Source organism: Suricata suricatta, chromosome 4 (genome assembly GCF_006229205.1).
Source record: "Suricata suricatta isolate VVHF042 chromosome 4, meerkat_22Aug2017_6uvM2_HiC, whole genome shotgun sequence".
Taxonomy (NCBI): domain Eukaryota; kingdom Metazoa; phylum Chordata; class Mammalia; order Carnivora; family Herpestidae; genus Suricata; species Suricata suricatta.
Genome location: NC_043703.1, coordinates 19,407,691 through 19,473,305, shown reverse-complemented (window position 1 = coordinate 19,473,305; position 65,615 = coordinate 19,407,691). Strand labels below are relative to the sequence as shown.

The following is a 65,615-nucleotide window of genomic DNA, read 5'->3' as shown; positions in this document are numbered from 1 at the left end:
ACTGTTCCCACCCCTCTTCGGAAATTGCTTTTGATTGACAACCTTAGAGGGTCTTTAGTGAAATTTGAAAGGTTGTTTTAAAAGGAAAACTGACCGTATATGTGTGGTAAATATGCTAAACAAAAATGGAGTTAGATTTTTTTTAGATATGGACACGGGATATATTTCTTTAAAAGAATGTTTAGCACTAAGTTTTGTTTTTGTTTTCACTTTACCTTTTGACTCAATATATGACATACCCGTCATTCAATTATGAAGGAGTGAATTCTTTATTCTCTCTGAATACAAATGTTATTTTCCTGGGACTTTTCTGATATATTCTGCCTTTCTTCCTGCTTTTTTTGACCTTCCTTTGTCTGATGCTAGTTCTTTCTCTTGTTCTTTCTCTCAGCCCTAGACATCTCCATTTTCACACAAACTATACATCAATGTCATCTTCTTCCCCCACTGTATTTTCTGCATTCTCACATCATAGCATCTTTCTTTTTCTTCTCTTTTAGGACATATTTGGTATTGTTTTACACATACATGTTGTGGAATTTTAAAAATGATTTTTATGGTAGGAATATTAATTGCTACAGCCATTTTGGGAGACAGCTTGACATTGTAAAGGAGGACAAATAATTTTCCTCTATGCTTCATTGCTCTTGGCTGAGACCTGTTCTGTAAAAAAGATAGACTAACACCAAGAAAAAAAATTCTTAACCACATATATTTGTACACACAGAAACAGCATAAATATGAAACTCAAAATTGGTGACCACATGACTAAGGCTTATATACCATCCAAGCTCAGAAAAGGGTAGGGCTCTGGCACTTCCAGTGGGAGAAACACAATTTACAAAGGTGAGAAGAGAAAATGTTTAGTAAACAAAGTCTGTCCTGCCATGCAGAGAGGTCTCTTGAGTGGAAAAGTGATATCTGGTACTTATTCTCTTCCTGGTACATGCTCCCTTTCTATGTAAATTTCCCTTCCAAAAAACAGTCACTTCTGCTCTGCTTTCAGAACTTAGGTGTCTGTAGTTTCTCAAAATAATCAGCTCAAAGTAATCCCATGCCAAATAGCCATATTTTGGGGGTAGCATATTCTACTACCTTTCCTCAGTTTCTTACAAAATTAAACATACTCTTTCATCTCATCACATGATGCAGCAATCATGCTCTTTGGTATTTACCTCAAAGAACTGAAAATGGAACCAAACAGGATCCTGCACACAGAAGTTTATAGGAACCTTGTTTATAACTGTCAAAGCCGGAAGCAGCCAAGGCGTCCTTTGGGAGGAGAACGGATAAACTGTGGAATATTCGGACATAAGGATATTATGCAGAACTAAATAGAAATGCACTAAAAACCCATGACAACACACAGAAGAGTCTTAAACAGGTACAAGCAATGAAAGAAGCCACCTGTAAAGGCCGCATAGTGTGTGAGTCCAGCCGCCCTAGGGCCCCCTCATCTGCAGGTTCCCTTCTGAGGTTTCAGTCCAGGAGCCAAACCTTCCTCACGTACAGTCGGAAAGTTAGTAGCAGCCAAATGCTGGTCTCAATGCCTCTGCCACTCACCTCCCTTCATTTCAATACCCAAGCATTTTAACATCTCACATCATAAGAAAAAGCATGAGTACAACGCAATAAGATATTATACAAGAGAGAGGGAGAGACCACATTCACTACACATATTATAATAATAATTATGTTCTTTTATAATTAGTTACGGTTCTTAATCTCTTCAAGTGCTAAATTTATAAGTTAAATTTGATCACAGATATGTATGTGGAGAAAAAACAGTACATAGAGGGTTCTGTACTATCTGTGGTTTCAGGAATCCACTGGGGGTCTTGGAACAGGAATCCACTGGGGGTCTTACCCCAAGGATAAGGAGAGAGTACTGTAAATAAAATTTTGGAAAAGGTGAAACTATGGAGACAACAAAAAGTCAGTGGTTGCTAGGGGTTCTTAGGAGATAGGGCTAAATAGGCAGAGCTCAGAGGATTTGGGGGCAGTGAAACAACTGTGTATGAATCTATAATGATGGATACTTGTCATTACACATTCTTCGAAACCCATAGCATGTACAACAGGAAGAGTGAGCCTGCAGGTAAACTCTGGACTTTGGGTAATAATGATGTGCCAGTGTGGTTTTGTCAATTTTAACACATGTACCATTGTAGAGTAGACTGTTGATTATAGGAAAGCCTGTATGTGTGTGAGGGCAGAGGGCATATGAGCAAATCTCTGTACTTTGCTCCCAATTTTGCTGTGAACTTAAAACTACTATAAAATTGTCTTTAAATATGAAAAAAATAAATTATTTTTAAAGCAATAGAAATAGCAAAACTTTCCAACCACTGCTATGATTATAGAATTTTTATTCTACATATTTCTATAGTTTGTTTAGAAATGTAAGTGATTGTTGCTGTTCAGAACACACATGGTAGTTGCTGGAGAAATTTTCTTTAATATAATGTTCATTATAAAAAGAATTTAAAGGATTTGTTCAAATTGGAAAAGCTTTCAAATGTCACATACAGTTTACATGAAATTGTGAAAGGTGATTTATATTGTTATTCTTACATCACCAGTCACTTTATTTTCTTAAGAAAATAGAATGATCATAGTAGCATAAGATCTACAGGCTTGTGGCTGGCAGACAAGAGGCAAGTTGATGACAAAAATATGAAGTGAAAAGCAAACAGAATGCTTGAGGCTAGGTCCAAATAATACCCGAAGTGAGAGGTTTCAGAAAACGTTATTTAATACAGGCAGGCCTGGGTTGACAGCCTCTAGAGATAGGCTTTTATGTCAGGCTTGAGGAACTTCCCGAGGGAATTCCCTGGGACATGTAGCAGTATTTTAAAGCCTAAACTGGTAGTCATTTAACTTAAATGCCCCTATGCCCCTAAGGGAGAAGGAAACTTAGGAATCAATGTGTGGTGTGCAGGTGCATGCGCAGTGGAAGGGACCTCAGGAATTAAAAGTTTAAACCGTGTTCAAGACAACCTAGCCCTGATCACTGCTCCATATATGCTTCTAATTAAATATCAACAATTGAATTCCAAAAAATCTTTGTGGGATATCAAAGCATATAGGAAAACGGCAAGAGGTTGCCTGGTGGTCAGTGAAGGTAGTAGAATATGCCCTCCAAAAGGCTCCCGCCCCCAACCTGTGGGCTGTTAAGAATTCAGCATAGGCTAAAATAAGCCACTTTGCAATGTTGATTATTTTTGAGCTCTAGGCAACTGAAAAACAGCAAGTGCAGGGAGAGACTTTCTCTGAACTCACCTTGTCTTCCTAAAGACAGATCCTCCAAAAGGAGTTGGAAAGGCATAACTCCCCTCTGGAGGAGATTCATCACTCAGAGAAAACTTACTTTTAGCCCAGGGGAGGAGACTAGATGTCTCTTCTACCTTCCATCCATTCTAAGGGCCTATTCATCTTCCCTGAAAATCACTCACTCTTCCCTGAGAGGCCTACATTTGTCTTCTGCTCCCTGTTAGGATGGTATTTAAGCCTGAATTCAAACCCACCTCGGGGAGTTACTCATTTTCTCCTGCATAACTCCCACGTACACATGAGGATCTACGTTAACAAACTTCTGTTTTGTGCTTTTGGTTTTGGTCTTCTTTTCTCTTGTTAAGCTGTCTTTTATTACAGGGGCCTCAACTAAGAACTCAGAAAAGTAGAGAAAAATTATTTCTCCTCCCTATACCATCAATCATATTTAAAACTTAAAATTCTAAAAGTTTATTCACCATTTAAAATGAAATGTATAAGAAGGTAGAGAATATGAGAAAAGAGAAACCTATAGACCAGAGAGTAATTTTTTAACCATACAAACACAATATTAAGTACCATTGAAAAGAAGAATTGGAGTGAGGCATTTTTGGATTCCTAAGGGTTGCAAGCTGAATAAAGTAATGTGAAACTATTAAATGAGAAGACCTGACCTGCTAAAAGCAATTTAAATCTCACTAAAGGAAACATTCAGCACTTTTCACATGTAGATGGAAAGAGTTGTCTTCCAAAGGGTCAGTTTTGTTACAAAGACTAAAACAGATGGGGGAATGTCAGAAAATTGCCCTTTGGATACTTAATGGAGAGCATTATAAATGACCTTGTGCCTAGTGAATGGAGTCTGAAGAGATTCAATCAGCTTGCACTGGTGAGCATAATACAATTTTTTAAAAACTAATACCTAGTTATTTTCAGCCAGAAGGCAATTATTTTTTTCCTAGTAGAGTAGGCATTTTGTGGATCCTGTTTTAATTTGTGCTCCAGAATATATGTTTTTTGTATTCCAAATTTGACCAAAACCTCTCATGAATAAATACATTGTTATATTTACCCTAAATATATTATAGCTTCTACAAAGAGATATATATGATGCAAAACTATTTTGCCTTCTGTCAAGTAATATATTGATGGTCTATAATTCAAGTTATCATAAACGAGTAGTGTTCATTAAAAATGTATTCTAAGGCAAAGGTAAAATAATGAGTTGTAGGTGTAAATTACATAAAATATAGTTACTCAGGAAAAGAATCAGAAGAAAAATAAGAGCAACAAATGAAAACATTTCTTGACAAATACCTGTTTCGTAATGGATCTGCAAAGCTAATTGTGAAAATTCTTCATCTAAATGAAAACAGCAAATATCAAATAGTGGGTTTCTTTATTTTGTATAATCTCATATTTTATATATGGCAAGGGATGCAATTAGAAATACATTTATCCCTCTGAGACATGTCTAGCTCTTTCAAGTTCAAATGTGCATTCTAGATGATGGTTCTCAAAGTGTTTACTGTTTTGAACTGATTCATGTGATATCTTAAAACAAATATCACTTTATTCAGAATATTAGACTATAACTATGTTAAGGGCAAAGCATTTTGTGCATATCCAGGAGATCTGGGACACAGGAAGCATTCAATATTTATTGGTTGAATGTAAACAGTATATGAATTAATTGTATAATATGTAAAGTTTGTCTTGTAATATTAATGTTTCTATTTTTACTCTGAGAGTTCATCTGAGAAGGTATATTATCAGGTAATAATAGAAAAAATGAATTAGGATGGTTTCATTCCTGATAATTATTAGCTAGGAGACATTGGGTAAGTCACATAGCCATTTGAATTTCAGTTTCTTCATTTCTAAAATGTAGTTCATATATTTTTTAAAATTCTATTGTGTCTTCTCTGGGTTCTTATGGGCATATGTGTAAAGTTACATTTTAACCAAAAGCTCCAATATTTTCTGGAGAAAATATTCAGTTTGAAGATCTTTGAAATTAAAGCTTAAAGTAAAAACTTTTTAAAATCTTCATTATTTATTGCACAGAATAATTATACTTATGTGCTATTGTTGTACCCAGATTTTAATATCGCCCCCAAAAACCAGAGACCACCAGGGAGACTGAATCATGCAAAAGCAAAGGGCTTTATTACGAATTTAGGCCCGGCCAGCCTAAACTCGGGCTCACAGACTTCCACAACACACTGGATCCACATGGAGCAAGCCCAGAACATGGTGGGGTGGGGGCTTTTTTGAGTTTGGGAAGGGGGAGTTACAGGAAATGGGGACGGACACAGGTATATTGACAGCAGGTTTAACCATTCATTGATACTTTTGGTGAGGGCCAATCACAACACCTAGAGTATTGACCAATCATAGAGTGGGCCCAGTACCCCCACGTAGGGTGTGACCAGGACCCTCATGCAAGGCGCAGGGCATGACTAGCCTTAGCCTCCATCTTTAGGCCCGCCCTTAGAAATATTCAAGGTGTTAGCTGGCCTTTCCTGACTGGGCGTTACAAGGGTGGTCTGAGAAGCTGACACTTAGGCCTCCAAGGTCAGAGTCAGTTTGATTCAGACCTGTCCTTACACTATGTAAAATTTCTTTTTACCAACTACAGTGCCTGGTATAATTCTGGATATAGTTATTTAAAAAAAAAATAATGCTGGCTTAGCATGTCTTTGAATTCAAAGCCTGAGATTCAAAAGGTTGTTTTAAAACTAATGAGTTTTATATATATTCCCACATTTTGTCTCAACTTGGCTCTTATGTGCTTGATAGCGGTATCCACGGTTTAAAGAAATAATGGCATCTAAGACTCTAGTGTTATTATTCTGCCAAGTTGTTCTTTTGTACAGTGTATAAAAAGTCTAACATTTCAGTTCCTGAAGTAACCCTTGTTAACTTTACACCCATAACCTTTACCTTCATGATTTTTTACATGCTTTTGTATATAGAGAAGAGTACATATTAACTCTTAGTTCTGCTTTTAAGTGACTGTATTCTCCCCACAGCACTGCAATATTTTTTATGAACTGCTATCCTGTTTGATTCTTAAAGGCTTTCATACATAATAAACTTATTTGTTCCAAAATGTAAGCATGATTTTATAGGAGTTCAATGGAAGGGGAAATAAATATCTATATTGTAAGAACAAACTGATCCATATCTCACTATAGCCTTAAACTCATCAATCTGAACAAAAATATCTTCCCCTCCCTCTGTTAGTGACAAACTCTTGAGGGTTGGAGGGGGTTTCATTATTGCAGTGCTGGCTAAAATAGTATGCCTGACTAATAATTATTCATACAATTATGTTTGTTGAGTATTTTCTGTAAGCCAGGGACAAAGTTAGCCATAGGAGTAGATTGAATAATGAAAGAAGTCTGATCCCCGCCTCAAATGGTAACCCATAGTTACCTGTGAAAGACAAACAGTAACAAAGAATTAAACAACTAGCTGTAGTTGTAATAAATTCTATAAAGGACAATATAAGATGCTTAGAAAATGTGTATCAGGAGCAAGAGGCTCAGTCTTAATAGCAGGGAAAGTTTCCCTAGAAAAGTTGCACGTAAATTAAGATTTGGATTGATTCTTATTTTTTGATGGAGATTATTACAGGTGCTTCTTTTTAGGTGATATGTCTTTTTCTTCCTCAGTTTTAATTGTTCTTTTATCCAAATTTAAAATAAGCAACTTAAAAATATTATTATTTAGGTAAACTTTTAAGAATGTTATAATACTTCACAAAAACATTAAAACCTCCATTCTCAGAAGCCAACAAAAAAGACAGATACACTGCATTAGATTTGGTGCATCATTACAGAGATGGACTTGGGAAAGATCCTGTTCCTGATTGTGAGTTTAGACTACTAACCAGCACAATAATTCAATGATAATAATCAGCAGAAAGACCTTATATGTTTACAAGTTGACTCATTTAAATGTGTACACCATTGGGGCGCCTGGGTGGCTCAGTTTGTTAAGCGTCTGACTCTTGATTTAGGCTCAGGTCATGATCTCAGGGTTGGGGTGTTCAAGCCTTGCATGGAGCTGTGTACTGACTGCACGGACCCTGCTTAGAATTCTCTGTCTCCCTCTTTCTTTGCCTCTCTCTCTTTCTATGTCACTAAAATAAATGAATAAGCATTAAAAATGTGTGCACCATTAATTTTACATAACATTTAAGATTAATTTTTTTTCTTTATCCTCAAAATTAATTCTAGTTCCTGAAACTTGTGTGTTGTATCTGTTATGCACTCTGTTTATACATTGTTCCTTGCAGAAAACATACATTTTCTGTCATCTTAAATGGATCGTATAATTGTACTGTCTTTGAATTTATTTGTGACTGGTTTATGATGTGTTTGACAATTTATATCCTTAGGACTATATGTAGATTTCATGACTTAAAATGATAAAATTAAAATATTAATTCTTTATTTTATTTATCTTATTTTATTTATGAATTAATTATTTCAACACATGGACTTATTATATTCATTAGGAATTTGAACTCATTAAGTATGAATAAAATTGAGTTAACATTTGGATAATTTGCGAATCAAATTGTTTTATTTCACTTGCTTGATATTTAAGAATTTCAACATAAAAAGCACTGGTGAGAAGCTTAACTTTTAAATTTATTTGCTATTATTTTAGGATAATCCAACAGAAATACAAAAAATATAATTTTTCAATTTTGAAAACATTGACATAATGAATAGCTTTAGCTGGTGGACATGAATGACTAAAAATGGTTTTTCAAGTAAGTACAGCAGTTAGGTGAGAAGACAAGAATAGCTTGAAGTACATTTGCATCTGGATGGAGAAAAAAGTTGATTCATATTCTCTGCACTTGTTCTAATTCCTCATTTTCTCCTCATCCTATATGAGGTTGATTAAATTATGCCTTAGTGACAAATAGTCTCTTTAAGCTGTCATTCACGTAATGGGATGAAATAGCCCTAATAAGGGATAGGGGTCATTTGTCATCTTCTCCAAACTCCCATCTGTGTGAGGGGCTGTCCCAGAGGATCTGCATGCTTGGGAGTCCTTGTGATGGAGGGAAAGTACAGGCTGGGAAAGCGCGCTGGCAGATTAATCTTAGGTGCCGACAGGACACGAGTAGAGAATATCAATGAACATGACCAGGCTCTGTTGCAACCCTAAGACAGAGGAAGTCTATGATCAAACCATCTATATGCTTGGGGGCTCTGCTTCCAGACCAATGGAATGGAGCACTGCTTTAGGAGTCAAAGCCATTTGCATGGACTTGAGATATGATTTTTAGTGAGCTAAGGGTGGATTCAGAGCTTAATTAGAAACATCCTTAAGATAATAAATAGGATAAATGGAACACAAATAGATAAAATGAGGGGAGTTTCTAAAATCAATGGCAAATTTTGATGATCTATTATGTTCTCTGAATCAAGGCCAAGATATTTTTAACTCAAATTAATTTTCATTGGGTGCATACTGTATACAAACACTTATAATAAGCATATTTCCATAAAACAAATAAAAAGCATGAACACTCATAGAGTTTATGACCTGCTGAAGAAAGCAGACTTGCAGAATTGTAGTTATGCCAGAGTAAGAGCTATAGACATTTATGCAGCAGCCATAAGCCTCATGCTTACAGGAAGTTTGTCTGTTTGGTCATCAGTGTATCACCAGGACCTAGCACTCTGTGGATTTACAGTGATATTCACTGAGTTAAAATGAAGATATTTAGGACACAGTGTGATACCAAACTTTAAATGCCATGCTAAGGAGTAATAGTGGGGCTGGGGATGGATACAAGAGATGGAGTCAATTCCGTGGTGGCTTCTGAAGTCTTGGCTGAGGCAGCCAAGCCTGCGTTAACGTCTGTTGTGCGGGACACTGCGTTCCATGTTGACGCACACCTTCTTCCTATTGTGTAGTGTCACTACGGGAATTCCTGGCGTTATTCACAGCCCAGAGCTGACTTCTTTCATTTGTGGTTTCGTAATACCACTCCTTTACCATATTGGGATACAGAATTTCACACTTCTAATAACACTTTTACTAAGAGCCTCATTTGTGTTAAGTCCAATTACTCCAGCAACTGTTCTTGAGCAGGGGCTGGGAGAAAAGCGAAGTGATACAATCAGAGCCATGCAGAGCAACACAATTGGAAATCAAATGTTCCTTTGCATCCTTTTTGGTCTTGGGTCCTTCTGTTTTGTTTTGTTTTGTTTTATTTGTTCATTTATTCATTCATTCATTTATTCTTTTTACATTTCCAGGACAAAAATTATTTATCTTGTCACCATGGATGGGCTATAGATGGTCCGTGAACACTTTGAAAGATACATAGAGATTAATACAAATATTTTATGAGGAAGAGTGTACAAGGATATTATAAGTTTCTCAGGATTTCTGTGACTCAAAATTTAAGAAGTAGAAGGAAGGGAGGGAACAAAAGTAAGAATGGAAGGGAGAGGTGGTCAAGAAAACAGCCACAGAATATTAGAAAGCCAATACAGTATAAACATTTTAAAATACGATGTGTTCAGTTATAGCAAATATCTCCAAGTTTTCGATAAATCTAACATAAGAAGGTTATTTGTGAAATGTAAAGCAATTTCAACCAAAGGAGAAAAGAATGTTATTGAAAGGAATTTTAAAAAGTGAGTTATTGGGGCGCCTGGGTGGCTCAGTCGGTTAAGCCTCTGACTTCGGCTCAGGTCAGATCTCACGTTCGTGGGTTCGAGCCCCGCATCGGGCTCTGTGCTGACGGCTCAGAGCCTGGAGCCTGCTTCCAGTTCTGTGTCTCCTTCTCTCCCTGACCCTCCCCCTCTCATGCTCTGTCTCTCCTGTATCAAAAATTAATAAAAAACATTAAAAAAAGTTTTTAAAAAAAAGTGAGTTATTAAATCATTTAAAAATATCCCTTCAGTCACTTTATATTATTCAGAAAAAGTTCCTTTACAATCAGATAATTCCCACTTTATGTATAGGAAAACAGCACTTTAGATGAGCTTAGAGGAAACTTATTCAGGATGCATATGAACATGTAAAGCCAGAAATAGAACTCTAGTAATGTGACTATTAATTCCTTACTCATATCACTACAGCCCTCATCCTGTTATTATAATTAAATTTGGTTTATTCACATTTTTTTAATTCACTTTACTTAAATTCACAGTAACTTTCACTATTGAGAACATGCGCTGAAAAACAGTCTACTTTTCTAGCTGTACCCACATGAACAGACTGCTTCTTTGGTAAAGCAGAACAAATCAAAAGAAAAAAAAACACGACTTGATCAATGTACACACGGGAGAAGTTCACAGTGCACAAATATGACTTTGAGCCAGGTATTCAAACTTGTACAAATGAAACCTCAGTAACATTCAGTCCATTGAAGATAAAAATCAATAAAGTATGTTTAATCTGGAAGAACTGGGCCTCTTTGATTGTGTTACTTCAAAAGGTGTTGAAATTATGCAGAAGCAACAGTTTCATACATTTTTAAGCTATTTTCAGAAGTTATCATGCTCTGGGATTATCTGTTCTTCTTCAGGTTTTTTTAATTATTATCCAAAATGTTTAGTCCTCTTCATCTTTCATCCTCCCGCCATGACACTTACGTCTTCACGTAGTTAGACACCTGCTCCAGGCATGGCTTTCCTCATGAGTTAGCTACCATCTAAGAATCAAAGGTAACAGATAGGCTATCTTCATTTAGGAACAAAAATCTCATTCCTTGTGACAAAATGCTTAGATTCCATTAAATCATTTACTCAAATAAAACACTGCTAGAAATGAATACTGATGGGCACATTTATAAATCATTTGTTCACTAGCATGAAAGAGTATATATATTTTCCTGAAAATGTATCTTTTATAAGAATTAGAAGGCCTGGAATATTTGGAGAATGGGGTTGGAAGTTCTTTCAAGGTTAACTGTGTTTTTGAAAGCTATGATTATCACACACACACACACACACACACACACACACAAGGTTCACAAGACATTACATGGCACAGAAAAAAAATGAAAATGAAAACAGAATATGAAAGAATGTTTGATAATATTATTATTATATTAAAATTTTTTCACTCTCCCCAACTTACAGGAATTCATTTCTTAAGAGCAATAAGCAATATCAAGACTATGGAAATAAGCAAAAAGTCAAGCATACAACAGACGTTGGATACACCCAATGTGTCAGCATTAACCCATTTTTATATAACTTGTCAATTTAATTCATACAGAAGATTTTTCAGAAGCTATAGCGTTTACAATTCATGTTACCCTTGCTTTCTTCAGAACAGTACTGCAACACTGATGTCATACCCCATTCTTTTTCCACCTCAGGGTTTCCTTTATTTGGGTGTGATATCAGGCAGGAAGGCTTTAATCACAAGTCACAGAAGAACTGCTTTTCTCATGTAGGGAAGGAAAACCGGTTTTCCCCCACTCCTTTGATTTCTTTCCTGTGACACCTAAAATAAAAGCCAGATTAACAAGCCAAAACCAAACAGAAGTTTGTTTACATGTATTCCTCATATCTACACAGATGATCTCCAGAGAAAACACGTGTAACTCTCTGAATTGACTTACATTTAGGTTTAAGTATTATCTGAATAAGAACAGGGGGAGGGAGACACAGACCCCTTGGGGGAGAGTAAATTATTTTAAGAGAGACGAATCACCCTTAGGTAAGCAGATGGGAGATATGATGGTTTGTGACAAAGTCTGTCTAAGTGTGGTGTCCATTCCTGGTCTCCTAGAAGCAGACTTTTATGAGAGTCAATCTTTCCTGGTTGATGAACATTTTGGGAAGGGAACATATGACAACTGAGTTTCTTTTGGAGGGTCTGAGTTTAGGCAGGGAAGGGGAGTTCAGAGAAAGTCACTTGCTGCATTTTTTAAGTGCCTATAACTCAAAATAATCAGTACCCCCAAGCAGCACATTCTGGAGGTAGAGGGCACATTTTGGTACCCTTCACTCACATAAAATTCTCAGGCAGTTGTTTCTAGTATGGATGCAGCAGCCTTGTGAAGTAGTTAAGGTCGAGACACCCTGTGTGTGTGTTTTTCTGAAATCCTCCGAGACTTGACATTTTGTCCTATTATTTCATGATCACATGAACATTGTATTTATCCTCTGTTACTGTGTGTTCAAAGAGAAGAAGCAAAATGGATGGCAGAAATAAGTTATCTTCATGATATGTCTGCTATCAGAAAGCAATAGCTTCCCTACAAACCACTCTCTATGCCCTGCAGATTCCCCCGTGTGCTGTAATAGCCACAACTTGGTCACGTGGCCACCCCTGGCTCTAAGGGAAACTGGATACATGATTACCTGGTAGAGGAGAAGGGGCTTACTATAATTGCTCAAGATTCATCAAGATACATCCCTATGGTGAGGGAGTTAGTGGCCCTAAACAAAACTGGGCTTTGGTTGGCATGGAAGGAGAGAGAGAGCAGTAAATAGTGTTTATCACAAATGAATATAATTCTTTAGAGGACACTGATGGTTTTCCATGTTAAATATTTGTTATATATTACTCTGTTCTCTCGAAATCAATATGAGATATGAATAAGCATATTGTATCTGTCAAATTTCAATGGTAAATAAAGCTGACCTACCTTGAGGCTGTGGTAGGAGTGTTCTACCACATCATTCCCTTGCGTTCCTTCATGGAGTTTTATTTCTCTGGAATGAGGAGGGACCTGGATATATGCATTTCAACCAAGAAAGGCGAATAATATGTATTTACACCTACAATTTGGAAGCCAGTAGGATAGTAACTTTAACATGTGTTTCACATTTTATTCTCAAAATAATAAGTTAGACATTTACGAGCATATACATTTTTCATAGCAATAAATTGGGATTCAGCAATGTTAAGTAATGCATCCTTATGTAATGTTTTATGAGTAAAAACATCAACAGAAACTTAGAAGAACTTCAATACATGAGTTCTTCTCACATCATTTAGAACACTTTTGCATCACTGTACCAGATTTCACATTAATAGAGATCATTTTCAGATCACACTTTTAATGCTATCTGCTAAATGAATTAAGGTACCATTAGGTACTGGTGCATAAACACACAAAATATGCTCATTTTTCATTCATACAATAAATGACTTTTGAGCATGTGGTAGACTGTGTTAAACACTCAAAATATTAAAAGCAATAAAATATATTTGATAAAATCCCTTTTCCAAGGGGCTTTGTGTTAGAGAGATAGACAAAGGGCACTGCCATTTTTCATAAATACAATGGAAGGGATATTCACATGGTAGTATCAAAATAATGAGAGCACCCCCTAAGCCTGCCATGGAGGCTTAGTTATTTACATATCTGAACAGTCCTGTGTGTCCCAAGGATGGGGTGGGGCATGGAGCTGGCGGTGGAACAGGCTCTGTGTTGTCTGTGCTGACAGCGAAGAGCCTGGAACCTGCTTCAGATTCTATGTCCCTCCCTCCCTCTGCTCCTCCCCTGCTCATGTTATCTCTCTGTCTCAATAGTAAATAAAGTATTAAAAATTTAAAACAATAAATGAGATGTATGTATGAATGCGGAGAGGGCAAAATGTCTAGATATATGAGATTATCTACACAACTCTCATGTTTATACTTATTATTTTAAAATATGTGTTATATATGTGTTTATAACTTTATACTCCAGCGCTATTGTTGGTCTTGCATTAGCCCTTGCTCAGCGTGCCTGCTCACAATCCTATGTGTGACTGTAATATAAGCAGTCACATCTTCGTAACTTCTGAAAAACTCTCAGCCTTTGACTCTTTTAATATTGTATTTCTATCATTTTTCAGTCTGAAATTCCTGCTCAACAAATATTTAACAGAGACATTATGAGACTTTCTAACCCTGCAATAGATTTTCATAAGCATACTGTGATAAGCATTGAACTCCTCAAATTACCTTTTAATTGTCAAGCTGGTAACTCTTGAGAGTGGCATATATTTTGAGAATTTTTAGTCTTCCCTTTTAGGATACATTAAGTCCCATATAATTTGGAGAGATGTCTAGAAGAGTTAGGTTTCTAACTTTTATTAGGAAGTGGATTAACACGATTTCAGCATTTTGTAACATATAAATAATGGGTCCTACCATTATTTTAGCTTTCACATAAAGGATACAGATTAAGAAAACCTGACCCAGATTCATGTCTACTTGCCTGGAGAAATAGTTCACATCTATCAGAGTTGTGCTATCAGTGTGGTCATTTATTTTACTCTACTTGGGTCTGAGACCAAGTGCTAGTTCTGATTTAGTGGTGAATGTATGGGTTCTTTTATAACCCCCATATTCATATTTATAAAAGTGACTCACAAAATTTCGTTTACAAATATCACATAATCAAGATATAAACAGATTTCTCTACTGAAATGAATACTATCAATCCACACACTTATTCTAATGGAATATGGTATAAACAGTAGCCTTCAGAAAAGAGCTTCCAAGTGCAATTACTTGAGAGCCAACAGCACTGCTACTCAATACCATGTGTTGTGTGCGTCACCAGGCCATGTGGTCACCTGACATGATTTTACTTTTGTGAGACCCACACCCCTTTACCTGAGTGTTCTGTAACTTTCTGCAACCCTAGGAAGCTTGACATGGTTTTCTTTTTAGCTATAATATGTTTGCATATAGCCTTTTGGTTTTCTGGGTCACTTATATTTTTCCCAGCTCTCTGGGCCTAAGGGCTACCAAAAAGCATCCCAGTCCCCACATTCCCTACACCCATGCATTTTCCTTGAAAGCCTATAGAGCCAGGGGCATAGTTTCCAACCACTGAATTAAGTCCTCTGTAATAGCCACTATTCTCTAGTAGTACCTGACAGAAAGTCAATGCAAACTAGCTCAGCTTCAAAATGAGATTTATTGGTCCACATAGCCAGGAAGGGCAAAGGTGACACTGAGGTTGAATGGAACTGGGAAACGGAATGTCTTCAGGATTCTCTCTGCATTAGTCTTTTATGATTTCCTTCCTAGGTTATTTTAGCCGTATTTTAGAGCAGTCGGGGCTATCTGCCTGAGGGGTATGTCGCTGGTAGTTCTGAATTCACACTAACAATTTCATGGCCTGTCAGGAGAAACCTTTCCCACTAGTTGTACTCAGTAAAACCTTGGAGAATGAGTCAGGTATTCTTGTTTGGATCATGTTCATTTCCTGAATTTGAGAAATTGTTGGCTTGTTTTTTTTTTAACAGAATAACAATGGAGGACATGTGAGACAAACCACACAAACAACTACATAACGCATATGTGCTTACATGCGTTCAAGAAATCTCCAGCTCCATATTTCTAGAAGTTATCAGAGCTTCTATGCTGTCACCTTACATTCTCTGGCTTGGTTTTCGTCTTTCATTTACCTTTTGCATGGTGTAATGCAAGTGTCATAGAGGCTGTCTGTGGTGTGGGAACTTGCTTTCATAAAGTGTACCTTTCAAGAAGACTGCTCTTAATATTGATTCCTTTAACTGTGCTTCTCTTTTACCCGATCATGTTACAGTGTCTTCCACCTAAATACAAAACAGAATTCACGTTTGCCTACTTGTTACTGACATTTTTACATGAAAGGGTGCCAAATAGAGCTGTGCAGGTTGCAGATGCCACATTTCTAGGGGGTGCTATTCACCTAGACTATGAAGTAACGGATTTCTCTATGAGTTCAAATATCATCAAATATTTGTCCATTGTTATTTAAAATTGTTTAGTAGAAGAATATAATTAAGTCCAAATGTTGGGTATTTAATGTTTCTGTTGAACATTCTTACGTTTTGATACTCATGATACTTAAAGTAAGTTACACAGTTATTTTACTTAGTGCCCACTATTGGGTCTCTGATTCTTATAATATACCCAAATCTAAAAAAAAAAAAATCTTTCCAATTTTTCTTTATTGGCATAAGGGACCAAGGAACAAATAATATCATCAGGAAATTCTACTAAAACTGTGTTCATTGTATGTGTAGTATTTTTCCTTCATTTTATTAGCAGCCTCAATATTTTCCAATGGCACTCTAAAGCTAATAAATAACTCAAAGAATATATCTGTTCTGGAATATTTGTTTTCTCTGTTACTATCATTTTCCTACTTAATAGTTTAGCTCTTGGTAATTAGTACATGGTGAAGATATGTACCATATAATTATTCAAAAAAGTTCTAGATTAGAATCTCAAATATACCTATATAAAGTTTTCTGATATAAAGTTTAGATATTTCATTAATATTTATTTTAAGGAACTAACCTCTCCAAAAGGGTCAAATATTGACAAAGGTCAACAGGTAATATGAAAGGTGCTCAACATCAAGGCTCACCAGAAAAAAAATTGAAATCACAATGAGCTATCACCTCTTACCTGTCAGGATGACTATTAGCAAAAAGATAATAGATAGCAAATGCTGGCAAGGATGAAGAGCAACAACAATTCTTATACACTGTTAGTAGGGACGTGAATTGGTACCACCACTATGCAAGGCAGTATGGAAGTTCCTCAGGAAAGTAGAAAAGGATTGATATGTTATCCTGTGATGTCACTTCAGGTATACATCTATGGGAAATGAATGTCTTGAAGAGATATCTCTTGTGTTGAAAGATAGCTTTACTCCCATGTTCAATTGTTCACAGCAGGTATGGTATGGAAACAAACTAAAGATCTATTTATGGATATATCAATGAAGAAAGTATATATACCATATATGTATACATATATAATGAAACATATATATATAATGAAATGTTACCCTTAAAAAAAAAGAATATCTTGCCATTTGTGACAACATGCATGTGCATGGTGTGCATTATGTTAGGTGAAATAAGACAGACAGGGGAAGATAAATACTGCATGGTATTGCTTATGTGTAAAATCTTAAAAAAGAGAGAGAGAGAGAGAGAGAGAGAGAGAGAGAAGGTAAATAGATGAAGTGTTGGAACTGTTAATTGCCTAGAGGAAATCCTTTCATAGCGTATGGATATATCAAATCATCATGTTGTAAACTTAAAATATGTTATAATTGTATTTGTTAAATACACTTCGAGAATGTTGAAAAAATTTAAAGAAACTAAGAAGCAAAAAAAAAAAATCCAAAATATATGGCAGGTAAATTTGGAGAATTTTATATTTAAAATATCTTCATTTTACTTTAATATCTGATCAACGATTTAGCTTCTGAATATTCTGTGGGTAGTAGGTCAGAGGAGGCTAAGCATGTCTGACCACCTATTTGTGTTAAAAAAAAAAAGTGTTTTCTTTGTTCATGTGGAAACAGGAAATGAGGGCGACCTCTGGGACCCCTAACGCACAGTGTTAGGGTGTTTTCAGGAAGAGTTTTGGAACCTTTGGGTCTGGAACATTGACATGATCTTTGTTGTTCTTAATTTGTCGTTACTATTTTTAGTTTCCTCTCCTTAATGATTTAGAAAATTTTTATTTTCCTTCTCCATTTGTGTTAATTATGAAATAAGATCATACGTGGCACAAATGTAGCATAATTGGTGACTGGAGAGTATATTGGTTAAAAACTTGGGCAGAGGAATCAGGATTTCTGGATCTGAAACACGGCTGTCATGTGCCTAGTTGTATGAAGTTTGACAAGTTATGTAATGTCTCTAAGCCTCAATTATTCACCTGGAAAATGAGGATAACAGTAACTTTCTCACAGTATTGTTGATAGATTTGCATATGAAATAGAATTATTTATAAAATATCTAGCATAGTGCTGAGTGCAAACTAAAGTGCAATAAGTATTACCTACTATTACCATTTATAAAAACAGTCTAGGTAGAGATTGAGGAGATTGACATAATCACTTAAAAGTGTGAATTGGAGTTCTCACCATTCTATTTGCTAATATTATAAGAGCCCATAGCCATAACCTAGCTAGGTAGCATCCAGGATTTTTTTTAATGGTGTCATTAATTGAAACACTGCTGTGAACATTCTTGTCGGAGTTTGATGTGGAACAATGAGAAATGTATCGACTGTTTCAAATGTTTGAACCGAATATACCACCAGATAGCTACGTTAGGCATACATTGCAAGCAAGCTGTAGAATTTCATGTCTAGTGTCATGGAAAAGCTATGAGACCGGTTTTTAACTACCCATCCTTATATGGTTCTTTTTCGAGGAAATTGAAGACTGACAACCTTGTTTCCATCTGGAAACATCTAACATCTGTGGTTGTAAACATCAAAACACAGCTGTTGTAGCTCTGAGTAACCCCTCCAATTTATTTATTTTTGACTTAAAAAAATCTTCAGTTTTCATCAAACATCACAGTTGTTAAGCCGTGTTCTTACAGCAGGAGGAAAAACAATTACCAGAAATCACTATATCAAACATTTAAGAACAATACTCTTTCTTCTATTTAACTTAAAAGAGATACAATCTCCCATCAATTAAAAAATGTATTTTGTTGTGGGTGTGCCTTCTTTTGGAAACCGCAGAATTTAAAGCTGCCAGGATGTCAGAGGTCCTGATGCATTTTATGGTTAGACTATTAGAAAACATTTTCAGTGGGGACAAATTGGGCTACTCAAAGTCAGGCAGGTGGGGCAAGACCAGAAGCAGAACCTTATTCTAGTGTTTTCGCATGTAATACATGGGTGTTTCACACTAACTTTAATAAGATAACTTCTCATTAAAAATAAGTGCATAGAATACTGAGTTTTAGTTGTATATGATTCTAAAAATGATTTCATATGAAGAATAATCTGTTAAAGCTAATTCTCATACATTATACCCATGGAAAATATAAATAACACCAAAATTGAATTATTTTTACATTTCTTAATCGTAGTTCTAATTCCATTTTACCAGATTCGCTCCCTTAACTGCACATTCCCCATCCGCAGCCAGCGAGATGGGGACAAATGTCCCTCGGGTATGGTCCTTCCAGGATGCCCTCTGGGCTTGATTTCCCACTCTCCCATCAACGCTGTGGAAGGTGTGAGGCTTCTGACTTCTTACATTATGCATCGCTTCTACATTTAAGTACAGGCTCCATGGACTGATTCCCTATTTGGACTTCCTGTCTGTTTTGCTTCAGTCTACCGTGCAGTCACCTCCAACAGGCTCTGGGCTCCACAGTCTGCAGACAGGCACCACCACACACGGCTCTGCCTGAATCCCTGTAGAGCTAATAGACTCTAGGCTCCCTATTAGCATTTGTCTGGAAGGGAAAAATGGGTAGACTTTTCTTTACTTGAAGAACTTGAGATCTTTTGGTTGTTTCCCTTTTTAGGACACAGTTGAATAGTGACACCAATCCAGAAAATCCGGGTTCTGTTCACCAGCATCATTGAATTAGAAGTGTGCAGGAATTATTTGCAAATTTTATGGTGTGGTTTAAGCCTCTGTCCTAACCATTGAGGCTCAGAAGAAACGAAGTTTAAAGCCAGAAAGTTTTGTCCTATGGTGCAAGAGTGCCTCCAAGCGGCAGAAAATTAAGGTGCACTGGGTACCCCTGAAGATTAAATGCCATGCTAAAGGTCATCAGAGTGCCACAAGCATCTTGGCAGTAGTTTACTCCTGGCACAACTAGTATCAGAGAAGTTCATATGTGATCTAATAATATTTACACCTATCTTAGATTTTTAAACGTGATTTTTTTAGCATGGAAAATAAAAATAGTATGCTCTGCATAACTAGTCTCAATCTTCATCTGTAAGATTGACAATTATATTTCCTAACTCATTAACATTATTGTAATAAATCAATCAGAATGCATATACAAGTGTCTAGTATATATATCATATGAAATTTATAATATATAGCATATTATATGTGGTATAAAATGTTGTATACACTAAATTGTATGATATATCATATATATTCCACGTGTGAATATATAATATGTTACATACCATGTATAGTAATGATATGCAATGTCTGTAATATGGAATGTAATATTTAACATATACTTGATAATATTATCATGAACTGAAAAATGTACTTTTTCCTCCTTTCTGCCTGGAGATTGTGTTACAAAGAGCTTTACTTTTTCTTTGAGAAATGTCCAAGTGAGATGTCCATCAGCAGAGATCGATTCAGTGACCCAACGAATTAGGGGGCCTTTTTGGCATCGTAACATGGAAACGAAGTGGCATCACTGTGACTTTCTTGTATAAAGATCGCAGCAGGAAGTCTAACGTTACACGACGGCAAAGCTCGAGAGCCCTTCCTCTCGCTGTCCGCATTCCGGCAGACTGAAAGGAATTTTCTCAAATCTGTTGGAGACATGCGACACCCCGTTTCCCAGCTGTGGCCACGGATGAATGGACATATCTGAGGCTACTTGTCTTTACCTCTTGCCCAGGGGCGGCAACAAGGCAGGAAACCGCTGGACTGAGCCGTCATGCTGCCTGTGTTGACTCAAGTTTGACGCTAACGCATGAATAACCAGTTTGTGAAGGTCAGCTCACCGTTCCAGGAGTTAACACTTGCTCTTATACGACATTCCAGTTCTCAGCTCTAAAATCAGTGTCTGTGACCAAGGAAAGCAGCCATTCCCTGACTCATGAAAAATTGAACTGCTGTTTTGGAATGAGACTATACTATTAGATTAATACTTTCTTGATGTGGTTGATTAGTAGACAAGCTATTTTGTGACTTTTGGAACAGGAGAATCCCATCATGAGGCTATGATTATCTAATTCCATAGACTGATACTCTGTCGCACCCTAGAACTTAGCCTGTGTTGAGCCCTGATTTGGCTCACTGTTCTGAAATCCCAAAAAATTAAAATAATCCTATTCTTTATATTTTTAAGAGCTTTATATTAAAAGCCATTTGATTTTTTTGGCCTATGTGGGTAGTTTAATTTCAATATAAACTCTAAGGCAAAAAGGAATACATGGATTTTTGTCTAGGATATTTAGTAGACCAAAGCTCTGTTTAATAAAAGAGGGTAAAAAATTTATGAGAGTAATAAAAATAAAATTAAAAGCATATCTTTCATTTTAATCATGTATTTTACTTGAAAATATGTTTGTTTTATTGGAATAAGTTGCTGTCATCAATTTAATTTCAAATATTGAAATTATATTACTGATATGTCTTTCTCCTACTAAAGGGGATTTGATAATTTTAAAAAACGAAATGAAAGAGAAGGTTTCTCTTGTCAAAAAAAATATTTGTCTTACAAAGAATTCACCTTGGAATTCACTATAATAAAGAATCTAGCCTTTAATTTAATATTCTTTGTAGTACGTTAATAAATATGTACCATAGTTTCCCATTTTGTATGCCGAAGAGCAGTGATGTGTGAAATTGAAACAGATGTTGGATATTAAATAACAATCCATGATACACTTCGCAAAGAAGGGAAAGAAGTAATATTTAGTGAATGCTTGCATGGTGCCACATAAATAGCAGTGCCATTTAAAGCTCACAACAACCCTGTAAAGAATATGTTATAATCTCAGACCATTAGTGGAAAAAAACTTAAAATTCAAGGAATGCAACTTAGTCCAAGATCAGTTGGGAAATTTGAGATAGATGAAGATTCCCTATCATCTGTCCACTACAACCCTTCTATTTTATATCAGAAGGGATTTTTTTTCTAAGATAGAAGCACAAAGAATAATAATAAGGAAAGTGTTAGGCATGTAGTGAGAACAAGTTGCCAGTAGGTGCTTAAGTTGGTCGCATGTTGGGGAAAATTTGGTTGTAACGAAGATAGGTTCCCAAATATCAAGCTATTAATCTGAGTAATGAGAAATATTTGACCTTGGAATTCAATTTTTGAATTTACTAACTAGTCAAATGAATGCCTTCTAGCTTACTAGTTGAGAAATTAAATACTCGAGCCAGGCTGCCCTGGTTTAAATTCTAATTCTACTACATACTGCCTGTGTAATTCACTTAAAGATGTGTGGAGGTTATGAAGGGTATAAGTTATTATTCATAAAAATGTAAAACCTCTGTTTGCTAGATGGAAAGAATATTCATGTTATCTACAATGAATACTTTCATATTTTACTCTTGGAGAAAACACCCTCTGGTTTTGATTCTTAGGTGGAAGGTGTTTCATATAATCAGAGTTCTACAAAATAGTGCATTTTATTTTCAAGATTCAAAATAGTGAATTCTATTTTTCAAGAAAGAAAAGATCTGCAAAATATTTACCATGAAAGAGAGAACATAATAAAGTAGATAACACACATACATCTGATATACATCCGAAATCATAGATCCAATAAAAATAATAAATGTGTCAGAAGAAAGCTGTAGAAATAAGCAAGTAATAAATAAGCTTTAGGGTACATATTAAGGACATTAAAAGTAATTCATATAGAATAGCTGATTTGGAGTTAAGTAGTCTTATAAAGAATACCAAAAATAAACTTTGACCATTAATGGGTGAAAAAGTCTGAGAGTTTAGAAATTTAGGAGGAAAGCAAATTTTCACAAACGTAGATGTAGAAAAAGATAAGGAACAAGGAGAAGGTGATTAGCAGAATTACAATAATGAAAAAGATAGTGCCATCCAGTTGACTATATTTTGAGCCATAGTACCAACTGGCAGATGAAATGCTATTCATGAAAAAATATTGAAAAGATGGGTTTTTTTGTTTTTTTAAAGATGTTTAATAATAATGAAACTTAATCAGAACCATGCAATGACATATTTATATGTTATGCTCAAATTAAATTTTGATAAAATTTATAGCCAAGAGGTCAATTATATCACGACTCATGAAAGGTTTGAGATCTTATTTGCAAACTAACTTCATATACTTATGAAACTCTTAGATCAGAGGGGAAAAAAAATTACTGAAAAACTAGTAGAGTATCAGCATATATGCACCAGTTACCCTGTACGTAGTGTCCATGGAGTGATTCGATGGGCCGGGTGCAGGCCCCCCACCTTCCCAGGAGTTTTGGAGTAGCGGAGAAACTCTAGGTCAAAAGTCCCCTGGTTTTGAGCAAGTGGCCTACACTGGAGCATGCAGCTGGTGAATCTACCTTCCCTTGCAGAGCAAGCAGCTCTCACTGTAGTTGTCTTGACCTACTAGATGCCTTTTAACCAGGCACAGAACTGTTCAGTATCAGAAGACCCAGAAGCCTGGCCATCTGACATGCTCCCCAAGAATGTACAGGGCCCGTGGTGGATTGCCTCTCCTGACAAATCATGTTCAGTACTTACTTTTATTGCCTTCTTGAAATACGGAGTTAAAGACCCCTCAAATAGTTGTCAGAGCGATGCATCAGCATTCATAGAACCTACAGGTAAGAATCTTATTCACAGCAGGGATAATAGGAAGACCACTAACCCTCCAAATTTGATTTAACGGAGGCTTATTTTTCCTTTGGTGAACTACCTATTACAGAGAGAAAAATCCTGAGCTTTAACATAATTAAATAGTCAAACTGATTATGCAAAATCAAACAGTGGCCCTAATCATATTTTAATAATTTATTCTTGTCCTTATTTTACTACATATGTTCTAAGATTGAGGCAGAAGCTGGATCTGTATTCATATTCTATGAAAAAGTAAAGCCTTTACAAATATGCCAACTATTAATTTTCAGGACCCAAAGGAATGTGAACATCTCCCATAGCTTTCTTCCTTTTCATTCTTTGTGATATTTTAAAAATACACAGTACCAACTTTCAGTACACCTCCTTTCTTCATCCCTTATCATTGAAATGTGTACTACTTAATCATATTGAATATCACATCTGTGAGCTCAGCCATAGTACAAATAGAGTGCCAGCTCTTTATGTAAAGATAATACATTCAGTAAGAATCACTAACTCTGGTCATAGAAATTTACTTATTTTGTTTATAAAGATTATAAATACAAATGTATATATTTAAATAAGCATATCACTACAAGATAATTTTAGAGCTTAAAGAACATAATTCATAAATAAAATATCTAAATTTGAGAAAACACGAATTTATTGTGAATTATGATTCCAAGGGAGGTGAAAAGTACAAATTTCTGTGAAATTATGTAAATAATGCCATGTCATAAAATACATTGCTATATTGGTATAATTTGCATAAATTACAAATATCATTGTCATTTCCAATGACAAACAATGAAACAATAAAATAGTATAGTAACTCCAAACATTTTCAGTGTGAGTCCTACTTCAATTTTGGTTAATGTACATATATCATAACAGATAACGTAAGTCATGACCAATAGATGTCATTGAGAACTTACTATTGCTTACACAGGTAGGTAGATGCATGAGAAATCTGGGATTCAAAATCCATGTTTTCTATTGGCTTAAATACATCTTAAAATACACATAACACATGGTAAAATATATATTTACTATATACTTACATGGATGGTAATAACATAGTCTATTAATATTTATGGTAATAGTAAAAGTACTATTAAAAGTAATAGTATAAACTATTGATGGATATCAATAATATCTATAATTTCTATTAATTCTTTAGAATAATAAACTATAAAACATTTTATATCATATTCTATTTTAATATAAAATGTAAACTTCAAATTTATAGTAATATAAATGGGAATTATCTATGTGTTTTTCCCCTACTTTTAGACTGCCCCTCCCCCATCAAGAAACGATTATTGACTGAGAAGTACACTTAGAGCAAAGCTTGTACAATAGAGGTGTTTCACAGGTGTTGAAAGGAGACTACTCAATAGTCATGATAGAACACATTATTGGGTTAAAAGGAATCACCTTAAAGGTGATTTATGGGTGTTCCTAACATTTCTTGATTGGGTTAAAAGGAATCACCTTAAAGGTGATTTATGGGTGTTCCTAACATTTCTTGATTGACTGGCTTAAATTCTTAATCATAAGATAGCAAGTTTTCTGTAACATTTAAGAAATGCTTTCCTGTTATAATTGCCAAAATGTAAAAGTGATGTGTTGATCATATTATTTTGCTTTATAAATGGATGTATGTTATATAACTGGGTATATTAATATGAATTATTTTATTAGCATACTCACTTATGGCATAATTATATGACTATAATATTATCAAAACCATTTGTATTGCTAAAGGAAATATTACTTGTTTATATTAAGACTATTTTATTTATATTATCCAAGATTTATTTATTTATTTCCAGGATGTACTTAAACTGTATTACATTATATTATTAAATTATAATAGTTTATTATACTAGTAATAAAAACTTATTAAAAAACAAGTAGCTTTGACCATTTAATATACCAAATAATTTTGGAGAAAAACAGTATTCATACTGAAGTAAAAATTTTACATTGTTAGAATTGCACATCATGTAATATTCTTAGGATAATGTTTTGCAAATTTGGAAGTTAAGAAAAATTATAGAATAGCACATCATGTTGTTTCATGAGATTTACTGTTGATGAAATTGCATTAAGAGAATAGTGATTCTCTTACTAAAAATGTAATGATTTCTAATGTAATATATTCTATTTGAAAATCAAATTATTGTTGTATAAAATGGAGAAAACACTCATAGTCTTTTGAAATGAAAAGTATTGACATAATATATTGGAATGATTTCTTTCATTTCATGAAAATTAAAATACAGCACGTTAAAATAAAAATGACTACAAACAGAAGTAGAGTACATAACAATGTTAGCCCCAAGGAACAAGTGCCAGGGCCCTAAACACACACCAGGACTCTTGGTCATCTTCTTAACATGCCCATGGATTAGAACAACTATACATGATTACTTTCTGTACTGACAAACAAAATAAAGAAAAAATAAAAAAAGATGATTGAAAATACAAGTGGATATTATTTCAAAATGGCATTGAAACCAAATATGCTAATGAAACAACAAATAGATGTCCCTGGGCATAAATTTGCACCAGTTATTTAAAAAAAATTTTATGATTTTTTAAATTTATTTTTGAGAGACAGAGAGAGACAGCATGAGCAGGGGAGAGTCAGAGAGAGAGGGAGACACAGAATCCGAAACAAGCTCCAGGCTCTGGCTGTCAGCACAAAGCCCCATACAGGGCTCAAACCCACAAACTGTGATATCATGACCTGAGCTGAAGCCTGAAGCCAGATGCTTAACTGACTGAGCCACCCAGGTGCACCTGCACCAGTTATTTAAACCATTATGATTGTTCCTATTTTTCTATCACGTGGCATACTATAACTATGCATAAAGAAAATATTATTATGTCTCAATTAAAAAATAATGCATTAGATATGTTAGTTAGCCTGGTAGAGGAAGTTAGTTTTTGAGTATTCAGAGGTTCCTTCTATTTACTACATATGTATTCCTAATTTCCAAATAACACTGTGAAGTATATTAAATGCTATATATATATATTATACTGAATTTTATATTTTAATGATTTAAAGGTACTTATCTGAAAACTATCATTTCAAAATTGACTTCTTACTCTGGATATTTCCTAAAGGTTTCACTTTCCTGGAGATCTTTTGTACATGAGCAGTTTCAACTGTCACCTCTATGTAAAATATATCTCATCGGTATATTCTGTCTTGATATTTATTACAAGCCTATTCTTGCATTTCTAATTGCCAACATTTCTTACACCTAAAATTTAATATAAATTCCTAAAATGACAATCATCATTATCCTATAAAATATGTTCTCCAAGAAAGTTGATGAAAGACATCATTTTAAACTGAACTTTGAAGACCAATAAGTGTACAGCAAAGTGGAAGAGAGTTGAAAAGACATTCAAAAATGGCTAAAAACAGCATTACAAAGATAGATGGGATAAAGCAGGTATTCAAAATAAGTGGCATATTTAAAAACAGGTTTGGGATTTTGTGTAATTTATACTTTGATGATTTCCCAGTCTTTTGAGAAAATTTCCTGTGGGAAATGTAATGTCCTTTCCAAGATACCTGAGAATATTTGGAACTTAAAATAATGTAGCCATTTCTGACTCTTAATTCTCCATCAAGAGTAATTCTCCACTTAAATTGTACTTCCTGTGTATTTCTACAGCTTCTCTGTCTCCTTGCTCTTGATTCAGATGCAGGACAAGGGTCTTTTATATTATTGCTTCCCCACATCATTTGCTCAGGCGTATGTGTAGCAAGACATGCACCAAAGAGGTGATGTTGGAAAAATAAGAAACTCTTTAAATGTAATAATTTTACAGAAAACTGATCATTGGAGTGAATTGGCAACTCTGCAACTAAAAATTTGTCTCTCACCATATTTTCCATCAGGCTTCATTTTATCTTGCCATGCTTTCTCACTGTACCTCCCTCTCTCTCCTGTTTCCTCTCTCTGTTCTTCCTCCTCCCCTCTGCCCTCCGATCCTTGGTGAGCTTCACATGTCCAGAACACATAATGTTAACCATTTGTGTATGATTGTGGACCTATTTTTTTATTCTACTGTGTTCTTAAAGACTTCATTGGAGTCTCACGTTCCTTAAGAGTCATTTGAAAGCTCTGTAACTGGGACGTTTTCCCTAGCCATACTTTTCTTCAGGGTCAAGTTCTCTTTCAAGCTCTCCCTCATGTTTTTTCAATAGCCAACTAAAATAGAGATTGAACTTGCATACAGTTTGTGTCTAAAATAAACTGTAGTGCAAGTTATTTTAAATAACCTTGTGTGTGTGTGTGTGTGTGTGCAGAAAAAAGTTACTTTTTTAAGTTCTAACTGTAATAGATTGGTCCATAAATTCGAATCAGGATCTTACACTGAAATCTGAACTCTTCCAAAGAATTATTTGCTAGTTCTTAATTGAAAGTTAAGGTGGCAATGAATAGAACATTTAGAGAAGATCTGGGCCAAATTTAAGAAAGAAAAAAACAAAAAGTTTAGCTGCTCAAAATTAGTACTCAACAGGCAATTTTTAAATTTTTAATTTTTTTTATTTTATTTTTGAGAGACAGAGAGAGACAGCAAAGCAGAGGAGGGTCAGAGAGAGAGGGAGATATAGAATCTGAAGCAGGCTCCAGGCTCTGAGCCAGCTGTCAGCACAGAGCCTGATGCGGGGCTCAAACCCATGAACGGTGAGATCATGACCTGAGCTGAAGCTGGATGCTTAGCCGACTGAGCCACCCAGGTGCCCCTCAACAGTCAAATTTTTAAAAAATCAAGTAGGGGCACCTAGGTGGCTCAATTGGTTGAGCATTCGACTATGGCACATGTCATGATCTCATGGTTCACAAATTTGAACCCCACATCTGACTCTGCTAACAGCTCAGAACCTGCAGCTTGCTTCAAATTCTGTATCTCCCTCTCTCTCTGCCCCTCCCCCACTTACACTGTCTTTCTCTCTCTCTCTGAAAAATAAACGTTAAAAATTAAAAATAAATAAAAAAGAACAAAATAAAAAGTAAACAATATGCAATAAAGTTTCATATTATTCAGAATAGCAATTTTTAATTTAACATGATTTTCTGGCATCTATATGAGAATAAGTTACTTTTGTATGTATTGGTAGAACTTGGGAGTATTGCAGATTTACAGGAAGAAATATTTTCATATTTCTTATTTAACAAAATTAACTTATTAATAATATCACTGTGTAAATAATATATAATATCTCATATTATGTGATTATATATATAATTATTCTGTGATTATGTATAGTCCCTGTGACCTGAATATCTCATATGTGTAAAGTATCCAATAGAGAGAATTTTGATATTCAGGGAAACTTGCAGAAAGACATATGTCTTAGCACTGTTTAAACTATCTAAGAACTGAAAAGTCTCTTTCTGCCACTATCTAGCTTGAGAATCCAGTAATAGAAATTCTAGAGATTACCATCTCTCATTCTCTCATTTTGAACCTCAAGAAATGAAGATGAGATATTAAAGTCACACAGCTGGTAATTTGCTCAGTCATCTGGAATAGAAATCCATTGACACACAGTTTCATTTTTACTGACAAGGAATTTATGTACTGACATAAAATTCTCCTTTCAAAATTAATCTCTGAAGGTCGATGAGACATATACACTCAGGATTCTTATCAGCATCTATAAGGAGAGGAGGAGATGTGGGACGGAGAGCAGTGCTTCCTCGGTGTGAAGGTACTTCCTTCCCAAACCACGTTAGTGAGAATGCTTTCATAAAATAGCTGAATAAAAATATTTTATAATAAACATTTTATTATAAAAATAATATAGTCAATTAGGAACTTTGAGAAACAACAAAAGAATCTATTTTAAATATCATGAATCCTATTTGGTTAGGGATAACTTCATAGATAACTACTTTAAAATGCTTTAACGTGTGTGTGTAACTGTTTTTATTTAAAAATGGGCTCATGGATCCTAAGTGGTTCAGTCTGTTGAGCATTCAACTCATGATTTCAGCTAAGGTTATGGTACCAGGGTTGTGGGATCAAGCCCCACATGTGGCTCTGTGTTGAGGGCAGGGTCTGTCTGGAATTCTCTCTCCCTCTCCCTTTGCCACTCTCCCCTGCTCTCTCTCTCTCTCAACTAAAAAAGTAATTTAAAAAATTAAATTAATTAAATTAAATTAATGTATCTATCAGTATCTGGTCATGCTTCTTGCAATTTTACTTTTGGTAACCATTTTATGCTCTCCATAATATTTCACTCTTATTTTTAAAGTTGAACATCAGTGTTAGTTTTTTCCTTCCTTTTTTTAAAAGTTTATTTATTTTCAGAGAGGCAGAGATAGCATGTGAGTGAGGGAGGAGCAGAAGGAGAGAGAGAATCCTAAGCAGGCTCTGCCCTGTCAGTTAAAAGCCTGAGATGGGACTCAACCTCACAAACCAGGAGATCATGACCTGAGCCAAAATCAGGAATCTATGGACTGAGCCACACAGGTGTCCCAAATAAATAATCTTCTTTAAATATATAATCATGGAAGAGTTCTATCAATAAGATAAGATTTCAATATTTTGAAATATTTTTAAATTTAAAATTAAATAAAAAATTCAAAGTGAGAAAAACTCATTTCCGTACCAAGGTGAGTGAGAGAGAAAGCATTAAATAAAAATAAGATTAAATACCTCCCAAGTCAATAAATTTTTGCCAAGATAGTAGAATTATGGATGATATGTTTATGTTTTCCACTTTCCAGGAATGTATTTAAACTCTAAATTAATAAAACATCAAACAGAATCAATTTTTAAACTCACACTAGCTTAAAAATTCCTTTAAAATACTGGGAGTTAGATGTCAAATTCAAAACTTCCTTCAGTATTTATTTCACTCATGTGGAAACATCAAAGTGAGGTCAGGATAAGAAATTTTATCTATCTATCTATCTATCTATCTATCTATCTATCTATCATCATCTACCTAACTATCTATCTATCATCTATTGTCACTTATCTATCTATCTTTGGCTTCTAAAGAACAGAAATTGATTTCTCACAGTTCTGGAGGACGGACATCTGAAATTAGGGTGCCAGCATGGTCAGATTCTGATGAGGGCCCTCTGTGAATGTGCAGACTGATGACTTCTCATTGTATCTTCACATGCTAGAGACAGGACTAACTTGTTCTCTGGTGAAGGTAGCTGCTTCTTCTTCTCCTTACCCTCTCTTCCACTTCTCCCTGCCCCTTCTCTTCTTCTTCCTTGTCTTCCTCTTCTTCCTCTTCTTCTTCTTTCCTAACTGTACTGAAATGCAATTGACCCAACATATTGTATAAGTTTAAGGTGTACAGCTGTTGATTTGATATATTTATATGTAGCAAAATCATTACCACTAGCATTAGAAACCAACCCCATTCCATACATAGTTAACAGTTGTGTATATGTGTGTGTGGGGGGGGTAAGAACATTAAGGTCTACTGTCCCCAACACCCAAGTGTATAGTACAATATTATTAGTTATAATTATGCTGTACATTAGATCCCCAAACTTGCTGAACTTACACTGCAAGTCTGTAAAGACTAAGATCCAGCCTCTTCTGTTATAGACACTTTCCCATTCATCAGGGCTCCACCCTCACGATATGATTACTTCCCAATGATCCCATTTCTGAAAACCGTCACATCAGAATTAGCGTTTCTTTCAATATATATATTTGGGAGGGCACAAATATTCAGTACATTGCAACCTTTGAGGTATAGATTTCCCCCCACATGCCTAGAAAGGTATTTTTGGATCTGTAGGATTCATTGTAGATATGTGGCTTAGGTTCTTTCTATATATTGTTTGCTCCTTAGAATGTCTAGTGAGGAAATTAAGGCAGATGAAATCCGACGCAATACAGTTTCTCTTTCTCTCCCTCTATCTCTCTGACATTGAGATTAAAATACTTTGTCCAATATCACATAAGTGGAATATTAAAAAGCCAACATTATAACTCATAATTCCTAAGATTCTTGATTTTTAGTGGAATGTTCTCTCGGCTATACTATAATGACTCCTTGTGATTTTTAAAATCTGTCTTAGAAAACTATTATCTAAATATGTATCCTGATGTTGCATCAAAACTGTTAATTTTATATCTCAACTTACAAAAAAAAATCTTACCTAAGATGTTTGTGTGGGTTTTCCTTCTTTGACTTCAAGATTTTAATAGTCTTCTACTATTATTCTTTTTAATTTAATTGAGTTTTAACAGACATATAATAATATATTTCTTACAGGCTTACAATATAATATTTTATATATGTATATATTGCAAAATGATCATACAATAAGTCTAGTTAACACCTGTCATCATATATAATTACACAAGGCTTTTTTCTTTTGATGTGAACTTTTAAAATCGACTCTCTCAACAATTTTCAAACATACAATAGAATATTATTTTTTTAACGTTTTATTTATTTTTGATACAGAGAGAGACAGAGCATGAGAGGGGAAGAGGCAGAGAGAGGAGACGCAGAACCGGAAGCAGGCTCCAGGCTCTGAGCTAGCTGTCAGCACAGAGCCTGACGCGGGGCTCAAACCCACGAACATGAGATCTGACCTGAGCTGAAGCCGGAGACTTAACCGACTGAGCCACCCAGGCGCCCCCAATAGAATATTATTAACTATAGTCACTGTGTTGTACATTACCTAGCCAGGACTTTATATTATAACATTACAAAGCCATGGCTATTTATTTTTTAGCTGCAATTCTGTACTTTTTGACCCTCTTCATTTTGTCCACCCCCGACCCCCTGCCTTTGGCAACCACCAATCTGTTCTCTGTATCTATGAGTTAAGATATTTGTTTTGTTTTATTTTTAGATTCTGTGTATGAGATCCTATGGTGTTTGTCTCTGTTGACTTATTTCACTTAGTGTTATGCTGTCAAGGTTTGTTCATGTTGTCACAAATGTCCTTATTTATGGCTGAATAATATTCCATTGTGTATATATATGCCACAATTTCTTTCTTTTTTAATCCATCGATGGACACTTAGGTTGTTGCCACATCTTGGCTATTATAAATAATGCTGCATGAACATCAAGGTACATCTATCTCTTCAAGTTAATGTTTCCTTCCTTCCTTCCTTCCTTCCTTCCTCCCTCCCTCCATCCCTCTCTCTTCTTCTTCTTCTTTTTCTTTTCCTTCTTCTTCTCCTCCCTTCCTTCTTCTTTCTTTCCTTCTTTCTTTCTTTTCTTCCTTCCTTCCTTCCTTCCTTCCTTCCTTCCTTCCTTCCTTCCTCCCTCCCTCCCTTCCTTCCTTCTTTCTCTTTATTTCTGAGGAAGGATAAATACCCAGAAGAAGAATTGCTGGATCATATGGTAGTTCTATTTAAAATATTGCACAGAACTTCCATGCTGTTTTCTACAGTGAATGCACCAGTTCTCATTCCCACAAGAGTACATGAGGGTTGTTTTTCCCCCCACATTCTTGCCAGCACTTGTTATTTCTTATACTTTTGATAATAGCCAGACTAACAGGTGCAAGGTGATACCTCAGTGTGTTTTGGATTTGCATTTTGCTGATGATTAGTGATGCTGAACATCTTTTCATGTGACTTTTGGCCATCTGTATGCCTTCTTTGGAAAAATGTTTATTCAGATCTCCTGTCCATTTTAAAAACAGATTATTTGTTTTTGTGCTGTTGAATTGTATGAGTTTTATATATTTTGGATATTAATCCTTTATAGAAATTTGATTTACAAATATTTTCTCCTATTTTGTAGGTTGCCTCTTCAGTTTTTTGATGGTTTGCCTTCATATATAGAAGCCTTTTAGTTTGATGTCATTGTTTATATTTGTTCTTGTTGCTGTGGAAAAGAATTTTTAAGAAATAAAAATTGGAATGTTGAAATTGAATTAATACTTTATGGATATAGTAGGGAGAAATTATTCCTGGCTCAATTTTATAAACCTATAAACTTTATAAATTGGTTTGAGTTACAGTTGTCTGTGTCATTCTCTCCCAATCTCTCTCACACATAGCACACATACACTCATCCATATACAACACATACACACATACTTTCTCCCCCATATAATTTCATGAAATCTTTTAATTTTTCTATTCATTGTGGTTACCTATTTGCTTCATAGTGGGTCTAAGATCTGGCCTTTTTCCAAGATATTTCCATTTAGTTTTTGTATTTCAACTCTATCTCAAGATGAACTTCTCTCCAGGACTCATGATCTCAAATGTAATGCATTCCATATACATTTTCCAAATATAAGCCATTAATACCTACAGAAACCTGTGCTATTGAATCTGGCATAATTTCATGATAACATGATAAATATGTTTTGAGCTGGGTTGAGTATATGCTCATAACAGTGAAGAGTCAATTGAGGAGTGAAAGCTGGAACCTGTAGACTGCATGTCCAAGGTTGCTTTAATGAATTAAGTAATGCCAGATTATATACTGCCTGAGTCCAGCTCCAGCAGGTCCAGAGCTCTCGGAAGGAGGGATGGTGTTGGCTAAAGGGAGCGAGAGAGCCTTGAGTTTCTTTCTGATCACCAGGCAGGATTCTCTGCTCACCAGGCAGGCATCTCTGTACTGGAGAGTCAGCTGTATTTATTGAAAAAAGGTATGGGATACAAAGTAGAAGTGGCAATTGCCTTAGACAATGATTTCTGATGACAAATTCTTTGGAATGTAAAAATTTCTCAAAACATAGATTGGTGGAAGACTCATGTATAATCTTTATCAATAGTGATTGATGTAGGAAACTTAGATGCTTATCATATGGGGAAGGAAGGTATCTTTAGCATTCAAATACAAGGCAATGTTTTTAACATAGCAAAGGCAAGAGATAGTTTATTGTGAGCAGGGGTCAACAGCCTGTTTTCTTGAGGCGAAATAAAACAGGTTTCTCAGGAAATGTAATATTTGCTCCAATAAACACAAAAGAAGAAATTCCTATAAGTTCCTTCACAAGGTGCAATCAGCATTTCAGGGCCAGAATGAGACAAGACACTCCTGATAACAGTCAGCAAGCAAAAATAATTGAGTGGGGGGGTAACCATCGGTAGCCATCTGACAGGGGGAGGCCTTGTAAACCGGGGTTACCTCACAAGGAGGTTTTCTCAACTTCATGAGTTCAGAAATGGCCTCCAGCAATATACTAACAACATATTTGGAAAATTATAAGCAAAAAATGTAGAAGATATATAGAGGATAGAAAACAATATTTGTTAAAAATATTTTTCAAGAGCAATAGGGAAGAGGTGAAATTAGGTTGAAATAGGCCACACATTTATTTACAGAAAATGTGAAATATGATTGCAAATAATTATAATATGTATACCTGTTAGTGATCAGTGATCCCTTAAATATGTTGAAATTTAGACTATATAGTCAAAGTGATGAGATACATTACAAAAATGATTATATAGTTATCTTTATTAATTATACTCAGAATAAATATTACAACACAGCCCAAAGGAATATAACATAATTAAATTGTATAAAGGTATAAGGATATAAATATCCTTAATTTAAAGAACTTTTGATGTATAATATCAGTACTATAAAAGAACAGGAGGCATGAATATAACTAGAATTACTGCAACAGGTAGAGAAAAATATATAAGTATGCTAAAAGAAAATAGAGAAGAGAATTCAACCCATCTTCAGTGTCAAGTAAACTCTTTGACAAGTGACTGTCTGTAGATGCTAGCATATAAATTTGATTTACATAAGTTCATTTTCCGGGAGTTTGTTCATTTTACCATCAAGGTCACTGAGTTGAACAACACGTTAATCTGGTAGGTTACAGCGGTACATAACAGTGATCTGTTTCCACAGAACTGTGCAAAGTGAGGACACAACTGTGTATGGTATTAGTTGCAGTTAACACAATATGATGCAATGTGAGAATTGCCCATACTTTATATTAGATTCAAATTTTATATTTTTATTATATAAAATTCTGTTATAGTTAGAAATGTCCCTATAGTTTGTTAGAATCAATATATACTATGTGTATGAGTGGGTGTTTACTTTTATGGACTCGAGGACCACATTGTCCAAAAATAACTCTCTGGAAATTACTTTCTTAAGAAAATTATCATTATGCTCTCTAGCTTGCTATTATTCTGAAGAACATTATGCAGAAAATTGTCCTATCCATTTCATGGATATTATGAATAATTGGAATCTAACCAACAATAACAATGATTTCCATAGAAATCTTGTGTAATAGACTGGTAAGAACTCAATTGACCCACTTTCAGCTTATGTCATGTGTGGTCAATGCCTTCCAGTGTTCTGTATTAGCAAATTTTAATAAGGCCAAATGTGACGCTCTGTTGCAATATTCAAGTAACTGATAGGGCATTTTAAACACAGCCTAGCTTAATATTATTTAGCCCAGCAGCCAGTATTCTACAAGCACTGTGCCAGAGAACTTTCTAATCCAGGCTGCTGCCACCAGATGGTATTCATCCTACCATATGTTTCACTGCCTAGATAAGCATAATGGTACAATGCCTGCTACTTAATTCAATAGTGAAATTGTGTGAATTAATACATGCCGAGGGTAAATGATAGAAGTAAAGTAATGAATATGGAAAGAGGGTAATAAAATCGGCTGACAGATTATTCCAGTCATTTTTTCTACTCTAGGCTTCTCTATTTAGGGGAAACAAGATTGAAAATATAAATTAGAATTAGTGGATAACATTTTGTGCTTTGTTAACTTCTCTAACATCATACATGTCTTTAAATGCCGAGCAACAAAATTTTTCAATGTATAAAATTAAGACAAGTATAAATTATGACTGCTCTAACCTAATGCCTTCAGTCTGACAAAGTTTCTGCACTTCTGTGGCCAAGGCCTTCCATGTCTCACATGGCTACTTCTTTCCTATAACAAAATTAACCCTGGGTTTTCATCATTTTTTTCTAATAACTTTACAGCTAGTGAAGTACAATTTTTCCCATCATTAGGACACTAGCTATTGCAAGGAAGTCATAATATTCAACTTAGAGATAATTATTCAATCAACTTTTTATAACAGAAAAATAATTTTATTATAAAAGAAGTGGTTGCAAGTTAGTAAGACACATATCTGGTTTAATATTTCATAATAATCTCACATGTGCCTGCTCTTGTTTACTCTCAAACAGCAGAAGGTACTCATACAAAATCATATTTATTTTCCATGGAAGATAATGGGTTTGGATTTTTCACCACATTCTTGCAAAAATCCTTTTTCAGCCAATGTCATGTTTTTGCGCATAAGCTAACCTTCCATCATAAATACATTCATGCAGGGATGCCTGGGTGGCTCAGTTTGTTGAATGTCTGACTCTTTCTAAAAAATTTTTTTAATGTTTATTTATATTTGAGTGAGAGAGAGTGCTTGCTTGCGTGAGTGGGGTGGGGGAAGGGCAGAGAGAGAGGGAGATAGAATCGGAAGCAGGTTTCAGGCTCTAAGGTGTCAGCACAGAGCCTCACCTGGGGCTTAAACCCACCAACTGTGAGATCATGACCTGAGTCGAAGTCTGACACTTAACCAACTGAGCCACCCAGGCGCCCCTGAATGTCTGACTCTTGGTTTAGGCTTAGGTCATGACCCCATGGATCTCCTTGGGATTCTCTTTCCCTCTCTTTCTGCCACTTGTCTACTCACACTTTCTCAAAAATTAATTAATTAATTAATTCACTGAAAAGTGATGAGCAGCACAATGGTGGAGTAAGAGACGCCATCTTCATTTTCTCACAGAAAACAGCCATTACACAGCTATCCGCAGAAGAAAAGAGCTTGTGGGAGCACGGGAGACGAGTTAAGAAGATACAGCAGCACTAGTGAAAAAAACGGAGAATCACCACACAGAAAGGGTAGGAAGAGCAGGCTCACTTGGCCCACACCACCCCACCCCACAGGCCAGTGCCACTCGTTGGCAGGAGGAACTCCCAAACCCATGAGGCCCCTCATGGGGAAGGACAGCCAGCCGGGTGAGCAGCCAGCGTCCCCGTGTTGGCCTGCATCTACGCTCCACAGTGGCTCGGTCGCTCTGTGAAGGCCCCTGCCTAACACAAAGCTCCACTGCCACAGTCGGCTTACCAGCTCACGGAATAGTGCGGCCACTGCTGCAGTAAGCCTGCCTGCATGCAAACCTGGGGCTAAGAGGAACGTGCCCTTGGTCTTGATTTTCCCTCATGGTGGAAAAAGAGAACAAAAGACCCTAAGAGCCTTTACCACTGAGAACCTCAGTTGCCCTCACCGCCACTGTGACACCCACCATTTTGGCTGCTGTGGACCTGCGCTGTCTCTGCCGGTGCTGCACTCAGCTGATGGGTCCACATGGAGCCTGTGCCACTGTCCCTCCCCAGGGCTGGAACCACCACAGCTCACCCAGCTGCCACCCTTCTACCCACACATAGGTGAAGGTTTTACTGTAATCATTCTGTAAGCTCGGAAAGAGGTAACTTATTTCTCAAATGCGTTGGCATGAATGCAAGGCTATAAAAACATGACAGATCAGGGAAACACGATGCCACCGAAAGAAACATAATTTTTCCAAAGAAATGGAGATCTCCAGGTTGCCCAACAAATAATCTGTAGGCATCTTAGGGGCTTTCAGGTATCTTAGTCAGTTAAGCATCTAACTCTTGATTTCCACTCAGGTCATGGTCCCAGGTTCACGGAATTGAACCCACGTCAGGCTCTGAACTAAGCATGGAGCCTGCTTAGAGTTCTCTCTCTTGTTCTCTGTCTCTCTCTCCCTCTCCCCTTCCTCCCACCCATGTTTTCTCTCTCTAAAAAATTAAATTAAAAATCGACTTAAAGAAGTTCAATGAAAAAGACAATTATTTTAAAGAAGCTCCATGAGCAAGAACAAAACTGGAAGAATCACATTCTTTATTTCAAAATATATGACATAGCTACAGTAATCATGAGAACATACTGGTGGTATAAAAACAAGAATATAAAGCCCAGAAATAAATCTATGTATTTATGGCCAAGTGGCATTTGACAAGAGTACCAAGGACACATGGTGGAGGAAAGGATAGTCTCTTCAGTCATTGAGACTGGGAAGACTGGGTATCACATGACAAAGGACAAAATTACACTCTTAGGTCATGACACATACAGAACGAGTACTACTCGAACATGGACTAAAGACTTAAACATAACCTCTAAAGCTGTAACACTTTTATATGAAAGCAGAAGGAAAAAGCTTCCTGACATTGGTCTGGGAAATGATATTTTGGGTATGACAACAAAAGTATATCTAACAAAACCAAAAATTGATAAATTGGATTGAGTCACATTTCACAAAGAGTAATCAGCAGAGTTAAAAGGCAACCTAAAGAATGGGAGAAAACACATTCAATTCATATGTCTGATAAGGGATGAGCATCCAAAATATATATGGAACTCATACAACTCAGTAGCAAAAGAAACAAATCACCCAATTAAAAAATGGACAAAGGACCTGATATGGATGTAGCTATGCTAAACGAAATAAGCCAGTCTGAGAAAGACAGATACCCAATGATTTCACTCATATGTAGAATTTAAGACACAAAACAGATAAGCAAAGGGGAAAAAGAGAGAAAAAGAAGAGGGGAGAACCAAGAAACAGGGTCTTAACTATAGAAAACAAATTAATGGTTACCAGAGGGGAGGGGAGGGGGGAATGGGTGAAACAAGCGATAGAATTATGGAGTGCACTTGTCCTGATGAGCGCTTGGTGTTGTATGAAATGTTGAATTACTATATCATATACCTGAAACTAAGATCACATTGTATGTCAACTAACTGGCTTTGGAATAAAAACTGAAAAAAAAAAAAAAAAAGAAAAATAGACAACAGGTGAAAGTAAAAAGTTTCCTCAATTATGAGGAATATGCAAATCCAAATCACAATGAGACATCACTTCACACAGTTTGGGACAGTCATTATGAGAAAGACAAGTGGTAATAAATGTTGCTGAAGATATAGAGAAAAAGTAACCACTTGTGCATTGTTGGTAGAAATGTAAGTTGGTATGGTATGACCATAATAGAAAACTATATGGAGATTCCTCAAAATATTTAAAATAGAATTATTATATGATAACACGTCCACTTCTGGGTATATATCCAAGGGAGAGTATGTAATCAGTACTTGAATACATACCTGCACTCCCATGTTCATTTCAAAGTTAATAACAGCCAAGATATGGAAACAATCTAAATGTCTGTCAATGGATGAATGGATAAAGGAAATGTAATACACACACACATACACACACACACACAGAAATATATTCAACTTTAAAAAAGAAGAAAAACTCACCATTGGCAACAACATAGATACACCTGGAGGCTATCATTCCAAGTGAAAAAAGCCAGACACAGACAGATAAATACTGCATGATCTCACTTGTGTGTGGAATCTAAAAATGTCAAATTCATAGAAACAGAGTAGAATATTGTTTACTATGGGCTAGGGAAAAAGGAAAACAGGCAGGTGTTGGTTTATACAAAGCTTCAAGTAAGCATGATAAAAAAATGTGGAGGTCTAATATAAAACAGTGTGACTATATCAAATCATCAAATTGTACACTTTAAATGTATATAATTTTTAATTGTCAACTAAACTCAATAAAGTTGGAAAAATAAAAGAAAAATAAATAAATGTGTTTGTTGGCTAATTATAGTGAAGATATAATATCATTATGATCAATTATCATTATATTGTGCTAATATATAATTGATGAGACCCTGAGACTATTCCCTAATAAAAATCATTATTTTATGTAGATAGATACTATCCTCATCATTTCGTGATTTTGTAAAACCATATTTTCAGATATCTTCAGTCAATACTACATTCTTTCATTAAAGAAATGACAAACTTATGATTAGCATGTAAATCAGAAATAAAATTAGTACACCATTAGGTTGCCTTTTTAAAAAATATTAAATATACTTTTCAGCAAGAAAGTTTGTCATAGTGAACGTGAACTCTTTCAACTATGGTAGTTATTTGCAAGCCATGAAATATTAATATCAAATATTCACTGCTGCCAAGTTAATCTTTTCTAAACCTAAATTCTGTTCATATCACCATGTACTCTGGTCAATAACCATGATTTGCTCCCCTGTTGCTCACCAAATTAATTAAAACTGAGACATTTTGATATTTAAGCCTGGAGACAATATGTCCTCAATCTGTCTTTCTTGTATTCTCTATCATAGTTCCTCTAAATAGCAGTAGATATTTTAGCTAATGTAGGGTACTTATCAACCATAGTCCATAAACACTCTGGGCTTTCCTACATTTGAGTGTCTTTAGGCCATTCTGTCTTTCAATTGGAAGTTCTCTTGCCATCATAAACTGCCAATAGAAATCCCTCTAAAAATATCTGAAACGTTACTTCCTCCAGAAAATCTTCCTGCCCAAACAATCACTTCCTCTCAAGGAGACTTTGGAATGTTGCTGCTCTGTGATGCATGCAATGGCATAAATTTATACTGTATTTCATTCTATAACTTTCATTCACTGTACTCCAACACACTACTCTATTGGGTGCCTTATAATTATAACTAAATAAGTCCACCTGAACTTTCAACTGCAACTTTCCACTCTAGGTCACTTCTTTATGGCCAACCTAGTTGATTCTTCATGACTGGCTGCATCCGTCAGTGAGATAGTGCATTCATCATTCTCTCTCTCTCTCTCTCTCTCTCTCTCTCTCTCTCTCTCTCTCTCTCTCTCTCTCCTGAGATTATAGATAAACATTTAACTCTGAAATTCCCCTTCGTGAGTTAGCTGGATGTCTTCTTCCTTTTCCTAGTTCTTGCATCTGGTATCTCCCGTAGAGTTCTGGGTTTCCTCCTTGATGTATAACTCAAAGAACACAGATATATCAGTGCTTAGAATCTCAAGGCATGATATAAGCTCATGACTCTAACTTGCTGCATATATATGTCAACCCAAATTAGATGAATGTATTTTATTATCTCTTGATGGATTTTTTCATTTGAACTGCTGAATTTTCTCTTAAAAAGGACTATGCCCCCATTCTGATAGGTTTTATGTCTCTATCCTTTAATACTTCATTTAATTCCTTCTAGAGAGCTCATGTATCTCAGTATCCACCATGCCTTGAGTTTCACCAAACATGATAGCAGATTTCAACTGAAAGTCCATTTATTTATCCTTCGCTTCAGTGTGAACATCTACATACAAGATATTTTATAAGGACATATCACCCTGGTGGAAGCTCATGTTAAGTTGATATTCAATTGGGATGACACAGGCACTACTGCTGTTTGGAAGCTGATTGTATTAGAATCAGTATCTGTATTACTGTAGGATTGCTCTCACATTTCCTTACTTTCCTGGGTGAACAAACTGTGATGCTAAAAAAGTCATATAGACACTGTTATAGTCTCCTTGCAGCTGCTACTGAAACGATTTCTACCAACCCCTTTCCCTGACCTACTTAGCCAGTTCTTGCTGGATATTCAAGATTTGGTTAATTATCATCTCCTCTAAGAGTCCTCCTTGACAATTTCATTTTAAGAATCTGCCTACACATTTTCATCATGGTGATCTCTATTATTTTATTTGTTGGATTCATCACATCCTGAAATTAATTCTTCATATATTTAGTCACATATAAGTATTCAAAAAATATACTTAATAGAAAAGTTACCTTTATGCTATCATTGTAAATACTGTTCTGTTAGAAGTTATTAATTCTGTTAGGAAGGAGAAATATTGAAGAAATCCTTAGAAAGATGGTAAGCATTGAAATTTGGCCCCAACATGGGTAAAATTTATTCCATGTGGACAATATTTTTAAATATTATTTGTACCAGTACTAACTATATATATATGGGCTGTGATATAGTGCTCTTTCAACATTTTATATGACTTATTGATCACTTTTCAAGAAATGTTTTAATGTTTATTTATTATTGAGAGGGAGAGAGAGAGAGAGAGAGAGCGCACATGCACTAGCAGGGGGAGAGGCAGAGAGAGAGAGGATCTAAGCAGACTTTATGCCCACAGCAGCAAGCCTGGTGTGGAGCTTGAACTCACAGATCATGATATCATGACCTTAGCCAAAGTAGGACACTTAACTGACTGAGTCATTCATGCACCCCTCAAGAAATTTTTTGTAAATGCTTTTATAAATGTTCTTTATGAATTCTCAATAAGTTTTCAAATATTAAATCTGTTTTGTATTCATTGATCCTATAGTAATCGAGTGATCCAATATCACTGCAAATTTACTTTTTATTAAATTTTAAACATGTCCAGTTATTTTTATGATTTTTATATTCTATGTATCTTTAAACATTTTATCACATTCTTAAATATTTAACATTAAGAGAGTAAATAGGATATAGATTCTAACTAAAAGTTAAATTTCTGAACTCATTCTCATATCAAGAAGCAGTAATTCTGTCATCATTTCATGTCTGCTTCTATTTTTATTGGTCTGCTTTTTTCTATCTAGCTTTGATGATCTCTAGAAGTCTTTGCCACACTTTTGTCCTACTTTGTGATTGCTTCAGACAAACTGCAGCTCTAAGAAAATAATCTGTTTTCTTCTTTTCCTCCCTATTCCATCCACTGCGTTCAGCTTCTCCACTGTCTAAGATGAGAGGTCAATGTCATTTCTAAATCTAAGATCACCCATTCTATTTCACATAGCAGAGCTTCTTTCACTTTATCTGGGGCCATTACTTTTCTCAATATCCAGTTAAAGAAACAGAAAGATAATGCCCATGCTTTTATCACATTTTTATATATTTTGAAACCATCACTCAGTTCCTTGCAAATTCTTATCACAGCCTTTGACTTCCTGTTGGTGTTTTTCTTCACCATGGTCAGTTTCTTTAAAATTAACTTAGGTCACTATGAATTTTGACAAAGATCTTTCAAATTCGTGGGGTTTTTTTCTTAAGGTAATTTATAGGGTTGCCCATGCTATGTGATGAGTAGTTATTTTTTGCAACATGCACGCAGATAGACACACACACAAACACACACACACACACAGATTCACTCACCATTTTGGTTTTCTTTATCTATGTTCCATGGATACAACCAAAAAGGAATGTAAAAAATATGAGCCTGCTTGAGATTGTCTCTTTCTCTCCCTCTGCCCCTCAACTCTGCCCACACATACTCTCTCAAAATAGATAGAGAGATAGAGAGATAAAATTAAAGGAGAAAATAAATTAAACTACAAATGTATGTCTCATATTTTTCATTTCATAAAAATACATGCCAAGGAGCAAATGAGAAGTTACCAACTTACCAAAGTTAACAGAATCATAATGTGAATCGCATGATAGACTCAACTGAGATGCTCGATTGATTTTATACACACACACACACACACACACACACACACACACACACACACAGAGAAACCTAGCTTTATTTAAATGACATATTTATTTGGATAAGAAAGTATTGAACATATTCATTCAAAATATCAAGTACATAGTATTTTGTTATGTACACTTTTATTTTTAATGAGCTTCTATTGGTGTTTTATTCTTAAAAATATTTTGTATTATGTGTTGAAATGATTGACAGTGTAGTTAATGACTATGTATTTATTCACAGAAAAAGTCAGTATTTTCATGAATGTTTCTAGTTAATGTGGAATAAAATCAGGAAGTGATCAAAATCTAATTTTTATTTGGAAAACAACATTTTAATTTAAGAAATTTAGTTAGTGGCTTGAGTACCTAGTTTTACTTCTTTTTCCTTTGATAGACGCATCTACCAAAGACTTATATTAAGAAGAGTCAGGTAAATGCATGGAAAAGAGTTTCAGAAGAGGGTATGGTTTTAACTCTCACACAAAGTACACAAAGAAGCCTCTTCAATAAATTGTTACTTTACAGAGTCCTGATAAATGTGGCTAAGATTATTCTAGGTAGAAAGAAGAACAAGTGAAGAAGGGCTGAGAAGGAATTTCTGTAGTGTTTTCTAAGAAGGGAAAATAGACAATACACCTGGAGATGAATGAGAACAACCAAGATTTCTGGACTGCGCAGCTAGAAGGATTTAGTTGGCATTAACTTGACTGAAAGAAGAAAGGAGATGAAGAGAGTTTGGGGATGGAGGTGAGCATAGTAAACATTTGGACGTGTTTAGTTTGAGGTATGAGATTGATACTAAAATGAATTGTCAAGCAGAGAGATATATGCGTTTGGAGTTCAGAAGATTAGTCAGAATTGAAAATATAAATTTGCAAGTGGTTACAGAATCCGGACAAAATAATAAAAGGAGGGTCTATAGAATGAAAACAGGTGAAGGCTAAGGCCTGTGCATTTAGGAATTCCCCAAAAAGGAAAGTAAGCAGAGGAACCAGCAAAGAGACTGAAGAAAAGGGGCATTAAGGCCAAAGGGACCAAGACAATATGCAATCAAAAAGGAGAGAGCCATCCATTCTTTTGAATAGTGATGATACATTGTCATTAATTGGAATGAGCAATCGGAAAGTAAGTTGAGGTTTAAAGACTGGTATACAGTTTCTGAGAGGAACCAAAAAGTGTTTGTAGATGATTCTTGATGATTTTTTACTGGCAAAGAAACAGGCCAGTAGCTTGTGAGGCAAATAGAAGAAGTAAAGCTTGAATATGTGTTTCAAATGGATGAAATGAGGAACATCTAGGTGGCTCAGTCGGTTAAGAATCTGACTCCTGATTTTGGCTCAGGTCATAATTCCAGAGTCATGGGATCCAGCCCCACATTGGGTGGTCCATACTCAGCATGGAGCTTGCTTAGGATTCTCTCTTTCTCTCCCTTTGACCTTTCCCACTGCTTGCTCTCGCTCTCTCGCTCTCGCTCTCTCGCTCTCTCTCTCTCTCTCAAATAAAATTAAAACAATTATATTGTATTGGCATTGACAATGATATTTCAGGAGTGGAGATCAGGGAAACAGTGAACAATGAAGTGGTGTCCTTGAATAGGCAAGTAGGCATAAAGCCTTGGTCATTGTATGAGTAGAGACTGTTCATTTATGGTTATAGCAAGAAGAAAGGCATGCAGTACAGTTGCTGATAGGAAAGTACCATAAGAGAAGGACCTTGAGCAATAGACCACTAGTAAGCATCCTTCACTGACATGGGGTGGCACTGACATGTGTGATGTCAAAGTCAAGAGGAGATGGGGTTAGTAAAATATTTGTGAGTCTTTGAGTCACTTTATGACACGCCTCCCCAGTGTGATTTCAACTTTATAGTTAGTAAAATAGTTAGGATTCTTGTTATCAATCATTTTCTGCCTTACAATACTAATTAATTAGTTCACTCAACAACACAAAATATTTAATCTAATATTACATACTTCTGGTTATTTTTACTAACACAGCTAATGTTTATATGAGAGTAAAATATGCCAGACATAATTGTAAGCACTTTACATATTATTATTTAATATATGATTTTTTGAAAACCGATGTGCATTTATCAGCATTCATTTTAGGTTAGGGAATAGAGTGCCTGGGCTTAAATATTTTTCTTTCCATTTTGTGTCCTGTCTTTGTAAACTGGGGTTTGGCGAATTGGAAATGAAAGCCTTAATAGTTCCTATGTCAATATTTCTCTCTTACCACTCTATATCAAGCAGAATGTCCACTTCCTTCCCTCACGTTTTTCAAAACCTATAAAGATTAGGGGGGAAATGAAAAAGATTTTGATTTTGCTTGGTCAAAAGAAGATAGTGATTTCCCATTCAAACAAATTGTCAAATCCCAGAAGTATCTGGGCCATTGCTTTGATTATAACTGAATGTCATCACTTTCAATCTTATTTTGCCATATGTCTTCTTGTGGATTTAAAAAAAACAAGAACTTTATCTGCTATCCTTTTTAATAGACGTTTCTTCTTGCTTCTTCAATTTCATTCTATTTTATTTTTAAAGATAGTATGTCAAAATTTAATAAAAAACTGGATTTGTACACCAATTCTATAAGAATGTGATTGGATTTGAACAATAATTAGATGAAATATCCCAGTAAGTAATCCTGAACTAATAAGAGAATAACAGTAGAATAGAAATCTTCATATAACATTTTATTGAGTGCTCTGGATTGTTAGAAATAACATTGTTCACAGAAATACATTTACATTTCATATTAAGTTCAATGTTTATGCAATTTCAAAAGTAAATAATTTGGTTTGTATAGTTTTTTGGAATCAACATACAAAACAGGTAATGATAAATATATTGCTTTAATGTGAATGTGGTTATTAAATATTTTTATGGGTAGAATTTTAATTATAATATTCATAATGTTATTAATGAGAAAAATTTGGATTTACACTGAATTTTTTTAACCTAGAGAACACTCGGTAGATAGAATGTAGGCTGATTGTTTTAATTCTTTTATATCTGTTACATAGCATAAAACAACTCGTAAGACCATGTGGATTATTGATTAGAAACTAACATTATTTCTGTATAATTCTCATTTCCAGAAGTTCAGTGTGGCTAGCATAATTCTGAAAACAATAGAAAATGATAAATACTTAAAATACTTGAAATCTCTTGCCTCTATAGAGAAATCCCCCACCAAATGGTCATTAAATAAAACCCTCAGTTTAGCTGCATGGATTGTGTTCCAGTCTGGAGTTTGGGAACAAGAGCTTGGTTAAGAAGTATGTACAGAAGGGTGCCTGGGTGGCTCAGTGGATTAAGCAACTGACTTCAGCTCAGGTCATGATCTCATGGTCCTTGAGTTCAAGCCCCTTCAGATTCTGTGTCTCCCTCTCTCTCTGTCCCTCCCCTGCTTATGCTCTATCTATCTCTGTCTCTCAAAAATAAACATTAAAAAAAATTTTAAGTATATGTGGAATTAATTCAAAATACATGGGTAGGAGTTGTGTAAAAACTAAAGATTAGTGGAGGGAACAAAGGAGAGGCAATGAAAGTTTCTGGATAAGAATCGTGTGAAGGTTTTATTATGGTGACAGTTATTTGTATACTGGAAAACACTAAGTTTACTTTCCTGTACAACATAAGTTGAACTTCAGGCCTCTGATTCGAGTACCTGATGTTTTATAGTTCTAAAAAGCAATATATATCATTAGCCTCTATAAATCACTATAATTATTAAAGCAAAAGGCCTTTACACAATAGATACATAAAAGGACGAGAATGATTATTTAGATCGATGTCATTATTTCACTGTGGTCCTAAAGAGGCTGCAGTCGAGTGGGTGAGGGTCCTCGCCGTGACACTTACTGGTTGTGCTACCCGACACACAGCCCTTAGTCCTCTTTTGCTTCTATGACTTCATCAGTAAAATGAGTAGAGAAACAATATTAATTTCATAGAGAAGGTGTTAGAATTAAATACACAAATATTTGTAAAGTACATAAAAACTGCCTGATATTAAAGAATCCAATAAATGACCAACATCATAAATATTGGTGAACAAAAATCTGATTTTGAGGCAAAAGATAGAAAAAGACATTTCTAAAGTGTTTATGCCATAATTTGAGCTAAAGATTGGGGAATGTTGCTATTTACGACAATTTTCCAAGTGTCAAAATAAGACTTACGATTGTGGAGAGCTGCCAGGGGAGCTGCCAGGAGAACAGACGCGTGCCTTGACCTGCAAGATCAGCCACCCGCACAGCTGAGCTGCGTCGTCACTGCCAGCACAGCAAGAGCTGCCTTATCACCTTCAGCCGCGGCCTTCTTGTTTACCTCCCAGGCCCTTCGTGTTAGCCTCTTGGGCGGGGTGCTGACGCTGCAGTCCCCGCCCTTGTTTCCTAGCAACTAATCACGTCAACTGCCCTCCTTCTACCCTATATAAGACATGCGTGGTCTTCCATAAAGAGAGTGGCTTCATCGGAAACGCTGCCTGGCCTTCTCTCTCTGTGCTCCCTGTCCTGCCTATTCTCACTCCCTCCCTCGGAACCGCATCGCCTGGCCAGCCGGCCAAAACATAAGATGATTCATTTAAGTATTGTTTCTGTTTCTGTGTAAAATGTCATGATTTTTAATGGAATGGAATGGAAAATTTTACCTTGCACAAAAATTAACAATAGGAATTGTTTTATCCCTAAATAAATTCATTTCAGATAAGAGAGCATGATGCAGGCTAGATTATCTAAAGCAAAGTTATTTTTTATCTTACTCTCACATGTTAAATGACTGATGTTGCTTCACAGTATCTATTATACCTTTGGGATTTCATTTGTAATTCTAGAGCAATATTAATGGTTAAAAGATTAAATAACAAAGTCATTATGAACCAAATGATAAGGCGCAAAAAGGGAACAAATGAGCCGATTTCACTGAAAGAAGAAAATTGTAACAAATATCTTTTTAAGAAAAAATTATATATTAGGATTTCATATAGAACTAGTGTTTCCAGTTTTTATTATTATAGCATCGTGGTGACTTTAATAACAAATACTTTAAATTTCTTGATAATTATTTCATTAAAGGTAAAAGTTGAATATAATAGTAAAAGAAGAGATATAATGTGTGTTTTTTAGGAATAATAAGTTACTTCTCCATGGCAAGATGAGAAAATTGGTCCAGAAGAAGAAATAAACTCTACATCAGGTAATTAATATGTATTATATTGCAGTTACCATTGGTATTTAAGTAAATGTAAGATAAAAATTAACATTAGAAGTCATAATGGGATTTATGTATTTCAAGTATATTGAGAAAATAAAGGTGAAAAATCTGGCCCATGTAACATAAATAAAAGAAGTTGCTGAAGGGACCAATTTCCAGATTGTTGGTAGAATTGTAAACTGCGATGTGTTTGTTAACATATATTTTTTAAAAATTCTTTTGAAATAGAGGGAGGAGTGGGTGGAGAAGGCAAAGAGAGAGAGAGAGAATCCCAAGCAGGGACCCTCACAGTCAACGCAGAAACCAATGGGAGGCTCCATCTGACGAACCTTGAGATCATGACCTGACCTGAAACCAAGAGTTCGAGGCCAAACCGACCGAGCCACCCAGGCTAAAATTTTAAGACGCTTTCACTTTTCTATTTAAAAAGTATAGTTTTAGGAACTTATTTTTAAGCAAACTATTTTTTTTAGATTTTTTTTCTAATGTTTCTTACTTTTGAGAGAGAGAGAGAGAGAGAGCCTGCACAGAGCACAGAGCCTGATGCAGGGCTCAAACTCACAAACGATGAGATTATGACCTGAGCTGAAGTTGGTCACTTAATGACTGAACCACCCAGGTGCCCCTTGAAGCATGATTTCTTAAAGGTATAATTTTTCCACTTTTATCTGTAATAGTGACCATTTAAAAAACAAAGACCTAGGGCACCTGGGTGGCTCAGTCAGTTTTAGCTTCCAACTTTGGTGAAGGTCATGATCTCACAGTTTATGAGTTCCAGTCCCGCACTGGGCTGTCTGCTCTCAGCACGGAGCCCACTTCAGATCCTATGTCCCCCTCTCTTTTTGCCCTCCCCCATTTATGTTCTCTTTCTCTCTCTTTCAAAAATAAACATTAAATAAATAAAAATAAAAAACAAAGACCTAATATATTATAAAATACTAATATAATTAACTAATACAACATGTTTACAAATTAAGTAGTAAAGAATCCCTCAAATTTCTTATGCAATATATTAGGTAAAACACCTTCAAATTCTAAAAGATTATCACAGAATTGTCTATTCTTTCACACTAATGAAAATATAACTTAATAGTGATCCTCCTTTGGGGCGCCTGGGTGGCTCAGTTGGTTAAGTATCTGACTTTGGCTCAGGTCATGATCTCATGGTTCGTGGGTTCGAGCCCCGCATCAGGCTCTGGCACAGAGCCTGGAACCTGTCTTCAGATTCTGTGTCTCCCTCTCTCTCTCTGACCCTCTCCTGCTCTCGCGCTCTCTCTCTCTCTCTCTCTCTCTCTCTGTCTCAAAAATAAAACATTAGGAAAAAAAAAGTGATCCTCTTTTGATTATAGGATGACTGGAAGGTTAATTTTCTTTTTTGTACTTTCTAAATTTCTAGGGAACAAATAATATCTTTATGTTTAAAAAATATTACCATCAAAAAGTAAATTATATATGTCATATATAAATTATATATATACATTGATTTCAAATATATAAAATATATATAAATAAAATCATCAAATCAAAAGCAAGCTCAGAAAGCCTTTAAGAAAATAAATTTTTTCCATTACAAATCAACATTTATAAATCATAAAAAATATACTACAAAGAAAATTTTAACAGACACACAAGTTAACTGGGAACCCTTGTTATATGTATGCAAGGAAATGTCATTTAATATGAGAATTTTTTTTTGATTTACAAAAAAACCCACAAACAATATCCCCTGTATGCTGGTAGGGGCATGAACAGGAATATGTAGTGAATGTAAGTACCAGAGGGGCATCTGGCTGGCTTAGTTGGTAGAGTGTCCAATTTTGGCTCAGGTCATTATCTAATGGTTTGTGAGTTCAAGCCCCATATAGGAATCTCTACTATCATCAGAGAGACTGCTTCAGATCCTCTTTCCACTTCCCTCCCTCCCGTTCTCAAAAGTAAATAAGCATTTAAATATTTTATAAAATACAAGTACTAGAAACTATAAGGTAGTGTATTTATGTGAAACCTATTTTCAATATTAAAAAAAGAATTCAAAGTTTGACCATGAAATATCAATTTTAATGTCATTTAGTTGGGTTTTTCAAAATAACTTTGATATTTTGAGATTTATATAAATAAAATATTAAATATAGTTTGAATTTACTAAAATGTATATGTGTATCAGAGAATTAAAGAATTATTGAAAATATAACTTATTTTTCTTTTTATATTTTGATGGTTTTTAAGGTAGCTACAATAATATTCTTCATAATCAAAAAACTATGGCAAGAAAATAATATATATAATTTTAAAAATAATAATTATTCATTTTGAAAATTAAAGCATTATTCTAGAAAATTTCACATATTCTGACTATTCCTGAATGTAGATTCTACCCTAGAAATATCTGATACCTATATTTTCCTTTTGACAAGTTTTCACTTCGTGTCTTATAAAATTGTGGTGTATCTTCCTTTTCCTGTTTTTTTTATTGGTTGTTGAGGCATTAAAACATCACATTTTCATTTATGATGTTAATATGTATTGAATGTATTCATATGTATTAATATGTATTAAAACTGCATTGTGTTTAATTACTTTTGGGGTTATTTACTCTTGCCGTATGGTATTTGTCAGCTCTGGTTGCTATAATAAAATGCGGTATAATGGATGGCTTAAATGGGAATTTATTTCTCACAGTTCTGCAGACTTCCAGGAAGTCCAAGGTCAGAGAGCTGGCCAGTTTCCCTCCCCCCCTGAGGGACTCCTTCCCGACTTGCAGACAGCTGCCTTCTGGCTGCATCTTTACTTCGTGACAGGGAGAGAGAAGATCCTCTGTCCCCTCTGTCTCCCTATCAGGACACTCTTTCCAGCACGGGGGGCCCGCCCCACTTTCACACACCCTCACATTGCGGGTTATGGCTTTAACATACAAGTGTGGGGGAGACACAAACATTCAGAACTTGAAGTATTGTAATCATTTTTCTGTAAGTCTTTATATAATCCTAGGCTTTTGCATACTGCTAGTTACTCTCCTTTCTTTCAGTGATTAGAATTCATTTAGACAAATTTATTTCTGAATTTGCTAAATATTTTACTTACAACTACAGAGTATCTTGATCTAATTGTGCTTTTTGAAATTCCTATTTCAGGGCGCCTGGGTTGCTCAGTCGGTTAAGCGTCTGACTTCAGCTCAGGTCATGATCTCAAGGTTCATGGGTTTGAGGCCCCTGTTGGGTTCTGTGCTGACAGCTCAGAGCCTGGAGAGTGTTTCAGGTTCTGTGTCTCCCCCTCTCTGACACTCCCCCATTCGTGCTCTGTCTCAAAAATAAACTATAAAAAAAAAGTTTAACAAAAGAAATTCCTATCTCAACTGATGAGAAAAAAATACGGGAAACTATTCAAAGACAAATAGTTATCTTTGTAATTTCATTTATTATCTCATAAATGAAACAGTAAACTCTTCAGTGGGACGTATTCTTCTCCTGGTGGAAAATCCTATTGTATGAGACGTTGAGTTTCTATTAGAAATACAGAAAGTAGGAAATGCTGTGCATATCTATGTAGTGAATTTTCTCTTTTGAGTACAGGAATGTAATGGAAGGATAAAAACACAGGGGCTATACTTAGATTCATGCCACATGGCACAGCTTGAAGCTTCCTAAATTCAGACTTGAATTAAAAATGAATTTAAGGGCCCCTGGGTGGCTCAGTTGGTTACCCCAGACTTTGGCCCAGGTCATGATCTCACAGTTCATGAGTTCGAGCCCCACGTCGGGCTCTGTGCTGTAGCTCAGAGCCTATACTCTGCTTTGTTTTCTGTGTCTCCCTCTCTCTCTGCCCCTCCCTTGCTTGCCCTCTGTCTCTCTCTGTCTCTTCCAAAAATAAACAAACATTAAGAAATTAAAGAAAATAAATTTAAAAAATTAGTTATAATAACAATCTGGATTCCAAGGTATTTGAGAGCAGGGATTTACAAATGAAATACTATTCAGCCATAAAATGAAAGGAAATCCTGGCACTTGCTAGAATCTAAATGGGCCTTTAGGGCATTATGCTAAGTGAAATAAATCTGAAACATAAATACCAAATGCCCTCAGTAATATGTAGAATTTAAAACCGAAAAAAAAAAAAAAAAAAGAAACTGAAAATAAAACTTAAAAAAAGAGCAGGGATTCTTAGTCTGGACCCTGATAAGGTCAGTGGCTAGCAACTAAACATTTCCTTGTATTATTTTCTAAATACCTCCAAACTGGGAGTTCCAGCAAAATTACCAAACCCAATCTTATCATCTAAGAATTAGAGACGCACTTTAATTAAGGGCGAAAAAAAGGCAGAAGGGTGAGTATTAACCAGCAACTGATAGTTCTTACAAGACCTATTTTTTGTTGGTAACCAATTAAACAAAATGAACTAGAATTGTTAATCTTCTTTAATTCCTCACCCACTTAAATAAATATGTATCATAGATAAAGAAATACAACTTCAGGAAACGTGCAAGACGTCCCACAACTGAAATCAAACTGAACAATATGACTGGAGCAATAGGTGTCTGACGTCTGTTCCCTTTTGCAATAACAGCAGTGACAATGCTGATAATATCAGGCAACACTGAATGTTTATCGTGGGCCAGGTACTATTCTGTGCCCTTTATAAGTATTCATTGATTGATTCATTCTCAAAATAACCCAGAATGTCACAAGATTTTTTATTGGTTCCATATTTCATTCCATTCTAATACAAATATATTTCCATTGTAATTACTGTTTATTCCATCCCATTTATGTCAGGGGGTAAAATAAAAATATACCACGATTCACAGAAAGCAAGTGTCTTCAATTACTAAAGAATTAGGTAACACTGAAATTTCTATTTTTTCTTAGAAATGTACTTGGAACTTAAACTTAACCAATCCTTCAAATATCTTGCTTTTCTTGACCACTTCAAAATACTAGCATATTGGTTAGTCTCTCCTGGCTTTGCAATTACGTGCTTCTCTGGAATACTTCCTAGTTCTTTTGCAGAGTTGGAATTCTAATAATTACAAATTAAAATGTTACATAACATCTAAACCGGGCCTTTCTCAGTAAGCTAGGTCTTAGAATTAAAAGGAAAAAAAATAAGGTAGAGCCCTCAAACATTTTCTAAAAGAAAAATACCAATCACATCATTATGTTTCTAGGGAACAAACTTCTCTTCATTTCTATAACTACCACTATCCTCTCTCCCTCACAGTACTTTTTGATAAATGATTGTGGTTCCATTTGATATCATTAGAAAATACATAGACCTTTTTTCAATAAATCATGACAGATATAATATAAAAACATAAAAAAGTTACCTACCATGTGTTTAAGGTGGTCCGCTGCATGACTCAATGTCCATGGAGATCAGCACGTGCAGAGTCAGTGAGAAGCCGCAGAAGCGCCCATGCACGCATCACAATGAGGGAGAGCGTTGTCCTAGTTTCTGCAGATCTTGCTCCTTAGAACGTTCTGCAGAGGCAGGATGGAACCCACTCAAAGTCTGGTTTGTATGCCAAAAAATGATGCCGCAGACACACACTAGAAGGAATCGAAAAGTTTATTATTAGCACAGTAAGAGTTTGGGGAGAGAGCAGAGTAAGCCTCCTGAGTGAGTCTGAGATGGTTTGTGAGAACAAGGAAAGGAGACTGGCCTGGAGCTTTTATGGTGGTGAGGGTGTGGGGCTGGACGCAGCATTTCCAGCTGTGGGCGCAGTGGCCCAGTTGTTTCTGAGATTTGAACCTCACACCAAGGGAGGGAGCACATAGACTTTGTTCTCAGCCTGTGCAAATGTAGGCCAATAAAGGAAGAGGGAAAGTGACACTTGAAAATATATAGCACCCAAATATTAAAAACTGAAGTCAGACTAGACTGCATTTGTTATGTCAGTATTTTCTCCAAGTACTGCCAAATTTGTTATTAGCACAGGAAATCTATCAATCTTTATATATTTTCTTTAATAAAATAGGAAAACTGCATAGATGAATCCAACCCGTGAGCACCCTTATTTCAAACTACTACTTGCCAGTTTGTGATTTGTATACTAATGGTATATTGAGAGTTCTTTATGTCAGTAGATATTTTAAAGGAGATATCCTCAAAGAAAGGAATTTAGTCTGCAAAAGGAAGATTCTGATGATAAAGTAGAGGGTTTAAATGATGAAAAATGACAGGTCAAATTAAATCGGTGACGAGAAAGGAAATAAGTTTCATCAACAAAAGGAGGAAGTAGAATACTAGCATTTAAAATGTCCATGTTAGTAAAAGGCAGAACAGATCAGAAATTTAAATGTAAGTCATGAAAAAACGTTACAATAAAACTATTCAGTTTCATGGAGGAGTTGGACATCTTAAAAAGAATGTTTTTCTGAAAGGACTGATGAGAATATGAAATAGGAAAAACATAAAACAGGAGGAGAAGGGATTGCACACATACATATCTATTCTTTTGTGTATGTATATTCTTTCTATACTATATTGTCTTTGTCTATTTTTAATAATCATATTGATTCAGTTTTACAACTCTCATATCATATATGAAATGATTCTTTCTTCTTAATACTAGCAGAATGCCATATTTTCCTGAAGTTCATTATTATTTTCTGGTTTTTGCTTAAGATTCTGCTTTAAATTCCTATTATCTACTTGTTTATGATTGATTTTCTGAATTGCCTTTCCTTATAAGTATCAAGTACTCATACTTAATTGTCAGTAAAGTGCTAACCTTATTCCCTCTATTGTTTGTTTTATTAAACTGTCTGTCAGCCACATTATGCAAACATGTTTGAAACAGATTGTGTTGCTGTTCTGTTGTGTTTTCAACAGATGTCTAGTTAATTGCAATTTCTCATAGTTGGACTGAGTGTTTTAGCTTCCTAGAAATATAGAAAGACCACAAGCATATACCTTTCTCTTGGAAGGAAGTATATTTGTTCTTTGTGTGTGTTATTTTTACGTTTTACATTGACTTCCTCAAATGTATGCATTTATTTAATAATTTATACATATGTCTCATTTTACTAAAGGTAAAACACTTCATTGGTTGGTGTCATTAACATTTATGTAGGTGAAAAGTGGTCCCGCCCTGGAAGAGAGTCATGGAAATACCAAAAAGGAAAGGAAGGCAACTTGAATAAACTGCATGATGACACAGCAAAAAGGGATCAAAACTAAAATGTATTGGTTTCTACTAGCCACCGATGTATGGGAAGGGAAGGCAAATAATTAAGCTCATCTCCTATATGTTAAAGTTGGGTATAGCGATAGAAACAGTGTTTATCAAATTTGTCGATGATATAGCTTTCCCACTTATTTTTCACAGAAATCAGTTTTATTTGATGACCTATTATAATAGTAAAAATAAAATTCCAGGAAATTTATTAAATTTATATTTAATATAAATGAAAGATATAATTTACAATTTTAGCACATAATATTATATGTCTATTCCCAGTTCAGACCTTTTGTTTGAACTCTAGGTTTGTGTTTTTAATTACCTGTTTATCCCCATGTGGACATCACTCTTTTGTTCAAAATCTTCCAGCGATTTTTCTTTTTACTCTAATTAAAAGGCTAATGTATTACGGTGACCCACAAATTCCGTGCCATTAGGCGTCTATTACCTTTTGAACTCTTTGCTTACTGCCTCCATAGCATAAACCATGCCCCTTCATATGTGTTAAACACACACTTGTGTTTGTGGGTGTTTAGATTGCAGAATGATACCAATTTTCCCTTCAACCCTGCATCCATGCTTTTTGCAATGTGACCTTGCAGCTTCTCTCTTTAAAAGGTAAAACCTGTTTCTCCAGGCCTTGCATCTGGACTGGTCCTGTGGTTTTCTTTAGCTTCATAAAATATGTATGGAGTGATGGTGTGCAACTTGTGAGGCTAGGCCATTAGTGCCTTGCCCACTTCTATTCTCTCCCTTGCGTACCTGCCTCCCGTATGAGAAGAAATTAATGTGGGCCGATGGAAAATAAGGGACCCTTTGGAGAAGAACCTGTCTGTCCCAGCCAAGGACCTTCTAAACCAGGCTACAGCCAGCCAAGCCCCACATGTGTGGAGAGCAAAAACGAAAACCCCAGACAGATGTAACCAGAGTTGCTTACTTGATCCACAGCCAAATGCAGACACATGGATGAGTCCAGCCGAAACTGGAAAAGCTACCCCGATGATACATAGGCTCATGAGCTATATAAATGCTTATTGTTACAAGGTTCATGACAAGTTTTGGTTTGGTTTGGTTTGTCTGTAAATTTGTTTTGATTGTTGTTATCACTACTATTTCCCAGCATATAAAATAATGTCTAACTCATTTTAAGTGCTCAATAAATTATTATATATGTTTTGGATTCTTTTTAAAACTAAGTAGAATATTTTTTCAACTGAATATGTTGCTTCTAAATGATATTTAGTATCCATACTGAAGCACGTTTATTTTTCCTGCATATATTTTGAGTTTACAGACTTCACTTACTGTCAGGAAAAATAATGCTACGTATAAATTATAGAAGCCTTAATACACATCAGAATGGTGAGAAGTAAAAGTTCATAATGTGAATATAGGATACAGAATCCCCATTGCTTGCTGTAGATATCCTGGAGATAAGAATGGTGGTAATAAATAAAATTAAATATATTTGTTATATACCCCAGTGTTACTTCTAGATAAATACTCAAAACAAAGTCTTACACAAGTCTCTAAAGGAACATTGACTAGAACGTTCACCATTGTTTGATTTGTTGGTTGGGTGTTTGTAGAAGCAATGGAGATAATCATCAGTTCTGGTATAAATGAGTAACCTTTGGTAGATGTACACTCTTGAATAACATTGCATGGAGAGGCAACATACAAGATGAGCAGCCATAGACAAGAGTAGAGCTTAAAATCATGGTTCTTACTGAAAAAAATAGAGAATAAAGCCTATGCCACATTATCATTTTATTTTTTATATTAAAATCTAAAACCATAAAACAAAATTATACCTACTATAAGAACACACACAAGTGAAAGTATTCTCGTCAAATACATTAGAAAGGTTTATTATGCAGAAAGTCGGAAATGGAAGGAATGAACAGAAATAAAATGGGATGAATGAATAGATAAGTAAGTGGGGGGTTATGAAGACCTGTGCTGATATTGGGCGATATATAGAGTGTGATTAATTCTCTGTATCTGTAGTTTAAAAAGATATTTAAAAAAAAATAAGGAGAAGAAGAAGAAGAAGAAGGAGAAGGAGAAGGAGAAGGAGAAGAAACAAACTAAATGGGAAGATAAACTCAGTCAATTTTACACACTATGGATCTCTTTTTTGAAAAGAAAGAACACGGAGAATAACTGATACCTGTTTCTACAATATTTGTTGAGATCTGAGGTAGAAGAAATTTAACCCTTCATGTTTTGTGAGAGCAATTCATTCTGTTATTCTTTGGCTTTGTAACTTTAATTTTTTAAAATGTTTATTTATTTTCAAAGGACAGCAAGAGACAGAGTGCGAGCAAGGGAAGGGCAGAGGGAGAGGGAGACATAGAATCTGAAGCAGGCTCCAGGCTCTGAGCTGTCAGCACAGAACCTGACATGGGGCTCAAACCCACAAACCACGAGATCATGACCTGAGCTGAAGTGGGACGCTTAACTGAGCCACCCAGGCGCTCCTGGCTTTGTAAATTGAAAGTGCTGTATATCATTAACCTTTGCAATTTATCTTAAGTGTGTAACTGATTCTAAACAATTAACTGATTGAAGATTTAAGAGGAAATCTTTATTACTACTTGAAGGAAACTTAGGACTCAAGTACCTTCAAAGTATTTCAGAATCTCTTATTTGACTACCAATATTTGATATTTAATTTCAAGCAATTGCTCTTTGTTTGCTAAATTTAATACATAATGGTTTTTCCTGGATTGATTTGTTTTCTTCTGATTATACTTATTGGATTTAATCTCAATTGAATGATATTTTCTATGTAAAATACTATAATTTAAAATGTTCCATTAATTCCATTTGTGCTTTCTGTGTTCATTATGCTATTTATATTTTTCCATGCTTATTACCATATTTTCAATATTCAGTACATTTTCTCTGATCATTTTGTTAGTTTACTCAGTTGCTGTCAAAATAGTTGTTTCTCTATTATATTTTGAAATAGTTTTTGTTTTTTCTCTGAGATCACTGGATGTTCTTTTGAATTCTTTTTATTCTTTTTCCTTAATGGATCGCCCTACTCTGAACTACCGTTAGGTATAGGAGGGTTCAAGATTCAATCCCATTTAGATTTTGCATAGACATTGCCTTTTTTAATGTTTATTTATTTATTTTGAGAGAAAGAGGGATAAAGACAGAGAGCAGGGGAGGGATTTCAAGGGAGGGAGAGAGAATCACAAGCAGGCTTCACGCTGTCAGTATGGAACCTGATGTGAGGCTCAAACCCACGAATTGTGAGATCATGAGCTGAACTGAAACCAAGAGTTGGACACTTACCCGACTGAGCCACCCATGCGCTTCATGTACACATAATATGTAATTATTCTGAGCCAATATTCCATTTCAGATAAATTACTAGCATGCTTATATTTGTGTAAAAATAGCATCCAATGTTTCCTTAAATTAAGTCATGGAAAACAGCTTAAGTGTCTGTCTAAAGGAAGTTGGAAAGGAACCCACTGCCCTGTGGTGTATTGATAACCTCAGAAAATCTGATCTTCCATAAGAGCAAAATGAATCCTGAGAAAATTGTTAAAATAAAGGTTTTTTTTTTTAACTCTGGAAATTAATGAAAGGTTTTAAAAATCTGAGAAGTTATTTAAGATTGTTCATATGAATGGCAATTTTCTGGGATTTTAACTTGTCTTGTTCCCATTACTTCTTCCTGGCTTTGTGAGAGCTTTGAAAAACAAAGTTTACAGTGAGGTAACTGGGAAAGCCAGCAGCCTAATGTCCACTAAAAAAATCAGAATGGGTGTGGACATCCCCCAAAACACTGGCACCAGATAGTTACTGTCTGAATAATGAAACAGAATTACAGCTGTGAAATTATTTTGTATGATGTTATAATGGTGAGTACACGACAGTATGCATTTGTCAAAGCATAGAAAGACACAACAAAAAAAGTGAACCTTAGTGTATAGAAATTTTTTAAAACATAAATATGAAGATTAGTGATTCCAGAATGGAATATAGACTGTGACAACAAAACAAAACAAAAAACATTAAACAATTTCATGGAAGCAGTGGGAGGAAGTGTTACTGACCCAAGTGGCCTTGGAAATGAGTGGAAACTGTAAGACTAAAGACCAAACCATTTAGACAGGTAGTGCACTCTCGTCGGCCAAGTGGTTTCTCAGTGGGGGAGGTTAACAATTCCGAAACCACTGCACTTGTGTACTGGGATTGAACAAATAAATAAGTGGATGGTTGATGATGAGAACTAGTTTTCTCACCTTTGAAATGGAAAGTCATAGACAAGAAGTACTAGGGAGGATATAATGAACCATGTGATGGTGGATTAGAGTTGGACACATGAGTATGAACTCATGTTTAGCTCAATGTAGATACAGATAAATAAATCTAAACATAGATTACACACACACACTCACACACACACACACACACACAGATTTCTAACAGTTGTTTGCTGAGAAAGCCTAGAAGCAATGATACTCTAAGAACAAGTACACCTAACACTCAGTTACTCAGGTCTTGTTTTCAAATGTTAATGTCCAGTAAAAGGACCCAGGTATTGTTGGGAAAATTACAGATTTTAGGACTGGACTAGGGAATATACAAGCTGAGCCTGGAGTATCCTGTACACCTGAAAGTAATGATGTGCTAAAATGTTCTTACTGGTATAAATAGGTCAAAGGAGCACAGGATCCAATTAAAAGAGCTCCCAGTGGCCAAAGCTGAAAAAAATTTAAGCTAGATAAAAGATGAAGTAATATTGAATTATAAATTAAATCCAAAATAAGTACCTACAAGTCCATTCTAATATAAATAATTAATAATATAATAAATGAAGGATAAAAACTCCCATTCAGAATTCTAAGTAATTTATATAGATACTTTCTTCTGAAGAAAGTAAAACAGGGGCGCCTGGGTGGCTCAGTCAGTTAAGCCTCCGACTTCGGCTCAGGTCAGATCTCACATTCGTGGGTTCGAGCCCCGCGTCAGGCTCTGTGCTGACAGCTAGCTCAGAGCCTGGAGCCTGCTTCCGGTTCTGTGTCTCCTTCTCTCTCTGCCCTCCCCCTCTCGTGCTCTGTCTCTCTCTGTATCAAAAATAAATAAAACATTAAAAAAAAAAGAAAGTAAAACATAACTCCCCACTTATTATGTGTGTGACGCACATAGTGATTTTCTTCCAAAGAGTACTGGATGGAAAGGGCGCATAACGGGTAACTTTACAGTAGACATCTGTGGATGTCTCACTGTAGTGGGATAAACACTATTTAGCCCGTTGGACAAAATCAACACAAACAGTCATAAGCCATGTCCATCGTATATACTCTGGATAGTCTTTGATGAGAATGGTCCTTTCACTCTGTGTCTTCTTCATATAAACCCCAAACCCCATTCTAATGATAAGAAAGACATCAGACAAACCTGTACTGAGAAAAATTATACAAAACACCTAACTAGTACTCATCAAACCTATCAAAGATCTTTAAGTATTTTTTTTAACATTTCTTTATTTTTGAGAGACAGATCATGAGCAGGGAAGGGGCAGAGAGAGAGGGACACATAGAATCTGAAGCAGGCCCCAGGCTCTGAGCTGTCAGCACAGAGCCCGACGTGGGGCTCGAACCCATGAACTGTGAGATCGTGACCTGAGCCGAAGTCAAACACTCAACCGACTGAGCCACCTAGGTGCTCCTCAAAGCTCTTTAAAAAAAAAAAAAAAAAAAAGAAATGCTCTTTCTTTCTTTTTCAAGAAAGGCTTGAGAAACTGTCAAAACTAAAATTAAGATGATATGTGTGAGTGTGATGAGGAAAGGTAATATGGTATTCTGGATGGGGGTCTAGGAAATAAAAAGATATTAGTTAAAACTAAAGATATAGGAATATAGTGTGAACTCTAGCTAATAACAATGCATCAATATTGTTTCATTAGTGGTGTTGCATGTATCATATTAATGTAAGTACTTAGCAAGAGGGGAAGCTAGTTATGGGATATACAAGAATTCTGTGCTAGCTTTGTAAAATATCTGTAAATCAAAATTATGCTTAAATGTATATTTGAAAATATCACAAGATGGAGAAAAAATAGAGATAAGTACATTACAGAGAAAAATAAAATGTTTAGATTACATATCAAGGATATATATAAATATTATATGTATATATAATAATTATATAACTGTATAATATAATACAACAATTAAAATAATATAACCATATATAGAGTATATACATAGATATGATAAATATATACAGTATATATAATACTATCATATACTGTATACTTGGGTATAGATGTAATAATACACTCAAGATAGATCTCAGGCTTTGGGAGAAAAATGCTTATTTGACACCTGACAAAATTAAGAAAATAAAAGCAAAACATGTAACTTGATAACATGTTTGAATTTCTAACATAAAAGGAAATATAAAGACAAATTATCTCTGTGATGCTGGTATTGTCTTAAGAGTCACAGAGAAAAACATTAGTATTAAATGTTTACTGAATCAATATATTGTTCATATAAAAAAAACAACAAAACACTTTTCATGCACAAATGTTGAGGGTATTTTAATGAGCGTCTTCTACGACTTCTACATCATCAAGCGTAATCATGGCCATCTTCTCATAATCGCTAGCAATATTTGAATGCTTCCCATACGCAAGTCATTTTCTAAGCTTTGTAATGTATTATTGTGTTTAAACTTTTGAACAGTCAATTCTTATTATTTCTGCTTCCCAGAAGAGTAACATAAGGCTCAGATAGTTTAGTAACTAACACTAAATGATTAGACATTTAATTATTTATATCTACATGTATTTAACAGATACTGCAGACGACTAAGACACATAAGATTTAAGTATTCAAGGGGCGCCTGGGTGGCTCAGTCAGTTAGGCCTCCGGCTTCGGCTCAGGTCAGATCTCACGTTCGTGGGTTCGAGCCCCGCGTCAGACTCTGTGCTGACAGCTAGCTCAGAGCCTGGAGCCTGCTTCTGGTTCTGTGTCTCCTTCTCTCTCTGCCCCTCCCCCTCTCATGCTCTGTCTCTCTCTGTATCAAAAATAAGTAAATCATTTAAAAAAATTTTTTAAAGATTTAAGTATTCAATAATTGACAATCAGTTATATTAGAATATGTGAATAGTACTTTATAATACAATTTTGAAACAGAAAATCAAAACAATTTAAGTTATGCTTTTTTAAAAATTCACAGGATTCAAATAAATTGAATCTGTACTGCTGACAGAAACATGACATCATTTTTTTTCAAATATCTGGGGTTCTTTGTGCGCATTAATCTTTACAAGTTCATATGACAGATGTGCTGGGTTTTCTGAATGGGCTCCATTCCATTTTGTGTTTTGTCTCACTTACTTGAGAATGTTAGAAAATTAGAATCTATAATGCCCAAGAACTTGCACCTGGGGATTTCAATCGAACATGTCATGTACTATTTTGAGAGTTGGAAGCAAAAATTAGTTACTGATCACTTTACTGCAGTACCTGACTAATGCTGGTGGCAAGCAAGGACATGGATACTGGAGCCATCCCTGAGACAGCCTTCCTCTCTGGTTTGGCCACCTGGGTGTCCTAGGTAGCTATGGCAGCGGCAGTGATTTTCTGCTCCCGGTTTAACCCTATGCAAGTAAACTGAGAATCAGTACAGTTCACTCATCTCTGTCATGTTCTTGCGGGCAACTCAGAATGGAGCCCGTTTTTCAGTTCTCCCATCTATTTTGTAAACACCCTAGATTAAATCCCTTCCTACTTAAAATGCCTATATTGTTTTCTTTCCTTTACCCAACTGATACACTGTATATGTTACTTTATACTTCTATGGATGCAAATAAAGAAATAAAGGTATAAATCAATGGATACAATAAAATCCCCTTACAATTTTTACAGATCGCCACCCATTTTTGCTGCTATGGAAAATGTCACTGTAGAGATGTATCCTTGGATTCTATCTACAGAGCAGAGAACAAATAATTATGCTTTGCGAGTCAGAAAAATTGGGGATCTTTTGTTGAACCTGAAATACCTCCTGGCCCAGGAAGGCAGCCTGAGTTCCACACTGAATGCGATTCAGAGAAGCAGAGTGCTCAAAACAGTTGTGTTGTTTCTTATAACAATTTATATTCTCTCAAAATCATTCCTGCTGGGTACCCTGCAGATCTCTAACCACTGTGACAAGAACTCTCTCTCACTATAAAATTCATGAAGTCTCCAATTCTTTTTGGACTTCTGGAATGCAGTTTGATATTCCAAATGTTAGTATCTATTTCTCATACTACCTTCCACTCACACATGAAAGTATGTGAGAGTCGAGTGAGAGATGGAATTTTCTTCTATCTCCTCTCAAAGCACCATGATTGCAGGTGTTATAATAGGCCTTAAAGGCAGTGCATATTGTCTCGGGATGCAAAGGAGAGACAGAGCAGGGCCATTGTGCCCTCAGCCAAGAAGAAAATGCCTTCGATTGCAGGCTCAGACACAGAACAAAAGAGAAGGTCAGGCGTATTTTCTTGCAGGTAACTCCATATTTTATAGAAATTCTGTTTCAGGCTCCAGGTTTTTAAATATATCACTCAGAATCTAAATACCCTTTCCCTTTCATATCTCTTGCTATAATGATAAAGAGTAAAAGGTGATATGTCTCTTAACTGGTTCCTGAATGGCTTAATAATTATTGTTATGCATTAAAACTGATAAACCCGTTTCCTAAGAAGCCAGTCTGCAAATCTTAATGTGTATTACTTTATAATCATCCATCTGAATAAACAGGTGTCAGCTAGTTCAAAAGAAAAATAAAACTTAGAAAATGCCACTCTCTCTTCCCACTGTCACTAACCTCAAAAAAATATTACAAATTCACATCTCTCAAATATATATTTCTTAGAAAATACAGGTACTTATTCACTTGTATTGATGGTGGTTTTTGGCTTGGATTTGTCTTTGGAATATGTGCTCATTTGTTTTTTTATGATAAAATTCCTTTCAGCTCATGATGGGACAATGCATTTGACACAGTGATAGTATTTAAATTACATAATTTGTATTACAAGTTATTATGAATTCAGCTTCAGTGGGGTTTTTTTGAAATTTTTTTACTTTATAAAGTTTCATATTTTTTTAACATATGCAATTATTTTCCATCATTTACAATACAGTAATTACAATGACACTCCAAACAGAAAAGCAAAGTAAAAAATCAAAACACCAACTTCTATTTCATGTAATTAGACT

General features: G+C 35.3%; 1 long non-coding RNA gene across 4 annotated transcripts; it reads right to left on the bottom strand.

Moving 5' to 3' along the window:
- Positions 1–11,492: 11,492 nt before the first annotated feature.
- On the bottom strand, positions 11,493–30,848 carry LOC115290462. 4 transcript variants are annotated; one of them, XR_003908110.1, is made up of 5 exons: positions 30,629–30,848; positions 15,758–15,836; positions 12,923–13,055; positions 12,284–12,443; positions 11,493–11,772 (listed from the first exon to the last, which is right to left on the bottom strand). It is a non-coding gene; the product is annotated as an uncharacterized LOC115290462 (long non-coding RNA). The 4 variants fall into 4 exon arrangements; XR_003908111.1 differs by having other exon boundaries at positions 12,923–13,006; XR_003908112.1 differs by lacking the exon at positions 15,758–15,836 and having other exon boundaries at positions 12,923–13,006.
- Positions 30,849–65,615: the final 34,767 nt, after the last annotated feature.